A 71,898-nucleotide genomic window follows, 5' to 3' on the forward strand; every position below is an offset into this window, starting at 1 on the left:
GAATTATCAGTTTGGTTTGGCCTACTAGATTGATCTTTCTTGCAATGGGAGAAGTGCTTAGCTTTGGGTTCAATCTTGCGGTGTCCTTTCCCAGTGACAGTAGGGGCAGCAAGGCACGTATTGTATTGTTGCCATCGAGGATAACAAGATGGGGTTTTTATCATATTGCATGAATTTATCCCTCTACATCATGTCATCTTGCTTAAGGCGTTACTCTGTTTTCATGAACTTAATACTCTAGATGCATGCTGGATAGCGGTCGATGAGTGGAGTAATAGTAGTAGATGCAGGCAGGAGTCGGTCTACTTGTCTCGGACGTGATGCCTATATACATGATCATACCTAGATATTCTCATAACTATGCTCAATTCTGTCAATTGCTCAACAGCAATTCGTTCACCCACCGTAAAATACTTATACTCTTGAGAGAAGCCACTAGTGAAACCTATGACCACCGGGTCTATCTTCATCATATTAATCTTCCTTTGCTTTTTTTACTTTGCTTTTATTTTACTTTTCATCTTTATCACAAAAATACCATAAATAGTATCCTATCATATATATCAGATCTCACTCTCGCAAGTGACCGTGAAGGGATTGACAATCCCTTGTCGCGTTGGTTGCGAGGAGTTATTTGTTTTGTGCAGGTGCGAGGGACTCGCGCGTGGCCTCCAACTGGATTGATACCTTGGTTCTCAAAAACTGAGGGAAATACTTACGCTACTTTGTTGCATCCTTTCCTCTTCAAGGAAATCCAACGCAGTGCTGAAGAGGTAGCAGACACTACTTGGAAGGACGCAGAGTTGACGGCCGAGATGGTGCCACCCGCTGTTCCGACAGCTGGCAAGGAGAAGACCTGGTCAGCCTGACGTGGTAGGAAGGATTTTGTTTTACTGTCAGAGAAAGAGTCAATTTTTGATTCTTGCAAGAGTGTAATGTGTGGTTTAGTTCCGATTAGTTCGGATAGCACGTTAGAGAACTTTTCGTTATCACCAAGTCCTCATACATTCCAGGAGCAAATTAGGAAGGCATCATTACTCATTAAAAACGTTGGAACACCAGCAGGCAGAAGCGGGGCACAGCTGACATAGAGTCTCAAAAGCTACAGCTGAGGCTAGAAGTAACATTGGTACATGCGACATAGGATGCGGTAACCAAAAGAACATCGATCTAGCAACGTCATGCAGTAGAGCTAGGCGAGGCAGGGATCGCGCCGAAACTCCAAGGGGCGAGGGGAGCTGATCATGGAGCGGCGTCATCACTAGAGGCAGCATCCTCAGAACCAAGGATGGCATCCAGCTGCTCGTCGTCCGCGCCACAGAGCAGAGCAATGGCAGCAAGGTCCTCGAAAGAAGCAGGAGGGGCATCGGGCTCATGGAGGTGTGCCTCCTGGATAGCACAGCCAATGGCCGTGTCGACATCCGTAGTGGAGAGGCGAGCAGCCTTGGCCTTGATGGCTTTAGCAAGCATGGGTGAGTAGGAGGCTTGCTTGCTAGCCAACCGCGCACTCCGCCACAGCTTGTCCTTGGAGATGGACTGATCGCGCTCTGACTTGCGGCGCGCCTTGCGAATGATGCACTCATGGGTGTCCAGATCCTGTAGGGGGAGGGCTGCGTCCAAGGCTACATCAGTCAGTGTCAGAGAGGCAGAGGGCAAGGGATTAGATTGATCGAGCATGGAGGGGGTAGAGTGGTTACCAGTAGCATGGGAGGACTCGCCCGCGGTGAAAGTGAAGGAAGGAGGCGCAGCAGGTGCGTCTGCAGGAGAGAGGACCGCAGAGAACGCAGAGGCGCTGGACTGAACCAGCGGCCCCGCGGCCAGTGGAGCGGCAGGAAGGTCAGTGCACGGGCGAGGCAGCACCACGGAACCCACCTAGGCAACCGGGCGTATGACTGGTGGGGCATGCGTGTCGGAAGGGAGTGCATGCACCACATCTAGCGAGTCTGAAGCGGCATGCAGGAGCGGTGCATGCATGCCATCCGAGGCGGCCGAATCGTCATTGAAAATGATGAGAGGCTGGCGCCGAGATCCCTGGAGGGTGATAGGTGAGGCCAGAGCTGACTGGTTTGTGTCAGATTCAAGAGATGCAGTAGGGGCACGGGGGGCGACCGGCCTAGTGCCACCGTAGGTGGGATCGGCACGCCGCCCCACACATACCACGGAGACGACATGAGCAAGGTGAGCAGGGGAGAGCGGTCGTGGAGAGTCCCGCTGAGAGAGAGGTGCGGAGTCACCGTCAGACGAACCATCACTGAACGGATTAGCACCTTCACCGTGGTGCCAACGGGAGACCTCTACAACTTTGGCCATCTTAATCTCGTTTATGGGTGGGAGCTGAATGACAATGCCTGGAGGGGCTGGCTTGCCAGATTGGAGGAGAACGAGGGCACGGACCGACGTGTAGTCGATACCATGGAGGCAGAAATCGTCAATGGCACACACGTCGCCAAGGAAAGTCAGGGCGAAGCGTATGCCATCCTCATGCCATAGCTCATGTGGAAAGTCAGAGACTTCGACCTCTGCAAGGTCAGTGTATATGGCAATGGAGCGGTCAACGTGCTCGACGGGCTCTATAGTGATAAGAGTTTCCCCCGTACTCGATTGGGTTGTGGCTGATCACGTCATTGCGTGCAGCCGGTGTGTGGAAGGTGAGGCAGGCGATCCCGATCTAGGAGCCGCCCATGATAAATGCGGGGATTGCCGCAAGTATGCTGGATGGCTCAACGGATGAGGGGAGTGGGGTTGGGGACTGGGGTGCGAAGGTGGACGAAAGCAAAGCGTCGTGGGCAGTGAACCAGACAAGGAGGAGCTGCGACTAGTGGCATGTCTCCATAGGGAGGCAGCAGCCCGGCCTCATGGGCCGGACGGGGCAGATCGTCCTCCGTGTCTGTCTCGGAGACGTAAGATGAGGCTCTGGTGTATTGTGAGGCGAGGAAAACGTCGGCGAGCCGATCCCTCAGCTCTTGTGTGTCGAAGGGGGGAGAGTGCGTGTGGTTGAAAGCTGATGGGAGTGAGGTAGGCGTGGGTGGAGGTGCAGAGGATGGTGGAGGAGAGGGAAGTGGCGGGGGCTCGTGGGGCGGAGCCGACCGGAGTGCCGTGGAGGATGAATGGTGAGGGGACGCAAAGAGCGGGGAAGGGTTCGGAGAGCATGATGGGGATGTCACCGATCATGAGTGTGTGGGACGCGCGAGCTGCCGTCGATGAGGAGCCGGCGGAGTCCATGCTGCGAGTGCAAAAAGCTGGGTTAGGTTGAGAATGGAAAGTGTCGAGGAAGGGAGGGAAGATAGGCCAGATGCCCCTGTACCTGCAGTCACGTCTGCGGTGACCGTTCCTCCAACAGCGAGCACAGCGGACTGGGTCACGACAAGATTCGACGAGGTGATTTAGAGCTAGGCAGCGGAAGCAGCGCTGCTTTCTTTGTGTTGGTGGAGAAGTGTGAGAGCGTCGATGCGGAATGGGGAGGCATCGAGGGGTTATATAGGGGGGAGAGGGTGCAGGTGGCTGTGGTCGAGGGGGATGAGAGAAGTGCATCTCTGTACGAGCTCGTCGGATTGTGGTTGGACTGCACGGGTGACATATCCGCCGTCAGGGCGGCTAGACCCATTGCGTGTGACAGAGAGCGAGGGGGCGACGGGCAGGGGCGTGGTGGCCGAGAAGCCGTCGTAGTCTGGGTGGAGGGATTAGGCTTGATCATGAGGTCTAGATGCTGGTCATGGTTAGCGAGAGGGGTCTGTGGCGACGGGCAGGCGTGCGGACTCGTCGCTTCGTCAGTTCCCAACGCGAGATTCGCTGCAGATACGTTCCTCGGGGGCGCGCGCAGGGTGACAGGGGGCGGCGCAGCCGGGCCCGGATTAGACGCGGGGCGGGCAAGCGGTTCGTCCAAAATTGGCACGGACAGAGAGACAGAGAGGGGGTTCTGGGGGCTCGCGCCAGCTCCATCCGCATGCGCCGAACCAGATGCAGCGTACGGGTCTTTTGATAGATTTGGTGGGGCAGGGGGCGCCGCACCGCCATCATGATGCATGGGGTGGGTCAGCGTTGCATGCGTAGCAGGGCGGACGTGCTGCAATCATGCGACCGCGGTGGGCTGCAGAGTCGTGCGGGTCTGAAGATGCTGATGCTCAAAGGGTCCAAGAATGGAGTCTGATCTAGGGGGCAAGGTAGGGTAAGCAAACTTGGTGTAATGATGGAAAAACCGACTGCAGTGAGCAACGGCTTGTTCGAGCTGGTCAAAGAGGAAGATCTGAAACCCTTCAAAACCTATGGACCCAAGATTGAGGATTTGAATTTTAATTGACCGGGAGAGGACGCCAGACTTATACACATGCTCATGAACTTTGACTGCTAGAAAATCTTGTTTGACCAAAAAGTAGTGGTTTAGGGCAGATTCTACTACTAGTTCATTAGGTCTAACAGTAATTGGTAGGAAGGTAACCCAAAACAAATGTGTGTGCTTAGTGTAATTTGCATGTGGTGTAAGCTGGCAGGAGTGGATAACATTAAGCATACGGTAGAAAAAGCTTATACCAGGCCGTTGACGACGCTCCTTAGAGAGAACAATAGTTGTGGACGCAGGTGGCAGTAGAGCAGGATCGACTTCCGGCGGCGAGGAGGACGTAGGCCCGTAAGACGACGGCGAGGCCGACTCCGATGGTGAGCATGCATCACTCCCCGTAGGTGCAGGCCAAGGGAAGCGGAGCAGAATGCCCAGCTTGCGGAAATCGTCCATAGAGGCGATGAGCGCGACAATGTCAGGCGAAGCCACAGTGAAGGAGAAGCAGGAGTCTTCGTCGTCCATGACGTTGAATTGGTGGTGGATGCCACCGAAAAGACAAGCGAGGATGAGACCCATCGTGGCGGCATCAAGGGTGAAAGGGAACTGTATGACGCGCGCATACATGCGGCATCCATGCGACTGATTTGGTGGACGCTGGGAGACAAGCGAGCGACATTGTGCCCATGCTACGCTTTCAAAGTGGAGTCCCAGATCCTCTAGAATTTGAAGCGGTTGAGCCAGCGGCATGCATGTGGCAGTGTGGGGGTGGAGAAGGAAGGATCGGAGGCAGGGTTCTCACAAAAGAGAAGGAGTATGCGCGGAAGCGGAGTGTGGTTTGGGCGAGGATGATCTTGGCTATACGCGCAGAAGCAACATGGAAACGATAAACGAGGGAAGAGCATTGAGCAACGAAGAAATCAGCAGCAGCACTGACAAGAACGGACTGAAGCAGGGCGGCGACGATAGTGGCATCAAGGGGGCGGTTGGAGTAGTGGAAGATGATGTAGAGCGGTGAAGCGAGGTGGATGGTTGGGGTGGTGATGTCGAGGCGGAGATAGTATGAAGCATCATCCTCGAACTCCAAGCCCATGGCATTGCCACAGCCCAAGAAGCAGCGGAGTGCAACCTGCCCGGCTTTCACATAAGGCGGGTCGAAGAATGGCGAAGGTGGAGGAGCTACTGTGGGGAGGAGCTCGTCTAGAGGACTGATGGCTAGCGTTGGCTCCGCCGAGAAGGTGGCCGGGGTTTTTTGGGAGGCTGGTGATTGGCCCTCCTCCGGCGAGGTGGAGGAGGGGGGAGCGGGAGCCATCCGAATTTCACCGCTAGAACAGTTGTGTGGATTTCTGCTAGGGGGGCAGTTGCTTAGAGTTTGCTAGAACAATTGCTATATGCAGACGTATATAGTTGCATACACACACAAGATGAGTTGGACTTGCACACATTTTCTTGATTTTCTCATTTTACACAAACCAACCAATAGGAAACACACATGAGTTGCTTGTTGAATGAACTCAAATTGCACGAAAACACCCCAAAAATTGCTTTTTTTAGGTGATACTCAAGTGCATAACGATCGAAAATTTATTGTCCTTGTTTCGCCTCCAATAGCCCTATCGATGGTGAGCTTAGACTTTTCCATATGTAAAAGGTGCATCATGTTGTGTGTAGTTTTTTTTACACAAACCAACCTAATAGGCGGTCCTACTGGGAAAAAAAGAAGCTGCTTTTCTATAGCACTAAAGTTGCCTCCGTCTTATTCAAAGTTGCCTCGAAAAAAATTCGACGAAACCTATCTATATGAGATTTAGTTTCAAGAACTCGTCGCGAGAAAGCCAACTGTGAAAAGGAAATTGAATTTCGACACTTAAATCAGAAGTTACAGTTTTTTAAACTTTTTGGATCCTCAAATAAATGCACGCGAGGACATGATTTCTTTTTTAATGAACTGCGATCATGCGCGTCAGCTACTTTTTTCCATATTTGGATGAGCGCTAGTTCCTACCAGTGGGCGCTCGGGCGCCCGCTAGCCATGTCCTTATTTATTTTGTACCTGGAGCAACACATGGGCCTTTTTGCTAGTACTAACTAATGCACCTTACATCAATTTTGAAGGCTTCGGGATCATGCACATTAGGCGGTGTTCAAATACCTTTGACCAGATGGGATGTACAATACCAGGCTCGCGTCACCATGCAAAATAACTATGAAACAAAAATCAAGAAAAAATAACAAAGCGAGCATGAGTGATGCTGATAGAAAATGAGCAGTCCCAGCATGTGGCTCAGCATGAACTATACGAGAATTACATAATTTTTATATATTTTTTTCAAATAAAATACAAGACATACATTTTGAAATGCACAGATCAGCACACAATAGTCAACTTCAAAGTAAAACAGAAACGTATACGGTGCATGCATCATAATTTGCCCACATAGAAAAATATACTTGGCCATATATAAACAGCTAAAATGCTAAAACAAAATTACAGCTGCCAGGGTCTTTTATTCTTATATGAGACTACTACTCATTGACATTATCCATCGTTATTGTCTCTTCATTATTCTTGAACTATTTCCATCATCCAATTATTATCTCCGCAGATGAGGAGGATCCATGGGTGAGTTGCTCCCTTATCCGTTGCTTGCTAGCTTCATCTACCATAAATCTTGGAGGCTCATGATTGATAGCACTGCACCCATTGCACGGGTCTTCATCACACAACTCGATTCTATTCAACACGACAGCTCGTGCCATGACAAGTCTTACATAATTCATCACCTTTTCTTCCTCCTTAAAACCTTTCATCACGAGCAACTTCAAGTTCAAGTACCTCGAATTCTCGGATGGTTCCCACAACACATTGGTCTTCTCAGCACTATCCTCAGTCTTACTGAGTTCACATGAATGCCGAGATAGCTTCATGGACCACAAATAAACAATACATTAGATTAAGTGTTGGCATTGGTTTTGATATTAATATCTAAGATAAAGAACGACAACAATAACAAGAGTCAATACATCCAAGTAACGAATGATTGCTATAAAGCTAACACCCTCCTTGGACTAGTTTTTGGAATGGCCTATATAGCTGTCTGGGACAAACGAATGATTTTTGAGGATTCCCTAGGGACTTGGAGAAATCCAACATGAGATTATACCTCACAGGAAAAAATATGCGTCGTGCATGGACATTATCTGTGAAAAAACGCTATGCAGCATCCAAACAAGATTGTACATCATTACTGTAATATTCATGAGATCTCCTATTCATACATCATTACTCTTATTGAGTATTTTAAATTTGGATATCACACACTTAAACAGACATGTCGATTTTTTTTTGCTGATGGAAACATATCGTACAAACAAATTATATCCAGGCCAAGATGTGGGTTAACTGGAAGAACTGAAATAACGGACTTACATAAAAGTTCTCCAAGGAAGGTGCACCTTCGAGGATAAACATAATCCAATTCAGATCGCACTCTGCAAAGATATTGTAAAGATGTGCATCTCTCAGTTTACTGAATATAGGAGTGAGCTGTCGAGGATCTTCAGGTTCAATCCAAATCTGCAGCAGAACGAAGTATAGAAATATGAGGAATATGTCATGATGTTAACAGGGACACGTTGAAACAAACAAACATGATGTAGACGAGGAGGGAACTGTAACTTACCATTTGAGTGCGGAAATTTAGATGCAGCATTGACAGGTTTTTGTTACCAGATAGGCACTCGCTCAATGTGAATGGCGTCTGCCAAGATAGGGCAGGAGAAGCGAAATATAATTTAACAAGCTGGGGGACATAGCCAAAAGACACTGGGGGGTTTTCACCGCACCAACTATCATAGACCAATTCCAGGAGTTGAGGGGCAGAGATTAGTTCAACTTGTTCACACTCAAAGTCGATAAGTTCAAGTCCTATGAGCTCCGAGCATGGAGCATCTATCTTGAGGACAGGGTCCTGGCCCATTTGACAGGATCTCAAGGAAAGGAGCTTAAGTTTATTGCAAGTGTTGAGGATATTGGGGATATCTGAGTCTTCAAAAGAAAGGCTCCGCAGCGTCAGTTTGGTGAGCAAACTGAAGGGACCGGGGCAAGCATGGAAGAAGGACATAAAGCACTGTCTGAACAGTACTAGTTCAGCCTCACTTGGACATGCAACATGGCCGGTCGCCGCAAACTCGAGGTATTCTGGTACGTCGATCTTCACGGCATCCCCGACGGCATGACCGATGGAGGACAAGTAAGGGTCTGCTAGGTAGAAGCAGAGCTGCAGGATCTTGATGACCCGATTGCATCCACAAGGCGGAGGAGATAGAAATCTCCTTGTCGCATCAGTGTACGCAGTCATTATCTGGTCCACCGTGCCTGGAAAGTCTTCGGCATTAATTTGCAGATTAGAGAGCTGATGCGGGAGGTGCCTCCATCGTGTGGAGAACACGCCGGTCTGAACTGCCGTGGGCATGTAAAGGCATTCGAGGATTTTGAGTAGAAGATGGTCGGGCAGCGCGCTGATTCTATCATCGTTTTCGCTTGCACTAGTGCTATCTTCATCTCTCATGATCTGCAAAAGAGAGATAAACTAGTAGGATCAAAACAGCTACAGAAGCCATATCTTCTTCTTGTTACGATTCTCCATGGGCAAGGTGAGTAGTAACAGTATAAAAATGAATCTACTAAAGATTAGAAGGCCTACTTTAATTGATACTAGTAATAACAAGAAGGCAGAAGGGGTATGAACTTACGGTGTTGCAGGTTGACTCCATGGCGGCCTGCCTTGCAGGTTGCAGCTGCTGTCTGGAGTAGTTGTCGAGACCGGCGGCCGGACTTGTAGTCAATAGGCTACTTATTGAGACAGGCGGCCGGCCTTGCAGCTGCTCTCGGGTAACTTACCAAGACAGAAACGGGGACTAGGACGAGCCGGATTAGACAATCCTCTGTTGGTTCGGATACCATCAGGAATCCTCCTCCGCAACAGATTTGAACCCAGCGGTCCGGCCTTGTTGGTTGAAGATATGATCAGCCTCCTGCACGGACTAGTTGGGCATGAATGAATCAGATCAAAAGGAGCTGGAAGAGAAGCAAAGATGAGTGTGGCGGGGGTGGGTTTGAACTTTGATATCGTGATCTGTTTGGTTCAAAGCAGGGGAACAGGAGAAGGTGGCGCACCGTCGCCGCGCTTGTCCTCCTTGTTTGAAAGACAGCCAATGACGGGCGGTCGCGACTAAGAAAAGGCCCAGGCGTTGCTGCTCGCGGCGGTGGAAGGAGAATCGCCGGCGCAGCTGCTCTCGGGTGGGTCTCGTGGTGGAGAACAGTGTGGAGGCGAGCGGGGGAGAGAGAGAGGGGTCCAGACCAGTGACGCTATCCCATACCAGTCGATACGGGGTGCTTTGGGGGATTCATGGCCGGCGGCTCACCTGAATTTGGACGAGGCACCGAACCAGGGCAACTCTGTTTCTGGGCGCAGGGAGGAAGACGAGGGAAATTCGGGAGAAAGGCGAAATAATTCGGTCGATTCGGTTGCGCCAGCGGTACAGGGTAAACGTAAACATTCTCGAAAAAAAGGGTAAACATAAACAGAAGCAGAAAATGAGGGAGTACTAATTAATGCATAAACAACTAATTAATTGACTGGTACAAATGTCCGTGCGTTGCACCGGGCAAAAATAAAATGTAATTTGTTCCACGTGCCATTATGCAACGTTTATCAATCAATTTTATTTGTTGTTGTTTAGAAAAACAGGTTTATCTTCTTCGAGAAGGTGTTTTTTAAATTTTTTGAGAATATTTCTTAAAATGATATCATTTTATGGCGATGTTTTTTAATATTAAATTTTATTTCTATTTTTTTGCACTATTTTGTGCGATGGTCCATTTTCATTTGGCAATGTACTAAGTCCAGCCCAAACTGCAGCCACGCCAACCGAGCTCCTCGTCTCGAGAAAACGAATCCCCGTTCCTCAATCTAGCTGAACTGCTAAAGGCGACGGCGGCAAGCGTCCCTCCCCACTGGCCGGCTATATTAAGATACTCACCAAAATATATTGGCATGGAGAAATTCTGTTTTTAATATTAACAATTAATAAATATGAAGATACTCACCAAAATATATTGTACAAAGTCTTTCATCTACTTGAGCTAGATAGATTTCTATGAAATCTTACTTCTGCATCTTCAACATTGGAAAAAACAGCTGGTTTTATACCTGATAAAAAAGAACCATTGGACGAAGATGGGACTTTGTGGACTACCAAGCACTTGAGAATTTTTCTTGTATAATAACAATGGTTTGCCTTGGCGTTTACTGTACAAATATTCACATGACATTATTTTAAGCATGCACATCACAAATGAATATATGTCCACAAACTAATGATAATGGGCAGTGAAGAGTTTTGGTGCCATAAACTCTAACGTGCATGCATTTTGACACAATGGTTGTTAGTACATGACTTCCTGAAATCTTAAAAGAAAAGTAAGATGTGCGTGTCTTATCCTTGCAAGTATTTCTACTGTAAACAGAAAAGGTATATTTTCACAGATTTGTAGCAGTTGGAAAATCAGAACGTCACATATATGTTAAGTTTAATCGCTGGCTCCTAACTGTGAAGATATTCCAGCCCTGTCAATGTTTGTTCTTGTCCTCATCAATCCATGAGGCAAAGAACTTCTGAATGTGTTCTCTTGTGCCAAAGAAAAGAGTTAGCTTGTCCTCATCAATTCATGAGGCAAGAAACTTCTGAATCTTCGTGTGGCTCAACGTCCTCAACAGCAGGATCTCCATATTCAGTTGTGTCATATTCCGTGAGGAACCCGTGACAGAATCTTCAATCAATGTTTAACTTGATGCCACCTCCCCACCGCACCGACCAAGTCTCCCTCCGGTGAGGTGGTCGCTGCCCTCCACATTCGCGGTCCTGCTCGTCCTCTCGCTTGCTTCTGATAAAGGCGTGAGCCTGTGATTCCTGTGGGAAATTCTCTCAAGCACATGGCAGACATCGTGGTGGTGTGCATAGCCTGTAACTGGGATGGAGAAGGCCGTGACATAGGAGTCGCTGGTGAGGCTGCAGAGCATGAAGATGTCCTTCCATCCGCATGGACAGGGGCGGCTGGGCCCTTGTTAGTGGAGGCCGCATTGACGACGGTGAGCTCCCAGCAATCCCGACGAAGGCTACGACATCCTCCCGGTGAGCCCCAACGAACAGACGAGGTCAGCAATATGGGCGAGCGTTGTGCAGCGAGGTCGACGGCTGAAGTCCCAATGGCAGCAACGCATGATGGCCGAGAAGCGAGTAGGATGCGCTGCGCTGTATGGTAACATGATGTGCACAGCCAGGAGCTCGTGGTGATGGATGAGCCTGCGACAACGACGGACGCAACGGTGGAGCTCAGGACGCGGCGGGGAGACAAAGACCACGATGATGCCGGCTAACCCGTGGAGGCTGTAGGAAATAGGACGGGGATGGCACCGAGGAGATCGAGGAGAGGCATGTGCACCTGATCTGCCGCCGCCAGCGACGGGAAGGAAGACGAGGAAATTTCGCCAGCGGTAAAGAAACAGTTAAAACAAAAGTAAACAGAAGGATGTGATTGGGGTAGAAAATGAGGGAGTAGTTTTTTTTTACACGATTATTAATGTTCTCTCAAAAAAATACACGAATTAATGCATAAACGAATTGAGTACGTACTCCTAGTAGTACTCATCACTATTCAAAATTTTGTTTTTGAGATGCACTACCCAATGAATAGTACAATGCAAAGATAAAACAAAAATGACTCATCTGTGTGCCGGTTCTTCATCATCGTAGAAAATCTCTACTATACTATTAAACAATCAAATAAGAATTTTCTTACGCGCACCCCGCAATTAGTCCCACAATAACGCACGAGCCAATCAGCACCACATGATTAGGCCAACAAGTCTCAATCTAACAGCCATCATTAATCCAATACCTCTACGGTGTGCACTTAGCATTTACCAATGACTGACCGTACTTCACCAGAAGAGTAGTAGTCGAACAACCAGCCCCGCGCGTCCCTACAATCACGGAAATCAGATCGCAAACTAACAACCAGCCCAGCGTGCCCTACAATCACGGAAAATCAGATCGCAAGCTAAGGGAACTTCAGGCCCTTGACCTTGACCTCGCCGCATGGCACATACGCCGCCCACCAATAGCGTCTCCTACCTGCACGGCGACCACGCCGCACTGCACCGTCCCGTCACCTCCGTGCACGATCGCCATCGTCGATTGTTGCCGCTCGCAGCGTGGCATCCGTCCTGCAAGATCGCCAGTGCCCAGGAGAGAGCCTGCCCCGGCACCCGCACCGCCGCGCCCGCCCTGCACTGGCACCCACGCCGCCGCGCACACGCCCGCCGGGGCATGGGCGCCAGCGCCTGTCGCGTCCCCTGAACCAGCCGGGCACACGCAGCTGTGATTCTTCCGAGGACTTCTTTAGGTTCGACTTCTTCCTTTGACTCTTGCAGCATTAATCATGATTAGATTTTTGATAATAGAGTTCTAAATAATAAACAGTTGCACAGCAAAATGCTATAAGGCGTTCATTTTACATACTGACTATATGAGGATAATGAAACTGGATTTGTGTTGCAAATTGCCTTTACTATATCAAGTAAATACAGGAAAGTGACTTTACTATATCAAGTTCCATCAACATGACCACCAACACAAGCGTTCTACAAAGTAATATAGCATCTATCCAGCTCCAGGATGTTACAATGAATTGTATAAATCTGTATAAACCCACTTTTGCACACATGATGATTGAGAATGTGCATGATTATTTAAACTGAAAACATCTGGAGTACACGTGATCCATTCTAATTCTGAAAACTAAAGAAGTCGCACTTCCTGCTTCCTGAGTACAAAATGGTGCATTTGAATGTCTGTTTGTTGAAACTATGCAACTTTGGCATATCTTTTTTTTTCATGTGCATATCCTAATAGGTGAGAGCATCAACAAGATTTTGTTGATCTATCATGAACCGGTTTAGAATATATGTTTTTGCAGGACTAATGCTTGTGGTGTTGGAAATATGCCCTAGAGGCAATAACAAATTAATTATTATTATATTTCCTTGTTCATGATAACCATTTATTATCCATGCTAGAATTGTATTGATAGGAAACTCAGATACATGTGTGGATACATAGACAACACCATGTCCCTAGTAAGCCTCTAGTTGACTAGCTCGTTGATTAATAGATGGTTACGGTTTCCTAACCATGGACATTGGATGTCGTTGATAACGGGATCACATCATTAGGAGAAAGATGTAATGGACAAGACCCAATCCTAAGCCTAGCACAAGATCGTGTAGTTCGTATGCTAAAGCTTTTTTAATGTCAAGTATCATTTCCTTAGACCATGAGATTGTGCAACTCCCGGATACCGTAGGAGTGCTTTGGGTGTGCCAAACGTCACAACGTAACTGGGTGGCTATAAAGGTGCACTACGGGTATCTCCGAAAGTGTCTGTTGAGTTGGCACGAATCGAGACTGGGATTTGTCACTTCGTGTAACGGAGAGGTATCTCTGGGTCCACTCGGTAGGACATCATCATAATGTGCACAATGTGACCAAGGAGTTGATCACGGGATGATGTGTTACGGAACGAGTAAAGAGACTTGCCGGTAACGAAATTGAACAAGGTATCGGGATACCGACGATCGAATCTCGGGCAAGTATCGTACCGATAGACAAAGGAAATTGTATACGGGATTCATTGAATCCTTGACATCGTGGTTCATCCGATGAGATCATCATGGAGCATGTGGGAACCAACATGGGTATCTAGATCCCGCTGTTGGTTATTGACCGGAGAGTTGTCTCGGCCATGTCTGCATGACTCCTTAACCCGTAGGGTCTACACACTTAAGGTTCGATGACGCTAGGGTTTATAGGGAAAGTATGTACGCAGTTACCGAATGTTGTTCGAAGTCCCGGATGAGATCCCGGACGTCACGAGCAGTTCCGGAATGGTCCGGAGGTAACGATTGAAGTATGGTTTTGGCCACCGAAAGTGTTTTGGGCATCACCGGTAGTGTACCGGGACCACCGGAGGGGTCCGGGGGTCCACCGGGAGGGGCCACCGGCCCCGAAGGCCTACATGGGCCAATAGTGGGAAGGGACCAGCCCCTAGGTGGGCTGGGGCGCCTCCCACCAAGGCCCAAGGCGCCTCCAAGAGGGGAAGGGGGCAAACCCTAGGGCAGATGGGCCCTAAGGCCCACCCCATGTGCGCCTCCCCCGACCGCCTTGCCGCACCCCTTGGGGTGGGAACCCTAAAGGGGGCGCAGCCCCTCCCCTCCCTCTATATATACTTGAGGTATGGGGGCTGCCCAACACACGATTTGATCTCTCTCTTGGCGCAGCCCTACCTCTCTCCCTCCTCGTCTCTCGTAGTGCTTGGCGAAGCCCTGCTAGAGTCCCGCACTCCTCCACCACCACCACGCCGTCGTGCTGCTGTTGGACGGAGTCTTCCCCAACCTCTCCTTCTCCCCTTGCTGGATCAAGGCGTGGGAGACGTCACCGGGCTGCACGTGTGTTGAACGCGGAGGCGCCGTGGTTCGGCGCTTAGATCGGAATCAACCGCGATCTGAATCGCTACGAGTACGACTCCTTCATCCGCGTTCTTGTAACGCTTCCGCTTAGCGATCTACAAGGGTATGTAGATGCACTTCCCTTCCCCTCGTTGCTAGATTGCTCCATAGATTGATCTTGGTGATGCGTAGAAAATTTTAAATTTCTGCTACGATCCCCAACAGTGGCATCATGAGCTAGGTCTATGCGTAGTTTCTATGCACGAGTAGAACACAAAGCAGTTGTGGGCGTCGATATTGTCAATTTACTTGCCGTTACTAGTCTTATCTTGATTCGGCGGCATCGTGGGATGAAGCGGCACGGACCGACCTTACACGTACTCTTACGTGAGACTGGTTCCACCGACTGACATGCACTAGTTGCATAAGGTGGCTAGCGGGTGTCTGTCTCTCCCACTTTAGTCGGATCGGATTCGATGAAAAGGGTCCTTATGAAGGGTAAATAGAAATTGGCATATCACGTTGTGGTTTTCGCGTAGGTAAGAAACGTTCTTACTAGAAACCTATAGCAGCCACGTAAAAACTTGCAACAACAATTAGAGGATGTCTAACTTGTTTTTACAGCATGTGCCGTGTGATGTGATATGGCCAAAAAGATGTGATGAATGATATATGTGATGTATGAGATTGATCATGTTCTTGTAATAGAAATCACGACTTGCATGTCGATGAGTATGACAACCGGTAGGAGCCATAAGAGTTATCTTAATTTATTTATGACCTGCGTTTCAACATAAACGTCATGTAATTACTTTACTTTATTGCTAAAGAGTTAGCCATAGTAGTAGAAGTAATAGATGATGAGACAACTTCAAGAAGACACGATGATGGAGATCATGATGATGGATATCATGGTGTCATGCCGGTGACAACGATAATCATGGAGCCCCGAAGATGGAGATCAAAAGGAGCAAAATGATATTGGCCATATCATGTCACTATTTGATTGCATGTGATGTTTATCATGTTTTACATCTTATTTGCTTAGAACGACGGTAGCTTAAATAAGATGATCCCTCGCAATAATTTCTAGAAAGATACGATCAACATGAAGATGTTCACCGATGTTGACTAGTCCATCTCACGTGATGATCGGACACGGCCTAGTTGACTCGGGTCATGTTTCTAGTCTGAGTGGGAGTTCATTAAATAATTTGATTAGATGAACTTAATTATCATGAACATAGTCTAAATTGTCTTTGCAAATATGTTGTAGATAAATAGCTCACGTTGTAGCTCCCTGTTTCAATACGTTCCTAGAGAAAGACCAAGTTGAAAGATATTGTAAGCAATGATGCGGACTGGGTCCGTAGTCCGAGGAGTGTCCTCACTGCTACACAGAAGGCTTACGTCTTTGATGCACCGCTCGATGTGCAAACCCCTACAATGTCGTCTGTGGATGTTGTGAATACCTGACAGACACATCCTGATGACTACTTGATAGTTTAGTGCACCATACTTTGCGGCTTAGAATCGGGATTTCAATGACGTTTTGAACGCCATAGAACATATGAGATGTTCCAAGAGCTGAAATTGGGATTTTAGGCTCATGCCCGTATTGAGAGGTATGAGACCTCTGACAAGTTCTTTGCCTACAGGATGGAGAAGAATAGCTCAGCAGAGCATGTGCTCAGAATGTATGGGTGCTACAATCACTTGAATCAAGTGGGAGTTAAACTTCCAGATAAGCCAGTGATTGATAGAGTTCTCTAGTCACTATCACTAAGCTACTAGATCTTCGTGATGAACTATGACATGCAAGGGATGGAGTTGATCCCGGAGCTGTTCGCGGTGCTTAAGACCGCAAAAGGTAGAAATCAAGAAGGAGCATCAAGTGTTGATGGTTTAACAAGACCACTGGTTTCAAGAAGGACAAGGGCTAGAAGGGAAACTTCATGGATGGCAAACCAGTTGCCGCTCCAGTAAAGGAACCCAAGGTTGAACCCAAACCCAAGACTAAGTGCTTCTATTGTAAGGGGAACAGTCACTGGTAGCAGAATTACCCCAAATGCATGGTAGATAAGAAGGCTGGAAACTTCAACAAAGTATATACGTGTTATTAATGTGTACCTCACTAGTACTCCTGGTAGCACCTGGGTATTGGATACCGGTTCAGTTACTATTATTGGTGGCTTGAAGCAAAAGCTACGGACTAAACGGAGACTGGCTAAGGGCGAGGTGACGATGTGTGTTGGAAGTGTTTCCAAAGTTGATGAGATCACCATCGCACACTCCATCTGCCTTCGGGATTAGTATTGAACCTAGATAAATGTTATCAGGTCTCTATGTTGAGCATGAATATGATTAGATCATGTTCATTGCAATACGATTATTCATTTAAGTTAAGAATAATGGTTATTCTGTTTACATGAATAATACCTTTCATGGTCATGCACCCTATGTGAATGGTTCATTGAATCTCGGTCGTGGTAATACGCATGTTCACGCCAAAAGATGTAGAGTTAATAATGATAGTACCACTTTCTTGTGACACTGCCGCTTAGGTCATATTGGTGTAAGATGCATGAAGAAACTCCATGTCGATGGATGTTTAGAGTAACTTGATTTTGAATCGCTTGACACATGCGAGCCATGCCTCATGGGCAGGATGACTAAGACCCCATTTTCAGGTACAATGAAACGGGCAAGTGACTTGTTGGAAATCATACGTGCTGATGCGTGTGATCCAATGAGAATTGAAGCGTGTGGTGGATATCGCTATTTTCTCGTCTTCACTGACGATTTGAGTAGATATAGGTATATTTACTTAATGAAGCACAATTTTGAAACGTTTGAAAAGTTTAAGCGATTTCAGAGTGAAGTTAAGAATCATCATAACAAGAAGATCATGTTCCTACGATCTAATCAAAAGGGGATTTTCTGAGTTGTGAGTTTGGCAATCACTTAAGACATTGTGGAATTGTTTCACAGTTGAAGCCACCTGGAACACCACAAGGTAATGGTGTGTCCGGACGTCGTAATCGAACCTTATGAGTTATGGTGCGATCTATGATGTCTCTTACCGATCTACCGTTTTCATTTTGAGGATATGCGTTAGAGATAGCTGCATTCACTTTAGATAGGACACCATCTAAGTTCGTTGAGACGACGTCGTATGAATATGGTTTGGCAAGAAACCAAAGTTGTCGTTTCTTAATGTTTGGGGCTGCAATGCTTAAGGCTTCAGCCGGAGAAGCTCGAACCCAAAAGCGGACAAACACATCTTCATAGGATACCCAAAGGTATCAGTTGGGTATACCTTCTATCTCAGATCCGAGGGCAAATTGTTTGTCGCTAAGAACGGGTCCTTTCTCAAGAAGGAGTTTCTCTCGAAAGAATTGAGTGGGAGGAAGATAGAACTTCATGAGGTTGTCGAACCTTTACTTCAACCAGAGAGTGATGCAACACAGAAAGATGTTTTCTGTGGCGCCTACGTCTGTTGAAGAGGAAGTTAATGAAAGTGATCATGAAGCTTCGGATCAAGTTGCTATCGAACCTCATAGGTCGACAAGGATATGTACTACTCCTGAGTGGTACGATAATCATGTCTTAGATATCATGTTGTTAGACAACAATGAACCTACGAGCTATGGAGAAGCGATGGTGGGCCCGTATTCCAACAAATGGTTAGAAGCCATGAAATCCGAGATAGGATCCATGTATCAAAACAAAGTATGGACTTTGGTGGACTTGCTCGATGATCGGCAAGCCATTGAGATAAATGAATCTTTAAGAAGAAGACGGACGTGGGCGGTAATGTTATCGTCTATGAAGCTCGACTTGTGGGAAAGAGTCTTTTCACAAGTTCAAGGAGTTGACTACGATGAGAATTTTTCACCCGTGGCGATGCTTAAGTCCGTCGGAATCATGTTAGCATTAGCTGTATTTTTCGATTATGAAATCTGACAGATGGATGTCAAAACAAGTTTTCTTACCAGTTTTCGTAAGAAAAGGTTGTATGTGATACAATAAAAGGTTTTGTCGATCCTAAGGATGCTAAAAGGTATGCTAGCTCCAGCAATCCTTCTATGGACTAGAGCAAGCATCTCGGAGTCAGAATACATGCTTTAATGGAGTGATCAAAGCTTTTAGGTTTATACAATGTTTGCTAGAAATTTGTATTTACAAGAAAGTGAGTGGGAGCACTACAACATTTCTGATAAGTATATTGGATGACATATAGTTGATCCAAAATAATGTCGAATTTCTGGAAAGCATAAACGGTTGTTTGAAGAGTGATTTTCAAAGGAAGACCTAGATAAAGCTGCTTACAGATTGGGCATCAAGATCTATAGAGATAGATCAAGACGCCTGATGATACTTTCAAAGAACGCACACCTTGACATGTTTTTAAAGGAGTTCAAAATAGATCAGTCAAAGAAGGGATTCTTACCTGAGTTGTAAGGTGTGAAGTTGAGTAAGACTCAAAGCTTGACCACGGCAGAAGAAAGAGAAAGGACGAAGGTCGTCCCATATGCTTTTGTCATAGGCTCTATACGGTATGCCATGCTGAGTACCACACCAGATGTGTGCCTTGCCACATGTCTGGCAAGAGGGTACAAAGGTGATCTAGGAGTAGATCACCAGATAGCGGTCAAAATTATCCTTAGAGAAATAAGAAAATGTTTCTCGGATATGGAGGTGAAGAAGAGTTCGACGTAAAGAGTTACGTCGATGCAAGCTTAACACCTATCCGGATAGCTCTGAGTAGAGATACCGGATACATATAATGGAGCAACAATTTGGAATAGCTCCAAGTGGAATGTGGTAGCAGCATCTACGATATGACATAAAGTTTTGCGAAATACATAGGGATCTGAATATTGCAGACCCGTTGACTACAACCTCTCTCACAAGCATAACATGATCAAACCCAGAACTCATTGAGTGTTAATCACATAGTGATGTGAACTAGATTATTGAGTCTAGTAAACTCTTTGGATGTTGGTCACATGGCGATGTGACCAGTGAGTGTTAATCACATGGCGATGTGAACTAGATTATTGACTCTAGTGCAAGTGGGAGACTGTTGGAAATATGCCCTAGAGGCAATAACAAATTGGTTATTATTATATTTCCTTGTTCATGATAATCGTTTATTATCCATGCTAGAATTGTATTGATAGGAAACTCAGATACATGTGTGGATACATAGACAACACCATGTCCCTAGTAAGCCTCTAGTTGACTAGCTCGTTGATCAATAGATGGTTACGGTTTCCTGACCATGGACATTGGATGTCGTTGATAACAGGATCACATCATTAGGAGAATTATGTGATGGACAAGACCCAATCCTAAGCCTAGCACAAGATCGTGTAGTTCGTATGCTAAAGCTTTTTTAATGTCAAGTATCATTTTCTTATACCATGAGATTGTGCAACTCCCGAATACCGTGGGAGTGCTTTGGGTGTGCCAAACATCACAACGTAACTAGGTGGCTATAAAGGTGCATTACGGGTATCTCCGAAAGTGTCTGTTGGGTTGGCACGAATCGAGACTGGGATTTGTCACTTCGTGTAACGGAGAGGTATCTCTGGGCCCACTCGGTAGGACATCATCATAATGTGCACAATGTGACCAAGGAGTTGATCACGGGATGATGTGTTACGGAACAAGTAAAGAGACTTGCCGGTAACGAGATTGAACAAGGTATCGGGATACCGACGATCGAATCTCGGGCAAGTATCGTACCGATAGACAAAGGAAATTGTATACGGAATTGATTGAATCCTTGACATCATGGTTCATCCGATGAGATCATCGTGGAGCATGTGGGAACCAACATGGGTATCTAGATCCCGCTGTTGGTTATTGACCGGAGAGTTGTCTCGGCCATATCTGCATGACTCCCGAACCTGTAGGGTCTACACACTTAAGGTTCGATGACGCTAGGGTTTATAGGGAAAGTATGTACGCAGTTACTGAATGTTGTTCGAAGTCCCGGAGGAGATCCCGGACGTCACGAGGAGTTCCGGAATGGTCCGGACGTAAAGATTGAAGTCTGGTTTTGGCCACCGGAAGTGTTCCGGGCATCACTGGTAGTGTACCGGGATCATCGGAGGGGTCCGGGGGTCCACCGGGAGGGGCCACCGGCCCCGGAGGCCTACATGGGCCAATAGTGGGAAGGGACCAGCCCCTAGGTGGGCTGGGGCGCCTCCCACCAAGGCCCAAGGCGCCTCCAAGAGGGGAAGGGGGCACACCCTAGGGCAGATGGGCCCTAAGGCCCACCCCAGGCGCGCCTCCCCCTCTTCCCCTTGTGGCCGCCACCCTAGATGGGATCCTGGGCTGCCGCACCCCTTGGGGTGGGAACCCTAGAGGGGGCGCAGCCCCTCCCCTCCTATATATACTTGAGGTATGGGGGCTGCCCAACACACGATTTGATCTCTCTCTTGGCGCAGCCCTACCTCTCTCCCTCCTCGTCTCCCGTAGTGCTTGGCGAAGCCCTGCTGGAGTCCCGCGCTCCTCCACCACCACCACGCCGTCATGCTGCTGCTAGACGGAGTCTTCACCAACCTCTCCTTCTCTCCTTGCTGGATCAAGGCGTGGGAGACGTCACCGGGCTGCACATGTGTTGAACGCGGAGGCGCCGTGGTTCGGCTCTTAGATCGGAATCAACCGCGATCTGAATCGCTACGAGTACGACTCCTTCATCCGCGTTCTTGTAATGCTTCCGCTTAGCGATCTACAAGGATATATAGATGCACTCCCCTTCCCCTCGTTGCTAGATTACTCCATAGATTGATCTTGGTGATGCGTAGAAAATTTTAAATTTCTGCTACGATCCCCAACATGTGGTAAGACATCTAAGAAATATTTAGAGTTGCCAACAAAGGTAATCTGAAAGTATGATTTAGTAAACAAATATGCCCGACCATCACATCAAGGAAATGTTCCATATACAACTACATGAATTTCTTAGAACAATAAAAATATTCTGCAACGAAGATTCAAAACATACTCTTTGATTCAGACTTGTTGCTCCCATCCCCTTTCGGTACCAAAAAGTGTTCAAGTTTTGTATCTGATCTGGAATCCAAACCCCTGGCTTGCTGAATGACTCGAGCAGGTCAGAACCACATAGCAGCATTACCTTGACACATCATGAGACAAAACACAAGTCGTAAACAACTGATTTATATACAGTGTTATAGTACCGATACATTTGGTGATCCAACAATGTGAGAGAAGACACTACTGTGTTGCAACAACAAAAATCATTGTCATATACATTTGTTGAACCTATTTGCTATTTATTTAAGTTGGCCGTATGCATCGTTTTCATGCAGAGGCCAGGGAGACCCCCCTTTTAGAAAAAAAAATATACCTTGATCAGCTAAGCCGTCCTTGCACAGAAGAATTCTTAACTCTTGAGAGAATGGTCAAGGTACGCTGATGGCCTTTCTGCATTGCCTGTATCAAGAACACAAGAATGTGTCCATCAAATGAACACATCGTCCAAACTGAAAGTACCTTATATGACAGTGAAAATCCAATGGTATGCATGTACTGATAACATGAAAAATCAGGTTATTATGCATGGATCAACCATCACGAAAGACGAGCTTCAACATGCCAATTCGCAGAGGCGAATCCGGTGAGGAGCCGGCAAGAGGTCATGAGCAGCCCCAAATTGCGAATTCGGTCATGAGAATGTGGTGTTAACACAAACAAATACACATTTCCAGTTCAGCATAGTACCTTCTTCTTGTTAGCATCGGTTCACCAGGGACATGTATCCAGTAAGGCAGTAACATCCCAGCACCGACTACCCTGGCTGCTGCAACTCATCCTTCGCAAGCTCTGTACGTATGAAACAAGAGATGGGGTAATATGTAATCTGTTTGTTCTGATTCTCAGCCTGTTCTAATATTAACACAACACTTCATAGTTGCTAAACAGATTTAACAGGTGCTGCGGCTTACCAAACATGCCTGTGCGTGTAGGTGGGAAGGTTGAAGCTCTCGGTGGCCACCAGCACAACACCACCTCGCCTTCCCCCGTCTCTGCGGTCATCCAGTTGAATAAGGGAACGTATGGTGGATTAGGATGACTCTGAATAACGCAAGTGAAGAAATCCTAGATCAGGTTCTTTTCTTTCTGCTTACAGATTTGGATCCGTGGACAGCTTCTTCGTGGGGACGGGAACTTCCACCTCCTCCAAGGTCATGTCCACGGCCGTCCTCTTCAAATCCCCAGTTGAGCAAGAAGCCGGCACAAAATCTTCGCTTCTCTCTTCCTGGGGTCGGCGTGCGCTGCCCGCCTGAGAGGTCGGCAGTCTGGCGTGTGCGGTAAGGGGCCAGCGTCGCCGGCGAGCATGCCAAGCTCGACCGCCTCCTCGAGCACTTCGACGGCCGAATTCGAAGGAGTGAGGTGGAGCAGGGGCATGCACGTCCGTCGGCGTGGGTGACGAAGGGGAGTGGCGGCCTTACAGGGAGCGTCGGCTGTGGAGGGAGGGATCTAGCGACCATGGAAGATTAGGGAAGGGGGAGAAAAGACAGGGGGCGGTGGAATGACTGACTTTTTTTTAGTACAACTACAGTATATACTAGCAGTGTCCAGAGAAGGATTGTGAGTGACTGTGGCGTTGTCCAAACCAATTTTCTTTCATCTTCTAGAAAAATACTTTTCTTTTTATATGGCATGTTCGATTTTGGGTGCCATTTTTTAATCATCACGGCTGTTATAGTCATGATCAGTTGATGGTTTAAAAAGTTTTATATAAATATCTATAAAAATTAAATAAAACTGAATATATTTTATGCTTTATAATCATGTAGGTCATCTTGTGGTGCGTGGATGGTAAATTTTATGAAATACTCCATCTTGTAAAATAATATAAATTTTATGGAGTACTTCACCGGAGATATGTTGTCTGATACTCCTATACATGTATTTTTCGTTCTGTATCATTATACTTATTATGTCGTATCACTATTTCAAAACTAACTAACTCTGAGTACTACTTTATAGGATCATATGACATATTTTAGAACAAAACTACCTATCATTTTAGTTAAAATGATGATAATACAAGAAATCAAGACTTGAAAGATGACGGAAACAACACAGACCCCAAAGATTGTATGATTCTTGATAGACCCCCCCCCCCCTCCCCCACCTCAAAACATTGAACATATCATCCGAAGTTGAGCTCATCTCACAATCATTTATCCTTTCACCGACTGTCACTCCAACAAACGATGACTTAATAGAGTAACTTTGTTCATCGGTATGATTGATGATGTCCCTTTACTAGAGCAAGACATATTTTTTCATATTTTAAAGTATGAAGGAAATGAAGTTGAGGAGGAAGCTTTTGATATATATTTTAAAGTACGAAAGGGAACCAAGCTCAAACCAATATCCCATCCATCGGATGAAGCACCATAGATCGTATCAATAAATGGACCTTCAAGAGATAATGGTGTTTAGTTGTGTTTTTTTTTAAATTATGTAACAAATTATAATAGAATTATGTGATCATCAATGTTATATGAAGACATGTTTCTGGGTCGTATGTTACACACGCGCTCATATCACTGAGCATAAGACAGATTTGAATGGGTCGGTAATAAACTCCCTAGAAGAGAAAATATACTTAAATAAATGTTTTTATTGTAGATTATGATACGTGCGTTGCACGTGCATGTGTACTAGTGTTGAAAAGCCCTTGAGGTGTCCACGTGCAAGTTACGAAATCGGGGGCAGACCGTCGATGCTTAGTATGGCCTGTGATGGAAATCGAATGGCAAATCCAATTCTCATGGATTTCACGATATATATCTGCCCTTCTGCCACGGTCCACCATGATCGTCGGTAGCGTTGTCAACGTTGCACCTCCATATCACGTCTGACAGAAAGATGCGATAGTATTAGAATTCCTAGATTTTTAGATGGCTTTCTTGTTGTCGAATATGTACGACTGTGCATATCATTACTCCCATAAATAATATTGGAGTACCTGTCCCGTCCCGTCGAGCGCCTCACCGGCGAAGAGGCCCTCCCAACTATCCATTGCTGGTTGGCTTGCCACAGGATGGCACCTTGAACGGCTTGGATCCGTGCAACCCGACTGTAGGGTTCATGACGGGTGGACCGTGGGTGCAAGCCCGTGGCCATCGTCATTGGGCAGCGTCGGGCACCCCCGCGAGCGAGGTTTATCGTGTTGCCCTGCGCCGGGTGGGCCAGTCGGTCCCTCATGTCGGCGTCTTCTACATGCGTCAGGCTTGTACGATCATTACGGTCCGAGCGTACGTTTTCCAGTCTCCTCGTGGACGAAGAGGCCCTCAGAGCCGTCTGTTGCCGAGTGGCTTACCGCAAGGGCCTCGCGAGGGCGATGTAGACGGTCTGACCTGCACGGACAGCGTGTGCCATGGTGAGCCGGCTGGGAGGTCTATGATGGGTGGATTGGTAGGCGCACCAACGGACATCATCATTGGGCGAATTTGGGCCCAGCCGCGAGCTACGCCCCACGTGCCCGCATTCGCGCGATGACGTGGTTGCTCCAGCTTGTATGTGTCTCTGAACCCTAATGAGTCAGTCTAGTCGGACCACCCGAGGGTGCGTCATGGTTGCAGCAACAGTTCACATGTGGGTCCCGCTTCATGTTGTTTCATTAACCCCACACGGGCACACGCGGCCATGCAGTGGGGCCTTCAGATGGCTGTGTGGGCCTGCTCCCTTCCCATGCTCCTATCCGTGCTCCCACTTCATCCTACGGTTGAACTGCCACCTGGCTTGCCTGCTCCCGGCTTCATCCTACGGTCGGGTCGTCACCATGCTTGCATGCTCCCTCCCCATGCTCCCACTTCATCCTAAGGTTGTTTTTTTTTCCTTTTTCATTTTTAATTTAATAATCTCCTCCCTGATTTTAAAGGGATGAGGCCGGACCTTATTTTGTTTCAATCAAATCAAGCCACATACGCGGAAGCACGAATGGATGCACGCACGGGGAGCAGGCAAGTCTCGTCCGTCCTCCTATAGTTGTGCGGTGGGGCGTGGGCACTCAGCCGACCTCTTTCGCTAGTGCCAGCCTGGCAGGCTCGAGCGACCGGCTTGCGGGTGTATTGCTTGTGTACGCCTGACCAGGACTTTGTTTGTCCAGACGTATGCTGTTTTACTCATCGCAGTGTCTCTCTTTGGCAGAGTGATTGTCTATCATGTGTTTTGGATCCTATCGGTCAGTGGCTTGTTGCCGCCATTTTTTTGTCCTTGTCTCTTTAAGTCGGTTTGTGTCGTGCATGGGATCGTGTCCAGCATGCTTCTTTCTCTTTATATTCGGGTCGCCTTCTGTTTGCATTCGCCGTCTCGCATTGCACTCCACACGCTTCTTGCATCCGTTTACTTGTATGTTGCTTGATGCTTCGTGCTATTTGGACTCGTGGTTAGTTCGGCATGTATATCGGCTGGTTTTAGAATTGAGCGTTGAGTTTTAAACCGTGCGGTTAGTTCAGGGTTAAAGTGCAGACTTTTTTCAATAAACTTTGATATTGATTGTCCACTTATAAACTTTGCTGTTGGATGTTACGTCCTAGAAAGGCTCGCACACTGACACACATATGGAGCTAGTGATTCTCTCAAGGATAACTTTTAGTCCTCATTTTCTGATCGATTGATAGCTATCAAAGAACATCATCATATACTGTACCAATCTTTAAAAGGACGTCTATGCGGCTATGTCCTATATATATACCACCATGCATGTGTAAATATGTACGTATATAGCTTAGCCGCTCGATGAAGTTGATTTCTCGGCGGCAGTTCCGGGCGACGGCTCAACGCTACACCGGACCGGAGCTCTCGGGGATGCATAGGTGATGCTAATGCCCTGCTCTAAGTCTGCCGTTCCGCTGCCGCCGGCGCAGGGCGTAGTGGACCCCGACGGCCCTTGCCGCCCGAAGCTCCACAGCCTCTTCACCGACCTCAGCCTCTTCACGCCCGGAGACTTGGACGCGTCGCGCGGGGTCGCTGCCACCATCCTTGACTCCGGAACGTCGATCACCAGCACTCCGTCGGTGGCCATGGTGAGCGCGCTGAGCGTGGCCTGGTCTGAAACCCCGAGCAGCACACTCGCCGGCAGGTTCGCTGCGTAGTTCGCCGGCTCCGGCGGTACGGAAGGGAGACTAGTCGACGTAAGCACGTCCGGCTTGCCGACGGTGACCCGGCAGAGCGGGCAGGTGGTGTGGGACGCCAGCCACCTGTCGACGCACCCGGCGTGGAATCCATGGCCGCACCGGGGCAGGAACCTCGCCTCCTCCCCGTCCTCGAGCCCAGCCAGGCAAACCGCGCACTCCACCAATCCGACGCCGTCCACGGCTAGGTGTACCGTGACCGGCAGCGACCGCAGCAGCTCCGGGTCGACACCCCTGGCCCTGGGAGGCGGGGCCACCATCTGGGCGCTCCACGCCCGTGGCCGACTGGGCGCCGCGCCGGTGCTGCTGAAGTAAGAGTGGCGGAGGATGATGAGCGCGAGGGCGAACGTCAGGAACAGCAGGAATATGGCCGCCGAGATGAACACGGTGCCGGACGACACGGTGGGCGCGGCCCCGGAGGCCGCCGAGCGCGACGACGACGAGTCCATGGCGGCCCTGTGGAAGGTCGGTGTCTTGTTGTACTACTTCCAGGTCTTTCGGTCGTTAATAATTGCGTGTGGTGAGTGGTGAGAGTGAACCGTGCGCTCCCTCCCTCCCTCCATCTCGAGCTGGAATATATACATGCGGATGGAGTGCTGGAGCGAAGCGGCCAGGTCAGTGACGCTGACAGACATGGATGGGAGAAGCAGGGGAGAAGGAAGGGGGCATGCGGATTGAGTCGTGCAGCGCATGCCGACGAGTCAACGAGTGGAAGATGATAATTTTTTGAGCAACGACCGCATGACGAGTCAACGAGGCCAGGCCAGGTCAATGACGGGCCAAATGAGTGGAGCATGCCGCAGAGGCGCGAATATAAACACACGTGACCCTTGTGAGAGGTCCTCGTCGTCCCGTTTTCTTTGACTTGGTTGCGTGATGAATGGGAGGAGCTCCTTGTGCTGGGCAGAGGTGGAAGACGATCCAGTTGAGGTGGAGACGGCGTAACAAGCAACATGAAAACAACAACCAAACATAAGCTACAAACTTTGCTAGGAACAATCTTCATCCTATATTGGTTTTTTTTAAGAGTACGCAAATTGCGTATCTTAGCTTTATAGAAGGAGAGAATAACAAACATACATACAACGAAATCTACAACTCACTTACGGTGCATTGATGGTAAAATAGAGGGGGTGAAGAATAACTATTCCTCACCTAGGGTGACGAATAGCGCCGTAAAGAATAACTATTCCTCATTGTAATTTTACGTTCCGTAAGTTTTGTCTTATTTCCGACGTAAAAAGGGACCATAAGAAAATATATAATCGCCGTAAAAAATATTTTATGTTATGTAAAATTACAAACATAAAAACATAGTCTAAAATACACATAAACTGCAAATTTTCTTGTCTTATGACCTATATTTTTATTTTCTTATGTCAAATTTTACGTAGTGAATCAATAAGAATGTAACTATTTGAATTTGAAACGTAATTTAATTATGAAATGATCGTAAGATTACTTCGGGTGAAGAATAACTTATTCTGCACCCTGGGTGATGAATAGTAACACTATATATATATATATATATATATATATATATATATATATATATATATATATATATATATATATATATATATATATATATATATATATTCCTTGTACCTCTTTCTTGAACCGAAGAATTGATCTTACCTCTAGATCTAGTGGTCTTCTTAATACTTTTTTTAATGTGTTTCCTGGTTGTACCCTTTTGTTGTAGCTGACAATGATAAGAGGCAGATTTTCATCTTGGCTGACTTGCAAGCTGCACCTGACTTGTAGGATACCTTGGGGCACTGCTAGTCAAATTGAATGCTTCCATATTGCATCATAATAGTCAACTTCTCAATGAGGTGTCATGTTATAATTCACTTCTCTTCATGCTTCTATTGCATCTGATTTGGTAGGTCTTATGGAGACTAAGCTCACAACTATAGCGAGAATTGGACATGATTATATTTGTCTCCTTTCAAGAGTTGCAGTAGTATTTCTTTTTTGTGCTTTTTTTTGGGGGGGGGGGGGGGGGGGGGGGGGAGTTGTAGTATTTTTCTAGAAAAAACTGGGACTGCACTGAATGCCTTGGTTCGTCTACACGCATCGGCAAGTACTAGAGAAACTAGAGATGATATCTAAAACCATCGGTTTCATGAAGCAGGACAATAGTTTTCCTTGTTGCTGACCGTCCTTTCACTATCATACAGCTAGAACATCAATGCTCCGGATTCTCAGCTGACCTTGCAACAACTTGTTTCAACTTTGGGGATAGTGAGCTTTTGATAAGTAATTGTTCCTGTTTACATTCTGGTTGTTTGTTTTGTTAATTTTGCTATGCCTTAACTTGTTCCAAGTAGCAAGAAACAGTTTGACTCTAGGTTAGGTCAATTGTGGTGGAAGTGGAAGTACTGTTTGCTGTCTTAATTAGGACATGGTATGAACCTAATGCTCCATGAATTGCACTGCTTGATGCTGCTTTTTATATGTGTGTCCACTTCTTCTTCCCTTGTATTACCTACTTAGCAATGCAGTCTGCTGCTTATTTTTTGCAGTAGAAAATGCTGGATCACTTTTCCCCCTCTTTAAATGTTGGCTCTAGAAAAGTCTTTTTCAGCATATCTTTTTTCCGGACCTAGAAGGTTATGCTGTGAACGTTTCGCCTTTGATCTGATGGCTGCTGAGTGATGTTCTTTCTGCCTAGTTTACGCATCCTCATCTACTGCAATATTAGGAATTGGATCAAGTATGAGCCTACTGGCCTATTATTCTTTTATTGCATTGATGTATACAAGTTATGATCAGAAGCTCTGACTGTTATGTGGTTGCATGAAGCCCATGCTTGTTTTGGTACCTTTTCGGGCTGAAGTGAGACTACTGTGTGTGTTAATGCTAGCATGTTGCTCTGCTTTTGAAATTATTTGCCAACTAATCTGCATCGGGTGCCTATTTTATTTGGCTGAGAATTGGCTTTAGTTTTATTTTATTTATCTAGTGGTCTTCTTACAACTCACCTGTTAGCAATTTATATGTTTCATGTCCCTCTTCCTTGAACTGAAGAATTTACTTACCTTCGTATCTAGTGGCTTTCTTAATAGCCATAATTTAGGGTGTTTGCTGTTTCTACCATCTGTTTTAGCTGATGATGAAAAGAGGCAGATTCTCCTCTTTGTTGATTGCAACTTTGCAAGCCGCATCTGATTTTGAAGCAATTTGGAGCATAAGAGTCAACTTCTCAATGAATCATTCTGTTATAATTCATTTTTAGTCATGAAACAATTGCATCTGATTAGGTGGTTGTATGGAAACTAAGATGCTTGGCATTATAGCGAGAATCAGATATGGTTATATTTGTCTCATTCCAAGTTGTCGCCGTTGGCGAGTCTTCATTCCTTTGATATTCATAAATGATAGTGTGGTGAATCAATTCATGTCCGCATAAATTTTCCTTGGTTTTGTATATCAACTACTACCATTTGGTTAGTACGACAATGTTTTCTTTTTTCTGGAATGCATCCGTTGCCATTTTTTTCCCTGTTTGTTTCGGTTAACACCATCACTACAACATCCTTGTCTACTGTTCTGATTCACTATAAGGTTGATTTCCAGAACCACCAAGTCAAGAGGCGTAGTTGTGTATGTAGCGTTATTTACTCGCGCTCTTATTAGGAGTATGGTTCCAGTTTGTACGAAACGGTTTAGCGTGTCTGGAAGCGCCACTATTTGCTCAAGCTGTAAGCTATACCAATTTGGAGATGGAATATTAACTACTTATATTACCCTCGTCTGGAGTACTACCCCTCCTCTCGTAATATTACCTCTGTCCCAAATTACTCGGCTTAGATTTGTCTACATATGGATGTATCTAACACTAAAATGTGTCTAGATACATCCGTATCTAGACAAATTTAAGACAGGTAATTCAGGACGAAGGGGGTATAAGATGTTATTACAAACAATATGTCAGTATATCGGTTGTAATAACCTAGAAATGCTAACCCCGTCAAAAAGAAAACCAAGAAATGCTAATAGTTGCTATTGCTCTCTGGTTATAAACTTTGTACTTTGTAATAACCCAGTGAAATTTAAAAGTCTGTGGGAGCCTTCCCCACTGTCATTGCTCCTAAAAAAATATGCTAATGGTGGTCGACCACCATGATGGACGTTTTCAAAATACAAATTTCCACAGCATGATTTCTTTTGAAATTTTTTGTGAACACAGACATGTATACCACTTATATGCTAAATTTCTAACATTATACTTTCACATGTGGCCTACACAAAAAACGCAAAAACGTATTTCCAAAATGGGCTGACCTTTTCTTATTGCTGGGCTTGAATTTTGTTGTGCAGCCTACAAATCACAATTTTTTTCAAATGAATTTTCACACGTTTGTGTGGAACACATAAGTTTCCACGGATTTTTTATATTTTTTTGAACTTTTAAATGCGATGTTTGATTTTTCTGAAAATAACGTCCACTGTGGTGGTCGTTCACCAAAAGTCCGCTCTCTTGTAATAACATCTTATGTTATATTATTGGGCCGAGGGAGTAGTAGATTGTGTGGTGTTAGAGTTAGCTCAGCTGCACAGTACTCTCATCTAAATGCTCTTATATTTTTTTACGAAGGGAGTATGTTATATTCATCAGGTACTTTTGTTAGAGAAAGGAGATACAACAAAAGTTCAGGTTCTAGTTTAGGCGCTCTAGAACTGAAAAACCACCTGAACTGAAAGCTCCAAACAAAGACAGAGAGGAGAAGAAACAGCAGTACAGCCGGCAGTGGCCTAAACATGATGACGATAACATTGTGTGCGAATCCAATAAGGTCATGATAACATCTATGCGCGACAGAATGTTATTTTGATAAGCCGGGATATGCAGGAGAGACCCAATCATCAAAATCATCAATCCTAGCCATCCATCACCCATTATGAGACTAACAGCCTGTTCGGTTCCTCTCCGCTCCCTTGACTGCGCTACCGGAGTGGACCTGGCTGCAGCTTATTTTCACGGAGCGACTAAACCAAGCTCCACAGCTCCACGGAGTCACAAATATTGGAGCAGAGTGGAGAAATTCCGAACAGGGCCTAAATCTCTTGCAGCTGCTCCAGACATGCCACTCTGCCCAGACCAGAATAAACGAAGGAGATAGTTTTTTCAAACAACTTTGAAAGTGGAACGTACATACGCTCGTTACCATGTGTACCTATCCAGGAAACTTCATGCCAACTCCAATGCATCATAACTTCACAAGCATAGCATGCAAGTATAAGTACATAGTCCTATATGGGAGTAAATTGCTCAAAATCACCACATTTGTGGCTAGGTACTTCAAAACCACTGCTTTTGCCAAAAATCACAAAAGACTACCACTTCTGCGTCAAAGTGAATAACAAAATGCACCAATTCGAAATTAGGCCGCGTTTAACAGCGGAATTGACGGGTGGGAACTATCTGTCGGGCTGATCTGGCGAAGGCTAGTCCTAGTCAATGTGTTGACAAACTCAGATGAAGTCTGCTGCTAATAAAAATATAACTTCCCAATTTGTGGTAGGAGATACCATGTTCTTGAAACTGCAGCCTTATGGTCAAAATTTAGTGGTCTAACATACCATATCCCAAACTTGTTATCACGTTCTTTGGGCCTTACAATTTTAGAAAGGATTGGTCTTGTAGAAACTCGAGTTACCTGCTGGAAGTTGTGTGCATCCTGTCTTCCATGTGTCTCAATTGAAAACACATGTAACGGATCACATCCCTGTCTACAGTACTTTGCCAGAACCACCATTGTTGAACATGATTGATGTGGTGCCTAAAGAGATTCTGGACCGGGGGCTAGTCAAGAAAGGGAATGCTTCATTACTACAAGTGTTTATCAAGTGGCCAGGCTTGCCAGCGACCAACGTTACTCGGGAAGACTATGAACAGTCCATCAACGCTTTCCATTGGCACTAGCATGGGGCTACGCTGGTTTTGCAGGGGGGAGCTAATGCCAGTGTCGCTGCTTTGAAGATATCTGCAGAACTGACATAAGTACGTCTTCAACAGAAGGGCACGGGTTGACGGAGGAGGGAAGCCCTAGACCTTCGAATAGAGATGTGGGCTGAGGAAGACGGTTGTATGAGCCTAAAGCAAGTGAGCAGGGGCGGAGCCAGGAAATTGTATAATCTGAAATTAAAATCTAGTGGTTGAACCATGGTTTTTTTTTCTTCATACCGGCTTTTCGAGGTGGGTGCCAAAAAATTGGTGTTTGAAAAATCTCAAAAACTTTCGGCTTTTTGGCCTAAAGTATTTAAACAAATTTTGAATTCAAATTCATTTATCAGCAAAAAATATATAGTATTTTTACCCTTTATGTATGCAAATCTCTTTGTGTCCTAGCAGTCAACACATATCAATCCACTCCCTAATGAGCGGGTTTGAGTCCTCTCTAACCCACCACGGCATAAAATAATTTAAACACTAAAATCACGCTGGCAGGGCTGGTAGTTGATCCCGCGGCGTTGAAAGCACTTTCACGAGGCTAGGGGGCATTGTTTTGTGCTAAAATATGAATATGAGTTCTATTTTAACTACAAACATGTAGCAAAGAATTCAGGGTCCGATGAAATATCCGGTAACCGGTCGTTTTCAAAGTGTTGACCGGCAAAAAAACCTTGATTCAGATAGATAAAATATAAAATAGCACAAAAATCACGAGCCACAAATCTATCAACATTAGTAATGAATTGAAATTTTGAACATAGTAGTCATACAAATGTAATTTTAAAGTGAAATATCCTCGATGACCAACTCCCCATGCTCTAATCTCAAAATTTAAACCTAAAAATAAGTCTATCAATCTCACCAAATAACGAGGGGGCAAGCAGCTGCCGACTAATGATGCAAGCCGTTCCTGGGATGGATCCGTTCTTGGGATGCAAGCCGGCTGATAATACCGCTCCCAGCACAGGCCAGCCTCCACAGCTCCACTCGCCGCCGTTCCGTGTCCGATCGACCCAGGGTGTCGGGCAGGGGCGCGAGGAGGTGGAGCGAACGCTCGATCATGGTTCTTGTTAAAAGATCGTAGTCCTCGCCTCGAGTAAAACAACTGAATACACTGCTTGCTAGGCCTAGGCTAGTAGCCTAGTATTCCAGGTCACCGAACCCATTCATTACTGACGGAAGGAAGCCCATGAAGCACAAGTAGCCCAGCTGCCCGGGTAAGCCCGGATGCTTTGATGTTTTTTTCCTGATGTATCGAGGGCCTGATACGTCTCCGTCGTATCTACTTTTCCAAACACTTTTGCCCTTGTTTTGGACTCTAACTTGTATGATTTGAATGGAACTAACCCGGACTGACGCTGTTTTCAGCAGAATTGCCATGATGTTGTTTTATGTGCAGAAAACAAAAGTTCTCGGAATAACCTGAAACTCCACGGAATATATTACAATAAATAATAAAAAAATCCTCGCCAAAGATGAAGACCAGGGGGCCCACACCCTTGCCACGAGGGTGGGGGCCGCCCCCCTAGGGCGCGCCCCCTACCTCGTGGGCCCCCTGGAGTCCCCCCGACTCCAACTCCAAGTCTATATAACTGCTTTCGGGGAGAAAAAAATAGGAGAGAAGAAATCATTGCATTTTACGATACGGAGCCGCCGCCAAGCCCTAAAACCTCTCGGGAGGGCTGATCTGGAGTCCGATCGGGGCTCCGGAGAGGGGGATTCGTCGTCGTCGTCATCATCAACCATCCTCCATCACCAATTTCATGATGCTCACCGCCGTGCGTGAGTAATTCCATCATAGGCTTGCTGGCCGGTGATGGGTTGGATGAGATTTATCATGTAATCGAGTTAGTTTTGTTAGGGTTTGATCCCTAGTATCCACTATGTTCTGAGATTGATGTTGCTATGACTTTGCTATGCTTAATGCTTGTCACTAGGTGTAACGCCCTCGATGCGGCTATATCTCCCACGTGTCGAAGCACGACTTAGAGGCATAACCGCATTGAAAGCAATGTCGCAAGTGAGGTAATCTTCACACAACCCATGTAATACATAAGGGAAAGAGATACATAGTTGGCTTACAATCGCCACTTCACACAATTACATGAATAAAGCATTTCATCAATCAGATACAATCAAGGTCCGACTACGGAACCAAAATAAAAGAAGAACCCCAAATGCGACAAGGTCCCCGATCGACCCCAACTAGGCTCCACTATTGTGTTGGGGAACGTAGTAATTTCAAAAAATTTCCTACGCACACGCAAGATCATGGTGATGCATAGCAACGAGAGGGGAGAGTGTTGTCTACGTACCCTCGTAGACCGAAGCGGAAGCGTTGACGCAACGTAGAGGAAGTAGTCGTACGTCTTCCCGGTCCAACCGATCCAAGCACCGTTACTCCGGCACCTCCGAGTTCTTGGCACACGTTCAGCTCGATGACGCTCCCCGGGCTCCGATCCAGCAAAGCTTCGGGGAGGAGTTCCGTCAGCACGACGGCGTGGTGACGATCTTGATGTTCAACCATCGCAGGGCCTCGCCTAAGCACCGCTACAATATGACCGAGGTGGAATATGGTGGAGGGGGGCACCGCACACGGCTAAGGAATGATCACGAAGATCAACTTCTGTGTTCTAGGGTGCCCCCTGCCCCCGTATATAAAGGAGCCAAGGGGAGGGGGCGGCCGGCCAAGGAGGGCGCGCCAAGGGGGAGTCCTACTCCCACCGGGAGTAGGACTCCCTTCTTTCCTAGTTGGAGAAGGAGAAGTGGGAAAGAGGAGGAAGAGGGAAAGGAAAGGGGGGCGCCGCCCCCCTCTCCTTGTCCTATTCGGACTAGGGAGGGGAGGGGCGCGCGGCCACCTCTTGCCTCCTTTCCTCTTCTCCCTTAGGGCCCATGTAGGCCCAATAACCCCCGGGAGGGTTCCGGTAACCCCCCGGTACTCCGGTAAAATCCCGATTTCACCCGGAACAATTCCGATATCCAAATATAGGCTTCCAATATATCGATCTTTATGTCTCGACCATTTCGAGACTCCTCGTCATGTCCATGATCATATCCGGGACTCCGAACAACCTTCAGTACATCAAAATACATAAACTCATAATGAAACTGTCATCGTAACGTTAAGCGTGCGGACCCTACGGTTCGAGAACAATGTAGACATGAACGAGACACGTCTCCGGTCAATAACCAATAGTGGAACCTGGATGATCATATTGGTTCCTACATATTCTACGAAGATCTTTATCGGTCAGACCGCATAACAACATACATTGTTCCCTTTGTCATCGGTATGTTACTTGCCCGAGATTCGATCGTCGGTATCTCAATACCTAGTTCAATCTCGTTACCGGCAAGTCTCTTTACTCGTTATGTAATACATCATCTCACAACTAACTCATTAGTTGCAATGCTTGCAAGGCTTATGTGATGTGCATTACCGAGAGGGCCCAGAGATACCTCTCTGACAATCGGAGTGACAAATCCTAATCTCGAAATACGCCAACCCAACATGTACCTTTGGAGACACCTGTAGAGCACCTTTATAATCACCCAGTTACGTTGTGACGTTTGGTAGCACACAAAGTGTTCCTCCGGCAAACGGGAGTTACATAATCTCATAGTCATAGGAACATGTATAAGTCATGAAGAAAGCAATAGCAACATACTAAACGATCGGGTGCTAAGCTAATGGAATGGGTCAAGTCAATCACATCATTCTCCTAATGATGTGATCCCGTTAATCAAATAACAACTCTTTGTCTATGGTTAGGAAACATAACCATCTTTGATTAACGAGCTAGTCAAGTAGAGGCATACTAGTGACACTCTGTTTGTCTATGTATTCACACATGTATTATGTTTCCGGTTAATACAATTCTAGCATGAATAATAAACATTTATCATGAAATAAGGAAATAAATAATAACTTTATTATTGCCTCTAGGGCATATTTCCTTCAGTCTCCCACTTGCACTAGAGTCAATAATCTAGTTCACATTGCCATGTGATTTAACACCAATAGTTCACATCATTATGTGACCAACACTCAAAGGGTTTACTAGAGTCAATAATCTAGTTCACATCGCTATGTGATTAACACCCAAAGAGTACTAAGGTGTGATCATGTTTTGCCTGTGGGAGAAGTTTAGTCAACGGGTCTGCCATATTCAGATCCGTATGTATTTTGCAAATTTCTATGTCAACAATGCTCTGCACGGAGCTACTCTAGCTAATTGCTCCCACTTTCAATATGCATCCAGATTGAGACTAAGAGTCATCCGGATCAGTGCCAAAACTTGTATCGACGTAACCCTTTTACGATGAACCTTTTGTCACCTCCATAATCGAGAACCATATCCTTATTCCACTAAGGATAATTTTGACCGTTGTCCAGTGATCTACTCCTAGATCACTATTGTACTCCCTTGCTTAACACAGTGTAGGGTATACAATAGATCTGGTACATAGCATGGCATACTTTATAGAACCTATGGCTGAGGCATAGGGAATGACTTTCATTCTCTTTCTATCTTCTGCCGTGGTCGGGCTTTGAGTCTTGCTCAACTTCACACCTTGTAACACAGGCAAGAATCCTTTCTTTGCTTGATCCATTTTGAACTTCTTCAAAACTTTGTCAAGGTATGTGCTTTGTGAAAGTCCAATTAAGCGTCTTGATCTATCTCTATAGATCTTAATGCCCAATATGTAAGCAACTTCACCGAGGTCTTTCATTGAAAAACTCTTATTCAAGTATCCTTTTATGCTATCCAGAAATTCTATATCATTTCCGATTAGCAATATGTCATCCACATATAATATCAGAAATGCTACAGAGCTCCCACTCACTTTCTTGTAAATACAGGCTTCTCCAAAAGTCTGTACAAACCCAAATGCTTTGATCACACTATCAAAGCATTTATTCCAACTCCGAGAGGCTTGCACCAGTCCATAAATGGACCGCTGGAGCTTGCACACTTTGTTAGCTCCTTTTGGATCGACAAAACCTTCCGGCTGCATCATATACAACTCTTCTTCCAGAAATCCATTCAGGAATGCAGTTTTGACATCCATCTGCCAAATTTCATAATCATAAAATGCGGCAATTGCTAACATGATTCGGACAGACTTAAGCATCGCTATGGGTGAGAAGGTCTCATCGTAGTCAATCCCTTGAACTTGTCGAAAAACCTTTTGCGACAAGTCGAGCTTTGTAGACAGTAACATTACCGTCAGCGTCAGCCTTCTTCTTGAAGATCCATTTATTCTCAATTGCTTGCCGATCATTGGGCAAGTCAACCAAAGTCCACACTTTGTTCTCATACATGGATCCCATCTCAGATTTCATGGCTTCAAGCCATTTTGTGGAATCTGGGCTCACCATCGCTTCTTCATAGTTCGTAGGTTTATCATGATCTAGTAGCATGACTTCCAGAACAGGATTACCGTACCACTCTGGTGCGGATCTTACTCTGGTTGATCTATGAGGTTCAATAGTAACTTGTTCTGAAGTTTCATGATCATCATCATTAGCTTCCTCACTAATTGGTGTAGGTGTCACAGAAACCGGTTTCTGTGATGTACTACTTTCCAATAAGGGAGCAGGTACAGTTACCTCATCAAGTTCTACTTTCCTCCCACTCACTTCTTTCGAGAGAAACTCCTTTTTCTAGAAAGGATCCATTCTTAGCAACGAATGTCTTGCCTTCGGATCTGTGATAGAAGGTGTACCCAACTGTCTTCTTTGGGTATCCTATGAAGACACATTTCTCCGATTTGGGTTTGAGCTTATCAGGATGAAACTTTTTCTTATAAGCATTGCAACCCAAAACTTTAAGAAACGATAACTTTGGTTTCTTGCCAAACCACAGTTCATACAGTGTCATCTCAACAGATTTAGATGGTGCCCTTTTTTCGTGAATGCAGCTGTCTCTAATGCATAACCCCAAAACTATAGTGGTAAATCGGTAAGAAACATCATAGATTGCACTATATCCAATAAAGTACGGTTATGATGTTCGAACACACCATTAAGCTGTGGTGTTCCAGGTGGCATGAATTTGTGAAACTATTCCACATAGTTTTAATTGAAGACCAAACTCGTAACTCAAATATTTGTCTCCATGATCAGATCGTAGAAACCTTATTTTTCTTGTTACGATGATTTTCCACTTCACTCTGAAATTCTTTGAACTTTTCAAATGTTTCAGACTCTATGTTTCATCAAGCAGATATACCCATATCTGCTCAAATCATATGTGAAGGTCAGAAAATAACGATACCTGCCGCGAGCTTCAACACTCATCGGATCGCATACATCAGTATGTATTATTTCCAATAAGTCAGTTGCTCGCTCCATTGTTCCGGAGAACGGTGTCCTTAGTCATCTTGCCCATAAGGCATGGTTCGCAAGCACCAAGTGATTCATAATCAAGTGATTCCAAAATCCCATCAGCATGGAGTTTCTTCATGCGCTTTACACCAATATGACCTAAACGGCAGTGCCACAAATAAGTTGCACTACCATTATTAACTTCGCATCTTTTGGTTTCAATATTATGAATATGTGTATCACTACGATCAAGATCCAATGAACTATTTTCATTAGGTGTGTAACCATATAAGGTTTTATTCATGTAAACAGAACAACAATTTATTCTCTTACTTAAATGAATAACTGTATTACAATAAACATGATCAAATCATATTCATGCTCAACGCAAACACCAAATAACACTTATTTAGGTTCAACACTAATCCCGAAAGTATAGGGAGTGTGCGATGATGATCATATCAATCTTGGAACCACTTCCAACACACATCGTCACTTCACCCTTAACTAGTCTCTGTTTATTCTGCAACTCCCGTTTCGAGTTACTAATCTTAGCAACTGAACTAGTATCAAATACTGAGGGGTTGCTATAAACACTAGTAAAGTACACATCAACAACATGTATATCAAATATACTTATGTTCACTTTGCCATCCTTCTTATCCGCCAATCACTTGGGGTAGTTTCGCTTCCAGTGACCAGTCCCTTTGCAGTAGAAGCACTTAGTCTTAGGCTTAGGACCAGACTTGGGCTTCTTCACTTGAGCAGCAACTTGCTTGCTGTTTTTCTTGAAGTTCCCCTTTTTTCCTTTGCCTTTTTCTTGAAACTAGTGATCTTGTAAACCATCAACACTTGATGTTTTTCTCGATTTCTACCTTCATCGATTTCATCATCATGAAAAACTCGGGAGTCGTTTTCGTCATCCCTTGCATACTATAGTTCATCACAAAGTTCTACTAACTTGGTGATGGTGACTAGAGAACTCTGTCAATCACTATTTTATCTGGAAGATTAACTCCCACTTGATTCAAGCGATTGTAGTACCCAGACAATCTGAGCACATGCTCACTAGTTGAGCGATTCTCCTCCATCTTTTAGCTATAGAACTTGTTGGAGACTTCATATCTCTCAACTCGGGTATTTGCTTGAAATACTAACTTCAACTCCTGGAACATCTCATATGGTCCATGACGTTTAAAACGTCTTTGAAGTCCCGATTCCAAGCCATTAAGCATGGTGCACTAAACTATCAAGTAGTCATCATATTGAGCTAGCCAAACGTTCATAACGTCTGCATCTGCTCCTGCAATAGGTCTGTCACCTAGCGGTGCATCAAGGACATAATTCTTCTGTGCAGCAATGAGGATAAACCTCAGATCACGGATCCAATCCGCATCATTGCTACTAACATCTTTCAACACAATTTTCTCTAGGAACATATCAAAATAAACATATGAAAGCAACAACGCGAGCTATTGATATACAACATAGATATGCTAATACTACCAGGACTAAGTTCATGATAAATTAAAGTTCAATTAATCATATTACTTAAGAACTCCCACTTAGATAGACATCTCTCTAATCCTCTAAGTGATCACGTGATCCAAATCAACTAAACCATGTCCGATCATCACGTGAGATGGAGTAGTTTCAATGGTGAACATCACTATGTTGATCATATCTACTATATGATTCACGCTCGACCTTTCGGTCTCAGTGTTCCGAGGCCATATCTGCATATGCTAGGCTCGTCAAGTTTAACCTGAGTATTCTGCGTGTGCAAAACTGGCTTGCACCCATTGTAGATGGACGTAGAGCTTATCACACCCGATCATCACGTGGTGTCTGGGCACGACGAACTTTGGCAACGGTGCATACTCAGGGGGAACACTTTTTATCTTGAAATTTAGTGAGAGATCATCTTATAATGCTACCGTCAATCAAAGCAAGATAAGATGCATAAAAGATAAACATCACATGCAATCAATATAAGTGATATGATATGGCCATCATCATCTTGTGCTTGTGATCTCCATCTTCGAAGCACCGTCGTGATCACCATCGTCACCGGCGCGACACCTTGATCACCATTGTAGCATCGTTGTCGTCTCGCCAATCTTATGCTTCCACGACTATCACTACCGCTTAGTGATAAAGTAAAGCATTACAGCGCAATTGCATTGCATACAATAAAGAAAAAACCATATGGCTCCTGCCAGTTGCCGATAACTTGGTTACAAAACATGATCATCTCATACAATAAAATTTAGCATCATGTCTTGACCATATCACATCACAACATGCCCTGCAAAAACAAGTTAGACGTCCTCTACTTTGTTGTTGCAAGTTTTACGTGGCTGCTACTGGGCTTAGTAAGAACCGTTCTTACCTACGCATCAAAACCACAACGATAGTTTGTCAAGTTGGTGTTGTTTTAACCTTCGTAAGGACCGGGAGTAGCCACACTCGGTTCAACTAAAGTTGTAGAAACTGACACCCGCTAGCCACCTGTGTGCAAAGCACATCGGTAGAACCAGTCTCGCGTAAGCGTACGTGTAATGTCGGTCCGGGCCGCTTCATCCAACAATACCGCCGAACCAAAGTATGACATGCTGGTAAGCAGTATGACTTATATCGCCCACAACTCACTTGTGTTCTACTCGTGCATATAACATCAACACATAAAACCTGGCTCTGATACCACTGTTGGGGAACGTAGTAATTTTAAAAAATTTCCTACGCACACGCAAGATCATGGTGATGCATAGCAACAAGAGGGGAGAGTTTTGTCTACGTACCCTCGTAGACCGAAGCGGAAGCGTTGACGCAATGTAGAGGAAGTAGTCGTACGTCTTCCCGGTCCAACCGATCCAAGCACCGTTACTCCGGCACCTCCGAGTTCTTGGCACACGTTCAGCTCGATGACGCTCCCCGGGCTCCGATCCAGCAAAGCTTCGGGGAGGAGTTCCGTCAGCACGACGGTGTGGTGACGATCTTGATGTTCAACCGTCGCAGGGCTTCACCTAAGCACCGCTACAATATGACCGAGGTGGAATATGGTGGAGGGGGGCACCGCACACGGCTAAGGAACAATCACGAAGATCAACTTCTGCGTTCTAGGGTGCCCCCTGCCCCCGTATATAAAGGAGCCAAGGGGAGGGGGCGGCCGGCCAAGGAGGGCGCGCCAAGGGGGAGTCCTACTCCCACCGGGAGTAGGACTCCCTTCTTTCCTAGTTGGAGAAGGAGAAGTGGGAAAGAGGAGGAAGAGGGAAAGGAAAGGGGGGCGCCGCCCCCCTCTCCTTGTCCTATTCGGACTAGGGAGGGGAGGGGCGCGCGGCCACCTCTTGCCTCCTTTCCTCTTCTCCCTTAGGGCCCATGTAGGCCCAATAACCCCCGGGGGGTTCCGGTAACCCCCCGGTACTCCAGTAAAATCCCGATTTCACCCGGAACGATTCCGATATCCAAATATAGGCTTCCAATATATCGATCTTTATGTCTCGACCATTTCGAGACTCCTCGTCATGTCCATGATCACATCCGGGACTCCGAACAACCTTTGGTACATCAAAATACATAAACTCATAATGAAACTGTCATCGTAACGTTAAGCGTGCGGACCCTACGGTTCGAGAACAATGTAGACATGACTGAGACACGTCTCTGGTCAATAACCAATAGAGGAACCTGGATGCTCATATTTGTTCCTACATATTCTACGAAGATCTTTATCGGTCAGACCGCATAACAACATACATTGTTCCCTTTGTCATCGGTATGTTACTTGCCCGAGATTCGATCGTCGGTATCTCAATACCTAGTTCAATCTCGTTACCGGCAAGTCTCTTTACTCGTTCTGTAATACATCATCTCACAACTAACTCATTAGTTGCAATGCTTGCAAGGCTTATGTGATGTGCATTACCGAGAGGGCCCAGAGATACCTTTCCGACAATCGAAGTGACAAATCCTAATCTCGAAATACGCCAACCCAACATGTACCTTTGGAGACACCTGTAGAGCATCTTTATAATCACCCAGTTACGTTGTGACGTTTGGTAGCACACAAAGTGTTCCTCCGGCAAACGGGAGTTACATAATCTCATAGTCATAGGAACATGTATAAGTCATGAAGAAAGCAATAGCAACATACTAAACGATCGGGTGCTAAGCTAATGGAATGGGTCAAGTCAATCACATCATTCTCCTAATGATGTGATCCCGTTAATCAAATAACAACTCTTTGTCTATGGTTAGGAAACATAACCATCTTTGATTAACGAGCTAGTCAAGTAGAGGAATACTAGTGACACTCTGTTTGTCTATGTATTCACACATGTATTATGTTTCCGGTTAATACAATTCTAGCATGAATAATAAACATTTATCATGAAATAAGGAAATAAATAATAACTTTATTATTACCTCTAGGGCATATTTCCTTCATATTGATCAACTAGAACGAAACAACATAAAGGACAAGATCTTCATCGAGCTCCTACTGAGCTAGGTTGCGTTATCTGCACGGACTCATCGGCACCTGCAAGCTGGTTTTGGAAGTATCTGTGAGTCACGGGGACTCAGCAATCTCACACCCTCGCGATCAAGGCTATTTAAGCTTATGGGTAAGGTGAAGGTATGAGGTGGAGCTGCAGCAAGCGACTAGCATATATGGTGGCTAACCTATTCGCAAAAGAGAGCGAGAAGAGAAGGCAAAAGCACGGTCGAACAACTATGATCAAGAAGTGATCCTAGAACAACCTACGTCAAGCATTACTCCAACACCGTGTTCACTTCCCGGACTCCGCCGGAAAGAGACCATCACGGTTACACACGCGGTTGATGCATTTTAATTAAGGTCAACTTCAGGTTTTCTACAACCGGACATTAACAAATTCCCATCTGCCCATAATCGCGGGCACGGCTTTCGAAAGTTCAAACCCTGCAGGGCTGTCCCAACTTAGCCCATCACAAGCTCTCACGGTCAACGAAGGATATACCTTCTCCCGAGACATTCCGATCAGACTCGGTATCCCGGTTCTACAAGACAACTTCGACAAGTTAAAACAAATCCAGCAACACCGCTCGAATGTGCCGACAAATCCCGATAGGAGCTGCACATATCTCGTTCTCAGGGCACACTCAGATAGGTCAAGCTACGAGTAAAACCAGCCCTCGAGTTTCCCCGAGGTGGCCCCGCAGGCTGCCTGTTTCGGACCAACACTCAGAGGAGCACTGGCCCGGGGGGGTTAAAATAAAGATGACCCTTGAGTCTGCAGAATCCAAGGGAAAGAAAAGGCTAGGTGGCGAATGGTAAAACCAATGTTGGGCATTGCTGGAAGAGTTTTATTCAAGGCGAACTATCAAGGGGTTCCCATTATAGCCCAAACGCGTAAGGAACGCAAAATCCGGGAACATAACACCGATATGACGGAAACTAGGGTGGCAAGAGTGGAACAAAACACCAGGCATAAGGCCGAGCCTTCCACCCTTTACCAAGTATATAGATGCATTAATTAAATAAGAGATATTGTGATATCCCAACAAGTAAACATGTTCCAACAAGGAACAACATCTCCATGTTCCAACAAGGAACAAACTTCAATCTTCACCTACAACTAACAATGCTATAAGAGGGGCTGAGCAAAGAGGTAACATAGCCAAACAACGGTTTGCTAGGACAAGGTGGGTTAGATGCTTGGTTCAACAATACGGGAGGCATGATAAGCAAGTGGTAGGTATCGCAGCATAGGCATAGCAAAAGAGCGAGCAACTAAGCAAGCAAAAATAGAAGTGATTTCGAGGGTATGGTCATCTTGCCTGAGATCCCGCAAGGAAGAAGAACGAGTCCATGAAGAAGGCAAACGGACGTAGTCGACCGGGTCCTCACAAACGCGACGTTCTCGGAACCAATCCGAAGAAACAACACCGGAAAGAAGCAAACAACATAGTAAACAACCACCACATAAGCATGGCATGATGCACAACCAAGTATGATGCATGTCCGGTTTAATGAGGCATGGCATGGCAAAGTGCACAAGCAATCCTACAAATTAAGTGGAGCTCATTATGCAACGGAGTTGCATATTGAAGAAAACACCACATGACTTATTTAGTTCTCTCTCGTTTATGTACCCAACAATATTAAATGTTGTTAAACATGGCAAGAGGGTGAAGCAGAGAAAACTACCTATCTAGTCAAGTTTAAATGAGGCCGGAAATAACAAACAACAAGTCCGGAACCTCCTCATGTGCATATTTTGGTTATGGTACTGTTCTGCCCTAAACACAATTTTAGAGTTATTAAACATGCAAGAAAATTGCACCATGTTAAACTAGGCATTTTTCTACCCCATTTACATATAAAGTTTGTTACAAACCGAGTTACGGTTAAATAGTTATGATTTAAACCGTTTTAGCAAGTTATTTAAGCAAATTCAAACAAACAGCATTTTAAACATTTTAAACATGGATGAGTGCAGCATATTATGAAACTAGATGAAATTCTAAGCAAGTTTCAAATTAAGCTTGTTTTAAACCGATGCACGGTTTGTGAGTTATTATATGCATGTTCTCTAGGGACTAAACTGTAAAACTGGTTTTTCTCCGGATAAAAGGAAAATCGCTCTGTTGCAAAAAACACGAAACGGGACAAATCTGAAAATGCCCACCGGGCGGCTGGCTGCTCACCTAACTGGGCCGGGCCCAGTTCGGTGGGAGGAGCGCTGGCAAAGGGGCGCGCTGGTCTGGGCTGCCTGTGGACTACACGGCGCTGGAGCTGGGCCTGGCGCTGCAGTCTATCGATGGCAAGTCAACGCGAGCGCTGACGGGGAAAGAATGGGCGAGCGGGCAGTAGAGGAAGGCCAATGCGGCGGCGACCGGCGGACTCCGGCGAGGGGACGACGGCAGGTGGCAGGCACGGGACCAGCTGACGACGGGAATGGGTAGATCCGCCCGTGGGGAGTTCGGATCCGGTGACGGACGAGGCCGGGAAGGCCAGCGACGAGATCGGTGGTGGATCCTGCAAAAATGGCGGCGGCGCGGGTCTTAGAGTAGAGGCAGAGTACGGGAGAAAGGAGGAGAGGAGGAGACATCGGGGAGATGGTGCGTGGACCTGCGGGTCGGTCGCCGAGGCAGGCTGGAAAGGAGAGGGCGGAGGAGGCCGGCGGGGTCCTGTTGGTGCCGGTGATGTGCAGGCGTCGGTGAGGGCATATGGAAGGAGTGGGCGCAAGGAGCTCCTTCCCTCGGGCGCAGCGAGGCTGTGGCCTCGATCCCAAACTGGATCGAGCGCCGACTGAGGAGGCTCTGACAGGGACGAGACGACAGCGACAGGGACGCTCGGGCAGGGACGAGACGACAACGACAGGGACGCTCGGGCGTGGGGCTGCTCCATGGTGGCGGTGGTCGAGGTGGAGGCCTGCGGTGGCTTCCATGGCGTGGAGAGCACCTGTGAAGAGAGCCACGAGAGGGACGAAGTGAGGGGAGAACCAGAGAGGGAAAAGAGAGGTGCAGGGGGAGAGAGAACTAGGCGGCGAGGGCTCACCTGCTGGTGATGCTTGTCGGTGGAGGGAGAAGGGAACCCCGGAGGATCCCGATGTGGGATTTGAGGGTGGCGGCGGCGGATCCGAGGAGGAGAAGGCTGTGGCTTCGGTTGGCTGGAGGATTGGTTCGGCGTGGAATCTGAGGAAGTGAGTGGCGGCGGTGGGATGGATGGAATTAGGGATTTGGTCTAGGTTAGGCTAATATATATATCGAGTGGTTTTGGTTAGGGATACATCCGTCCCTCCGATCATAATCGTACGGTCGGGAAAAATAGGCTAGGGAGCCCAAATAAGAAAACAGAGACGTTTGTAGATGTTTGGGGATGATCCGGACACAACGGTGGCGACAGTCCGAGTCGGGTCCGGGACAGCTTTTCAGACGCGCGTGCGAGGAGGGCCGCGGGCTGACGAGAGGGGTTAGGTAGGGCATGAGGGTGTGTAGTGAAATGTGAAGATGGTCTAGGGAGGAAAAGAGAGGGAAAGTCCGGCAACAGTTTTCGGAGACCGAAAACGTCCGACGTTAGACCGGCTATACTGCCGCTATAGTTATCCGTTGGGGCAACAGACGATCTCCGAATGCGATGAAACTTGACAGGCGGTCTATCTACACGATAATAATACCACACGACAAATTTCATCCCATTCCGAGAACATTTTCCGGCCACTTATAAAATAATATTTCAGACGTGTCGCGGGCGCGTGCAAGTGTGGTTGGGCTCAGAACGGACAACGGACGGAACGAGGAGACCGAGACGGATGCAAGTTTCGAAAACATGATGATGCAATGCACATGAAGACATGACAAGATGCGACACGCAAGCAAATGACAAAGCAACAACAGCGAATAACTGGAAGACACCTGGCGCAGCGGTCTCGGGGCGTCACACTAGGGCCCGAGTGCCATGATTTCAGATCTGAACCTATTATGTTTTCATCAATATATGAGAGTTCTTGATCCTATCTTGCAAGTCTATACTCACCTATTATGTGTTATGATCCGTTAACCCCGAAGTGACAATAATCGAGATACTTACCGGTGATGACCGTAGTTTGAGGAGTTCATGTATTCACTATGTGCTAATGCTTTGTTCTGGTTCTCTATTAAAAGGAGGCCTTAAGATCCCCTAGTTTCCATTAGGGCCCCGCTGCCACGGGAGGGTAGGACAAAAGATGTCATGCAAGTTCTTTTCCATAAGCACGTATGACTATATTCGGAATACATGCCTAGATTACATTGACGAATTGGAGCTAGTTCTGTGTTGCCCTATGTTATGACTGTTACATGATGAACCACATCCGGCATAATTATCCACCATTGATCCGATGCCTACGAGCTTTCCATATACTCGTTTACGCTTATTTACTTTCGTGTTGCTATTGTTACAATCACTACATAATACCAAAAACATTACTTTGCTTTCATCACTCTTTTGTTACCGTTACCATCACTATCATATTACTTTGCTACTAAAAACTTTGCTGCAGATACTAAATTTCCAGGTGTGGTTGAATTGACAACTCAGCTGCTAATACTTGAGAATATTCTTTGGCTCCCCTTGTGCCGAATCAATAAATTTGGGTTGAATACTCTACCCTCGAAAGCTGTTGCGATCCCCTATACTTGTGGGTTATCAAGACTAATTTCTGGCGCCGTTGCCGGGAAGCATAGCTCTATTCTTTGAGTCACTTGGGATTTATATCTGCTGGACACTATGAAGAATTTGAAAGACGCTAAGACAACAATTTATCCGTCAACTACGAGGGGAGGTAAGGAACTGCCATCTAGCTCTGCACTTGATTCACCTTCTGTTATGAGTAAGCTTGCGACACCTAAACCTGCTTCTGCTATTCATTCTGATATGTCACATGTTATTAATCATGCTACTTCTACTATACATGATACTTATGATGAAACTACTTCTATGCCTGATACTACTATGCCACTTAGTGATTTTCTCGAGGAACGACTTGCTAGGGCTAGAGAGATTGAAAATATTGAATCTGATTATGAAGATGAAAGTGATGATGAAGAATTACTTGTTATTCCTGAGGGTTATCTATTTGATCAAGAAGCTTCTTTAGCTATTTTAGCTTGCAAAGATAGATATGAACTCAAAAGGTTATTAGCTAAATGGAATAAGCAATCTCTAAATGCTAGGATGAGACCTGACCCTGCTTTTGCTACTTCACCTATCTGTGTTACTGATAAGGATTATGAATTCTCTGTTGATCCTGATATAATTACTTAGGTTGAATCTAATCCTTTTCATGGCTATGATTCTGAAACTGTTGTGGCACATCTTACTAAATTAAATGATATAGCTACCCTGTTCACTAATGATGAGAGATCTCGCTATTTTTATATCCTTAAAATATTTCCGTTCTCATTAAAGGGTGATGCTAAGATATGGTTTAATTCTCTTGATCCTGGTTGTGTGCGTAGTCCCCAGGATATGGTCTATTACTTCTCTGCTAAATATTTCCCTCCTCATAAGAAACAAGCTGCTTTAAAGGAAATATACAACTTTGTGCAAATTAAAGAAGAGTTTCCCACAAGCTTGGGGGAGGCTTCTCAAGTTACTTAATGCTTTGCCTGATCATCCTATTAAGAAAAATGAAATATTTGATATCTTTTACAATGGACTAACCGATGCTTCCAGAGATTACCTGGATAGTTGTGCTGGTTCCCTTTTCAGGGAAAGAACACCGGATGAAGCTGAAATCTTATTGAATAATATGTTGACAAATGAAAATAATTGGGCACCTTCTGAGCCAGCTCCTGAGCCACTCCTGCTCCAATTAATGATACTATTCCTAAACCAACTCCGAAGAAGAGAGGTGTTCTATTTCTCAGTCCCGAAGATATGCAAGAGGCAAAGAAATCTATGAAAGAAAAAGGTATTAAAGCTGAAGATGTTAAGAATTTACCTCCTATTGAAGAAATACATGGTCTTAATTTACCGCCTATTGAAGAAACATATGATCTTAATCCTTTATTTATTGAAGAACCTCCAAACCCCGATAACCCGACACAGGTAGTAAAGGTAAATTCTCTCTATAGATATGATAAAGCTGAAATCCCTCCTGCTAAAATTGCTAGTCAATGCTTGGATGAGTTTGATAATTTTATGTTTAAGCAAGAAGACTTCAATGCTTATTTTGGTAGACAATTAAAACAAGATGCTGATATGATTAAATACTTGGGTGATTATATGGCTAATATTAGAGGTGAACTTAAACTTGTTAGCAAACATGCTTCTATGGTTACCACTCGAGTAGAACAAGTACTTATAGCTCAAAAAGAATTGCTCAATGAGATGAATAGTAAGAAAAATGATTATGCTGTTAAAGTGGCTACTAGAACTGGTAGAATGACTCAGGAACCTTTGTATCCTGAAGGCCACCCTAAGAGAATTGAGCAAGACTCTCAGAGAAATAATATTGATGCACCTACTTCTTCTAAAAGGAAGAAAAAGAAAAATGATAGAACTGCGCAAACTTCTAGTGAACCTATTGCTGAACCACCTGATAATCCAAATGGTATATCTATGTCTGATGCTGAAACACAATCTGGCAATGAACATGAAACTAATGAAGATGTTAATGATGATGTTCATAATGATGCTCAACCTAGTAATGATAATGATGTAGAAATTGAACCTGCTGTTGATCTTGATAACCCACAATCAAAGAATCAACGTTATGATAAGAAAGACTTTGTTGCTAGGAAACATGGTAAAGAAAGAGAGCCTTGGGATCAGAAACCCATGCCTTTTCCTCCCAAACCATCCAAGAAAAAGGATGATGAGGATTTTGAGCGCTTTGCTGAAATGATTAGACCTATATTTTTGCGTATGCGATTGACTGATATGCTCAAAATGAATCCTTATACTAAGTACATGAACACTACTAGGGAAAACCTTATACACAGAATCTTAGCAGCAGCGCGACACAAAAAGAAGCGCTATTGCTAATTAGCAGTAGCGCGGGTTTTTAACCCTCGCTACTACTAAGTTGATAGTAGTAGCACGGGTTTTTAACCCCCGCTACTACTAAGCGGTCTCTACCGTGCCCCCCGACACATGTCATAGTAGTAGCGAGGTGTATAAACCCGCGCTACTACTAAGTTGATAGTAGTAGCGCGGTTTAATGCCCCTCGCTACTACTAAGTACGAGGTAGGTGAAGTCGCCATATCCTCGGCCGAATCCCCATCTCCTACCGCAAATCCCTCCTCTCTTCCACCACTCTCTCCTCTCACTTTCCATACGCTCTCACATGGACCTCTTACCCATGCACCCATCCTCCTCCATGGTGCCGAAAGAGGCCGCCGCCTCGCGCCACCGGTGTCTAGGAGCTCGCCGGTCTTCCACCGATGTCTAGGAGGACACCGCCCCGCGCCACCACACCGGAGCACCTCGCCACCGGTGACTAGCTCCGCTGCTCCCTACATCACCTTCCTCTCTCCCTCGGTTTTCCTTTTCTCTCTCTCCCTCTGGTTTGACTCACCCTCTCATGTCCATGCCCGTGCAGGTCGTCGCCATGGATGACCCGGAGCTATCTGGCATGGTCGGGAAGAGGAGCCCCACGCCGCGGCCTGGCTTTGCCATAGAAACGGGCCCTCTCCAACAACCACTGTTGGATCTGGTCTTCCGCTGTCCGTTCATGCCTCCGGCGATGCCAATCACCGCTAGATCTTACCATTGCTGCCATTGACAGCACGCACGGGATCAAGATTTTTTTTGTTTTTGAAAGTAATAGCAGTATCGTGGGGTATAAGACCCGCTACAGCTAATTAGCAATAGCGCTGTTTGCAACGCACGCTACAGCTAACCATGTATAGCAGTAGCGCGTGTCAACACGCGCTACTGCTACAAGTTAGCTGTGGCGCCGTATCAGTAGCGCGGGCACCTGCGCTACTGATACACCCAAAACCCGCGCTGCTACTAGGCTTTTCCCTAGTAGTGAAAAGATATTGTTACAAATAAAAGAAAGATACTAGAAGCTGAAATTTCCATCATGCTTGCTAATTATACTTTTAAGGGTCGAATACCAAAGAAACTTGGAGATCCAGGAGTACCTACTATACCATGCTCCATTAAAAGAAACTATGGTAAAACTGCTTTATGTGATCTTGGAGCCGGTGTTAGTGTTATGCCTCTCTCTTTATATCGTAGACTTGACTTGAATAAGTTGACACCTACTGAAATATCTTTGCAAATGGCTGATAAATCAACTGCTATACCTGTCGGTATTTGTGAGGACGTGCCTGTTGTGGTTGCAAACGTTACTATTTAACGTACCTTGTTATTCTTGATATTCCCGAGGACGATAGTATGTCTATTATTCTTGGAAGACCCTTTTTGAATACTGCAGGGGCTGTTATTGATTGCACTAAAGGCAATGTCACTTTTCATGTTAATGGTAATGAGCATACGATACACTTTCCGAGGAAACAATCTCAAGTTCATAGTATCAATTCTATCAGAAAAATTCCATCGATTATATTTGGAGGTTTTGAATTTCCTCTTCCTACTGTCAAGAAGAAATATGATATACTTATTATTGGGAATGTGCATATCCCCGTTGAGGTAACCTGGTGTTATTCAAAATTTCTCCGGTTTCATGTTAATCGGAATGAGTTTGTTAACAAGACTTGATCAACCTTATTAGTGGATTCCTTTTGACGAGCATGAGATGGATGAAACTAGAAACACAACCTTCTGTACCCCACTTTTACTTTCTGTTATTTATATTAAATAAAATAAAAATAAATATTTATCTGTCTGTTATCTGATTATCCGGGCAATATAAAAATACCTCGAAAATAAAAGTTCTCCAAATGCCCTGAAAATTAAATATGATTTTTTATAGAATATTTGAGGATTTATGGAACAAAGAACACACCAGGGGGCTAACCACCTTGCCACAAGGGTGGAGGGCGCGCCCCTGCCTCGTGGGCCCATGGTGGCCCTCCTCCACTTATTCCTACAACCATCCTCTTCTTCTTCCTCCCACAAACACAAAAAACCAGCTCAAACCCGAGTCCAAACTCGTTTTGCTGCCATTTTCGATCTCCTTGCTCAAAGCACCTCTCACAAAACTGCTTGGGGAGATTGTTCCTTGGTATGTGGCTCCTCCATTGGTCCAATTAGTTTTTGTTTTAGTGCTTTATTCATTGCAAATTTTTGCTGCTCAGGTGACCCTGTTCTTGAGCTTGCATGTCAAATTTATATGGTCAAAAGTAGTTTTGATGCATGATATATGCCCTAGGCATTTGTAGGAGTGGTTGCTATCAATATTATTGAGTTTGGTTTACTTTTATTTTGAAGTTACTAAAAATTTCAGAATTTTTCAGAAAATTATGAGGAGATTATTGAGGGGCTCATCGAGCCAAAGCTCGAAGGAGAAGGCACCGAAGCCTAAGTATAATTTGCCGCGCATCGCGGAGGTTCGGGCGTGTGAATGGCCTTCCGAGGATTTCTTAAGAGTAGCCGAGATTTATGAAGATTTTCATGAGTTGGATCACAATGCAGGCCTCACCGCTTTCCTCCACGACCAATGCGATCAGTATCTCTTACTCACAAATACCTTTGTGCAAAACTTTCATTTACATTCTAGGAACTCACCACCCATGGTGGAGTTTCATTTATATGATGAGCATAAGGAGATGTCACTTTATGATTTTTGTCGGGTTTGTTTAGTCCCTTTTGAGGGCAAGACAGAAGAACCACATCATGATGATGTGGAGGGATTTATTAATACTATCACTGTAGGGGAAACTAGGAAGGTTTCCGATGCACGAATCACTAGCATACATTTTCCTGTCTTACGTTACTTTGCATTATTTGCTAGTCGTTGCTTAATTGGCCGCGGAAACTGTGGAAACCTTAGTATCCATGATATTATTATTTTGCTCCAAGATTTATACAGTGATAACACTTTTAGTATGGGCGGCATTATTGCTAGACGGTTAAGTATGAACCGTACTAAGGGTTCCATCTTTGGAGGCATCTATGCTACACGCCTAGCTGCACATTTTAACATAGCTATTAGGCATGCTGAGAAGGAAGAAAAAGTGCTGCATCGTGTTTATTTGGATTATAAAAGTATGGTGGCACATGATATTATTGTTAAGAATAGGGCACGAGAGCTTAAATATCAATTTTTCTTTAATAAACATCATCCTGAGACTATTACCTTGCCTGCTCCTTCTTTGTTTGATTTGACTGTAGGCACGTACCTTGTTTCGTTGACGGCTATCCACGGCTACCGGAACCCTGCACCAGCCGATGAGCCAGAACCGGAACCACAACTTGATCCTTCACGATAGTCTAACTATCAGTGGGATTCGTAGGTGGTAATCGGAGCCTTCTTCTTCCTCATTGCAGTACGACCCCAACTATTATTATGGATATCAGCCAGGCCAGTCGTGGCCATAAACCAACTTAGGCCAAAAGCCTAAGCTTGGGGGAGTGCGTATTTCTCACCGACATTACATTTATGTTCACACACACTCATTGCTAAATGTCGGTGTTCATACTTTTTCGTTGTATCATCCATGCTAGTTTATTTCCTTTTATGTTTTTTCTTGTGTGTTTAATAAACCTTAAGAAAAAACAAAAAAATTAGTTGTAACTTTTAATTAATTTACTTTCCATGCTTGTAGTAGTAATTAAAAAGAAAACCAAAAAATATTTCATGTTCTTGTTTTGCTTGTTGGGAGCTTTCCCGTGTAAATAGTTTTATTTCTTTTCTTTCTTTGGGGGTCGATAGGAGAAGACCATGATTAAATTGTTGAAGTGGCTCTTATATGCTTTATTGTTGATTTAACTAAGAGCCCGTATTGCTTTGTCTTCTCCTGTTTATTGAATGCTCGCAGATTCCAGCTTAGTCCAATGCACGTGCACTCTTATTATTATTCACATCGTTCGGTCGTGCAAGTGAAAGTCAATTATGATGATATATGATGGACTAACTGAGATGAGAAAAGCTGGTATGAACTCGACCTCTTTTGTTTTTGTAAATATGATGAGTTCACCATTCTTGATTCAGCTTGTTATGAATAAACATGTTTGCGATGACAATTAGAGATCATAGTTGCTTGTGCCATGCTTGATTAGCTATGAGTTATAATGATTTACCTTGCGTGCCAACATGCTATTAAAATGGTTATGATGTGGTATAATAGGGTGGTATCCTCCTCTGAATGATTTAAGTGACTTGACTTGGCACATGTTCACGCATGTAGTTGAAACAAATCAACATAGCCTTTACAATATTTATGTTCATGGTGGATTATATCCTACTCATGCTTGCATCCAATGTTTATTAATTTTAATGCATGTACATGGCTATTGTCGCTCTCTAGTTAGCCGCTTCCTAGTCTTTTGCTAGCCTTCACTTGTACTAAGCGGGAATACTGCTTGTGCATCCAATCCCTTAAACCCCAAAGTTATTCCAGATGAGTCCACTATACCTTCCTATATGCGGTATCTTTCTGCCGTTCTAAGTAAATTTGTATGTGTCAAACTCTAAAGCTTCAAATAATCATCCTGTTTTGTATGCTCGAATAGCTCATGTATCAACTAGGGCTGCCTGTATCTTCCATGTTAGGCGGGTTATTCTCAAGAGGAGTGGACTCCGCTCCTCACTCATGAGAAAATGGCTGGTTACTGGGATGCCCAGTCCCATACTTTATGCAAACTAAATCAAAAATAATTGCAAAACAAAACTCCTCCTGGGACCTGATGTATATTGGAGGCACTCATTGTTTCGAGCAAGCCATGGATTGATGTTTGTTGGTGGAGGGGGAGTATAAACTTTACCATTCTGTTTGAGAACCGCCTATAATGGGTGTAGCATGGAAGATATCGCCATCTCTTGGTTGTCATGTTGACAATGAAAGTATACCGCTCAAAATGTTATTCATCTTTATTTCAAAACCGAGCTCTGGCACCTCTACAAATCTCTGCTTCCCTCTGCGAAGGGCCTATCTATTTACTTTTATGTTGAGTCATCACCCTCTTATTAAAAGCACCAGTTGTAGAGCACCGCTGTCATTTGCATTCATTATTGTTAGTTTACATTGGGTGTGACTATGATTGGATCTCTTTTACCATGAATTACAATGTCTAGTCAGTCCTTAATCTTTAAAGGTGCTCTGCATTTATGTTTTGCGGTCTCAGAAAGGGCTAGCGAGATACCATCTTGTTATATCATATTATCATTGTTTTGAGAAAGTGTTGTCATCCGAGATTTATTATTATAGCTTGCTAGTTGATTATGCTATTGATATGGGTAATCATGAGACCTGAGAATTATTGCAAATATGGTTAGTTATAATCTTTGCTGAAAACTTGAATGCTAGCTTGACATATTTATAACAACAAGAGCAAACAGAGTTTGTAAAAGTTTTTCTTTATTTCTTTCAGTTTTTCAACTGAATTGCTTGAGGACAAGCAAGGGTTTAAGCTTGGGGGAGTTGATACGTCTCCGTCGTATCTATTTTTCCAAACACTTTTGCCCTTGTTTTGGACTCTAACTTGTATGATTTGAATGGAACTAACCCGGACTGACGCTGTTTTCAGCAGAATTGCCATGATGTTGTTTTATGTGCAGAAAACAAAAGTTCTCGGAATGACCTGAAACTCCACGGAATATCTTACAATAAATAATAAAAATCATCGCCAAAGATGAAGACCAGGGGGGCCACACCCTTGTCATGAGGGTGGGGGCGCCCCCTACCTCGTGGGCCCCCTGAAGACCCCCCGACTCCAACTCCAACTCTATATAACTGCTTTCGGGGAGAAAAAAATAGGAGAGAAGAAATCATCGCATTTTACGATACGGAGCCGCCGCCAAGCCCTAAAACCTCTCGGGAGGGCTGATCGGGAGTCCGTTCGGGGCTCCGGAGAGGGGGATTCGTCATCATCAACCATCCTCCATCACCAATTTCATGATGCTCACCGCCGTGCGTGAGTAATTCCATCGTAGGCTTGCTGGACGGTGATGGGTTGGATGAGATTTATCATGTAATCGAGTTAGTTTTGTTAGGGTTTGATCCCTAGTATCCACTATGTTCTGAGATTGATATTGTTATGACTTTGCTATGCTTAATGCTTGTCACTAGGGCCCGAGTGCCATGATTTCATATTTGAACCTATTATGTTTTCATCAATATATGAGAGTCCTTGAACCTATCTTGCAAGTCTATACTCACCTATTATGTGTTATGGTCCGTTAACCCCGAAGTGACAATAATCGGGATACTTACCGGTGATGACCGTAGTTTGAGGAGTTCATGTATTCACTATGTGCTAATGCTTTGTTCCGGTTCTATATTAAAAGGAGGCCTTAATATCCCTTAGTTTCCATTAGGACCCCGCTGCCACGGGAGGGTAGGACAAAAGATGTCATGCAAGTTCTTTTCCATAAGCACGTATGACTATATTCGGAATACATGCCTAGATTACATTGACGAATTGGAGCTAGTTCTGTGTCGCCCTATGTTATGACTGTTACATGATGAACCACATCCGGCATAATTATCCATCATTGATCCGATGCCTACGAGCTTTCCATATACTCGTTTACGCTTATTTACTTTCGCGTTGCTATTGTTACAATCACTACATAATATCAAAAACATTACTTTGCTTTCATTACTCTTTTGTTACCGTTACCATCACTATCATATTACTTTGCTATTAAACACTTTGCTGCAGATACTAAGTTTCCAGGTGTGGTTGAATTGACAACTCAGCTGCTAATACTTGAGAATATTCTTTGGCTCCCCTTGTGTTGAATCAATAAATTTGGGTTGAATACTCTACCCTCGAAAGTTGTTGCGATCCGCTATACTTGTGGGTTATCAGGGCCATCGTAGCACACGCGTGCCTAGCGAGCCCGGGCAAGTGCCCAGGGTCGCCAGGTGGTGCCTCCGCCACTGCAAGTGAGTGAGCCTAGTCGGTTGTGTATTACGTACGCGAGAGAGAGTGTGGTTAGGCATCATTGAGTTGATTGATTTCGTCCTCCTCTGTATCCACCTCTGTAACTTCTTCTTCTTCTTCTTACCCAAGTTCCCCTCCCTGAATTCAAAATATTTGCATCGAATCTCAAGTCCCTAGGTTCGCCTATTGCAAGGATATGACATTTTGCCACCTAGTAAAAAAAGGAGAACCGGGATTCCATCCCAAGTCTCCCGACTGGAGCTTGAAGTGCTAGTTAATGAGGTGGGTGAGTTGTGCATGAATATGTCGCATTCACGCGTTGTAGCAAACAAGTTTCAAAAGCCAACACGTCATTCATTAGGAGTATACCTGGCCATGGGCAGACCGGCCCAGACGGCCCGAGCCGAAAATCTTATGCCGGGCGGGCCTGATCATGCCATCGGGCTGGGCTCAGCCGTTGAAAATTGAGCCCGCCGTGCAGGCCGGGCTGGGCTCGGGCTTGTGGAAAAGAAGATTTTAGCCGTAGTCAGGTCGGGTCGACTAGGCCATGTCGGGTTTTTTCGGGCTTATGCCGAGCTTGGGACCGGTTTATTAGAGCTGACGACCGGGCCGTGCTCGGGCCTGGGTTTAAGCACCCGGCTTTTTTTGGCCCGGGCCGGCCCGGCCTAACATATGGCCAGGTATAATTGAGAGGATGTGTAAATCAGATGTTCGCCAGATATCTATTTTCGAAAGAATATGAAAAGTTTCCTTGGTGAAAAAATGTGTATGACTAAGGTTTTGTATTGTGGGGCCATAGTCACAGAGTCTAAAAAATTATTCTTTTCACGAGAAGAGTCCTAGCAGGATTCTAACAGAAGGTAAGATTTTCAGTTATAAACTCTTTGTTTATTTAGGAGATTTTCTAGCAAAGCGGATATCCCATTGTCCCTGCTGCTGCCTTCCCAAGCTGCTCCTGCCTGCGCCGCAAGAGCGGAGCCGCCGCCCGCCCCGCCCCGCCGGCAACGATGGAGGCAAGACCAGATCTTGGTGAGTGCATGCTGCCTAATCCCTTCTTCTTCATCGAATCTGAGGTTTGGGGCCGTCAATCTCTGCGAATTTCTGATTCCACTGTCTCTGCTGGACCAGGGCCTGGACTGCTCATGCCGCCGGCGACCCCCGACAATGGCCGGCGGCCGCCGTTCGATTCCTCCACGGATGGCCCCTCCTCTTGCTCTGCTGCGGTCGCCCCCGCGTCGGCTGATTTGGGGGTGTTTGATAAGCACGGCTTCATCTACCTCAGGCCCCCCATTGGGGAACAGCCTCGATCTGTACCCGGCGCCACTGATGGCTGCGCAGCCACCGCGCAGACCTCCGATTCCTCCGACGAGATTGCGCCGCCAGGGGCTGGTTCCGCCACTGGCGCTGCCACTCCTATCCTCATCCCCACCCCGGAGAAAGAGGAGAGCACCCATTGGAGGCCAAGAAAGAAGTCCACCAAGGGGGTGCCTCGGCTGAAGGTGATGAAGGATAAACACCCCAAGCCCGCCCGCACCACGCCGGCCAAGCCTCACAAGACGCCGGCGAAAACAAAGGACGGCGGCGCTGGATCTGTTGGAGATGGCACTGATGATAAGCTATCCAAGCGCAAGTTAGACTTCGATCTGGAAGTCATTATGGGGAGTTTCGGCAGGGCCAAGCTGATGGCCAATCTGAGGCTCCTTGCAGAGGTTAACAATATTTCAAGTGGGACGAAGACGAAGAAAAAGAAAGCAAGTGGTGACTGGGCTGTCGTTCCTTACCAGAATGCTGCTCCGACTGATGCATCATGCTCTGCTTTGGTCCCATTTGGGGGTTTGGGTCCCCATGGAAATCACTCGAATCAAGTGCGGCCCAAGGTGCTAGGCCTCGATGTTGAGACATTGCGAGTGTGTGGCGTTCTGACCAAGTGGGAAGAGATTGACAGTGAAAGTTTCGAAGGGGTTGATATCGGCAGCGGGCCTGGATGGGCTAAAACTCGGCGGGATTATAAAAAGCTTGTGGATTCGTTTATTGCGACCATAAAGGATTTATTCGGTAATGATCCTGGCTCATTCTCTTCTCTCTGTCTTCATTTCTGCAGCGTGCAATAAGGAAAAGAAGATGACATATTAAGTGAAATGCACTTCCATGCCAAAGTGGAAAATAAATACATGAAAAGTAAGAAGCGTAGCATTGCCTTTGATAAAACCTGAAGCTTTTCTCACAAAAAATAAAAAACTTGAAGTTTTGAAAACTCCTACAGACATATCAGGTGAGTCAGGTCAGCCATTAGTCACATGATGTCTTCTGTGGAGAAACAATTTAATCGATAGTTTATTAGTGTCTATACATTGGGTAGTTCAATGGAGAAACAAAAATAATCTGGCATTAGGTATTTGATAGTGGCACTTGGTTCCAGTTTTTCTCTCATGCAGGCAAAAGCGTAGGACTTTGAACAATGTTGTACCTGTTGCTAATTAGTACCGAGTTCCAAAAAAAAACAGGTGAAAATGAATATTTCGTGATATATAATGAGCAGTATAGCCCTTGCATCCACAGTAAACATGTGGATGATGGATCAAATAAGTTTTTTACAACCCTCTGCTTATATATGAAATACACAAGTTCACATTGGATTCTAAGTTTTGAACTGCTTTTGTGTCAGGTCCCAGAGAATATTCTCGATGGGGAGGATCCGTAATTGATTCTGTGGTTGGTACTTTCCTGACACAAAATGTTGCTGACCATTTATCAAGGTAATATAGTAGAGAATGTGGTCTTTGCTTGCATGCTTTTGCTGGCACTGATAAACATTTTTTGAACATCATATGCACTTTTGATTACTAATTGTTTTTGTATGAACATACAGCAATGCTTTTATGATTCTGGCAGCAAAATTTCCTATGAATAAGAGGAAGGGTAATGCTGAAGAATGTTCATATGTACCTCCGTCAACAGTTGACATCAAAGAAAACTTGAATTTGACTAAAGCACCTGATGCTGGTGATTCTACCAATTCAGTTTTTACCAATCCCATTGATTGCGAGGAAGTTGGTTATGGTGAGGAGGTAAAAGGAAACTATGGTCAAGACTACAATACAATTATGGAGAAGTTCCTAGCTATTATAAAAGAGAAAGACATCTCTACTTGGGAGAAGGATGATCTTTTGAACTTAGTCAAGGATAAATCTGGAAAACCAATATGCACTGAAAACACCTTAAGAAAGTTCATAGCCACGCTGCGGGTGGAAGATACTGCTCACTGGGATAAGTTACGGGATGAAGCATATAGAAAAGGATATGATAACGGAAGCAAAACTAGAATAACTGACAAAGTAAACTGGGAAGCTGTACAGCAGGCCTCATTTGTTGACGTTGCAAAGTGCATTGCAGGCAGGGGACAACATTACCTTCTGGCATTGCGGATACAGGTATGTGATCACGGGATACACTGTCTTACTTAACTCTATAATACGGCCCCAACATTTCTGTACCAAGAATGTGTTTCTAAATACCTTCCTCCTGAAAAAAATGAATGTTCTCATCTTTTGTACTCCCTCCTATCCATAATAACTGTCGCAGTTTTGAACTAAGGTTGAACTAACCTTGGTTCAAAACTGTGACACTTATTTTGGATCGGAGGGAGTAACAAAATCTATGTAAGCAGACTTTCATATATTTTGTAGTGTCAAAAAACATCTTACATTATGGGACGGAGGGAGTAGTCAGTAATATGTTTGATTACCAAGTTGTTTGTTGTTCTGTAACATCTACTTTGGAATATTGAAATTTTCGGCTCGGCTAAGAAGAAAATGATGGAAGTATGAACTGTCAGCTACATTGGAATTCTTTATTTTCCATGCAATTAATGTATTGTCCGATTCACGCAATCACTACTTGTATAGTACTCCCTCCGTCCCATAATGTAAGACGTTTTTTCACACTATTTTTAACAGCGGTTTTGAGTGAAACATCATTTTATTATTTGACTAATATCCATACTCCCATCACTAGTAACATATTTTGACCGAATCACGCAATCACTACTTGTATAGCATTTTTTTAACAGCAGTTTTGAGTGAACCATCATTTTATTATTTAACTAATATTCATATTCCCACCACTAGCAACATATTTCTTCAATTTTTGTTTTCTGCATTTTACGGAAGAGCTGAAAGTATTATTTGACCTTCTACAGGCATTTCTCACGCGCATAAAGAAAGATCATGGAAGCTTTGACCTGGATTGGCTTAGATGTCTACCACGAGAAAGCGCAAAGTATGGCCATATATTTCACAAAACATATGCTGCAGTTAGTTACATCACCATTTTAGTGTTCTTTGTTTTAATGGTGCTGAACTATCAAGAAATAGCTACATAACGATATTGTCCCTATTTTTAGATGTTCAATTTTCTTGCATTTATAAATAAATATAAACATGCAGCAATTTACTCTCAGAAACTTTAGTAGACTTGTGGTAGGGAACTGCTAGCAGGCTGGATAAAATAAGAAACTAATATTTGTTCAGAGCTACATAAAATCTGCATGCTCAGTGGAATTATATCACTCATATCTTGTTTTTTTTCTGGGCATTAGAAAATACCTACTCAGCATAAATGGACTTGGAGCTAAAAGTGTCGACTGCATACGTCTTTTGTCACTGGAGCATAAAGCATTCCCAGTAAGTTATTTTTTGTTTCTTAAAAACAAATCAAATCCTGTCAGGTGAATGCATTTTAAATCAAAGCTGTGATCGCGCTCCACTCCTTCCAGGTTGATGTCAATGTAGCTCGCATAGTCACAAGGCTACAATGGGTTGAACTGCAATGCTGTTCTGAGGAGTTTCATTCGGTTGACCTGTAAGATTTTTTGCACCTGAATATGTGAATAACTATGATTGACAACCCTGTTCTTATGCCTACTTTCCTTTCTTGAAGATATCCACTCATGCAGGATGTGCAGAGTTACTTATGGCCTCGACTATGTACTATTGACAAAGAAAAATTGTAAGTCCTGATCATTCGAAATGTATCGACATTCTTTTTGTAACTTCTAGATTTTAGTAGACACATCTGACGAATATGTAAAATAATAGGTATGAACTACACTGTCTCATGATAACTTTTGGAAAGGTATTTGCTATCACAAAAGTGATTAATAAAATTTATGATAGTTTAGCTACAAATGTTTTATGGTGGATGCTTCCATTATGCAGGTAATTTGCACAAAAGTAGATCCAAATTGCAATGCTTGCCCATTCCGTGGGGACTGCAGGTACTACAAAAGTAAACTTACCAGGTATGTTCACATGTTGCAAAGTTATTTACTTGAGCTTATTTCAGCAACACACCGAGATATTGTTATTATGGTACGTAGTGAACTCTTGCAACCACAACAACTAAGCCTTTAGTCCCAATCAAGTTGGGGTAGGCTAGAGCTGAAATCCTTAAGATCTTGAAACCAACTTATGGTTCTGGCACGTGGATACTAACTCGCACCCCTGTCCATGGCTAGTTCTTTGGTGATATTCCAGTCCTTCAGATCCCTGTTTGCGGACTCCTCCCATGTCAAGTTTTGTCTACCATTTTTTGCGGATGTTGTTTAAATTTGAGTAGCTGCCATTGAACTAGGTAGTATTGTGACATAGGTGTTTATGTAGCTAACTATTATTGATATTCAAGTGCTATGTCTTTAACAAAGGATTGGCAATTACTCGTGAAGTAAAACCTTTTAGAAGGTGAAATATACAAATATGAGTACTCATATAAGATTTGTATCTTTCTTGTAGAGATGATATTTGCATGGTGAACTTTTTATTTCATTGATTTGGACTAATTTTAGAGTGAAGCACGGAACAATAACATTTGCTTGTTATCAGACCATTACTTCCTCCTGCAGAGGAGCATGCGCGTGGTGGTGAAGAGAAAACAAGTATGGTTACTTCTGCAAGACTGTTGTCAAGTGGTAGCTGCATGCCAAGTCCGCAAGTGTGTCATCATCAAATCGAAGAAAGCAGGAGTGCTGGCAGACAACCCTCCCGTAGCTGTGAGCCCATTATTGAGGTGCCACCAAGTCCCGAATATGAATATGAAGCACTTGATGAGCAAGAATATCCCAATGAAGATGATCTTGTTGATATTGAAGATATTATGTCAGGAGTACACTACGACATTGAAATAAATCTGTGTTCAAACAAGCCTATGGTGAGTAATTGCTCTTGGACACCAAATCGTGGAAAAGATTTGGTGTTGAGCAATTCACAACATACAAGCAGAAAATTGAAACACATAGGGCGTCTTAGGACAGAGCACCTTGCGTACGTATAACATACTTTCCTGATATATTGAGATTTTGTCCTGAGAAATCAGCAGCACCGCACTAAGATTACATGCTTGCTATTACAGGTTTGTGCTCCCAGACGATCATTTATACTTGGATGAGGTATGTTTTATGCCATGACGATGCCTTAACTTTGTACTACAATTATGAGGATGTTTTACTTTACAATGACATGGACTAATAATTTTGACTGAATTTTGCGTCTTCCAGTTTGAAAAACGAGTTCCAGAAGATCCATCTCCTTATCTCCTGGTTCGTCATGGCAATAAAGGCACAATTCTTGTGAGTAACCACTTGCTCAGAGTGTACTTTACTTCTGTAAAATATTATGTAAACTTGATGTAAAACCACGACAAGAATTATGGAAAGGAGGGAGTATTATTTTTCTCAAGGAACAAGAGAGAGAGAGAGAGAGAGTCAAAAGTAAGTCAATAGATTAGGAGCATTGAGGTATGCAACTATGCATGAAGCAAAGTTGATACAACTAGCTAGAAATTATCTAAATCTTCCAATTCAGCTACTTTGCTGATCTTTAAGGGGCAATTCATAGTATATGATTCGGTTAGCTTTTGATGACGGTGACCAAAAAGTTATCCAAGTTGGAACCTATAGTTAACCAATTTTTGTTCTGTTTGTGTTACCATCCACCTTTATTAACAGAAGGCTGGGTAAATTCAATTGTCGAGATCTGTAAGAAACTAAAACGAGAGGTTCAGTCAGTTCAAATTATTTAGTTTCGTTACTTCCGTGCATCAACCATCTCATACTAAAAGCCGAGGAAAGGTGGGAAATATACAAATCACTCTCTCCAGCCCCAAGAGGTGGAACAAAAGTGGGCTAATTATTATTATTATTTTGAAATTTTGCCCAATTGTGTTGGCTCTAATACTTTATTGAGTTCTATGGATTATCAAGTTTTCTTAGAGATGCATGGACACAGCTAATTCCTGTTCAACTGCACTGCACGGTCACTTCTTACAACCTCCAACACTGTTGGAAGGGGCCTGTCGGAACAGTCGCCGCGGCCGATGCTGCGACCCACCGGCCAGCATTGCTCTAACTACCGGCTTCCCAGCCCATGGCGATCCAAATGTAGCACAATCTGAAATTCACTGCAACCTCTAATAAATTCTTGTCAGGCTTCTTTTTTGGCATTTGTATGAACTTATCGACAACCCTCATTATCTGAGAACAATGTTTTTTGCACTGTTATATTGTACTATTAAGGTATGCTCACTTTATAATGATTGTCATGTGGATTAATTTGGTTGTAATTATATGCGTCTCTCTGTGCCCTGCACCATGTAATTACAGTGCTTAGATTTGACCCGAATCAGACCTATGATATGAACCCTCCAGCAGATATTACAATGAGTAAACAAATTATCCTTATTTTTGATTGGTGCATACATGAACAAGCAGATACCCTGTCGAACAGCATCCAGAGGAAACTTTCCGTTGAACGGTACCTACTTTCAGGATCATGAGGTACGCAGACTCTGCTTGTTCTTGCGCTGTTAATTTCTGACAATCCTAGACCAAATTGTCTAGAGGCTAACTTTGTCAACTAAACCCCGTTATAGGTCTTTGCAGATGACTCGTCTAGCCGTCTTCCAATAGATATCGATGAACTTTTTCTTGAGGGACTGGAGAAGTGCATTGTATATTTTGGCTCATCAATACACTCTATTACTAAAGGTAGCTTACCATTGAACTGTAAATGTGTGGAAATGTTACTGTTGAGTGATATTAACTGGCGTACTAATCAATCTCAGGTCAAACAAGACAAGACATTGAAGACTGCTACAAGAAAGGTAAAGAGTGCTTGCCATTTTCTTCTCTTCTTCGTTAGTTTATTTGTCACTGATGGGCTAAGGATCTTCGGATATTGAAAAGGATGGACACTTTTGCTCTCATAAAATGCCTAACATGGACCATTGTGAGAAAAAAAAATCCTGCAAAAGCACAAGTGAAATGAGCGCCCCACTGACAGTTTTGGGGATGAAAGTTGCTCTGCAGAAGTAAAGAAGCTGAGATGCGAGGCAGTATAAATTTGCTAATAGACTAGCTTTGAAAGATCATTTGTGAATCACCCGCTACCCACAAATTAAGCTGCGATGCGATAGGTGACGCTTTTTCCTCATGCGATCGTATTTCATACTGTGCCGTGATCTCTTGCAGGATATGTGTGCATAAGAGGATTTGACCGGCGGACGAGATCCCCGAGGCGACTATGTGCCGCATTACATTACATCAATGAAAAGAAAGAGGACAGCAGCAAACAGAAGGAAGGCGCGGGGCTGGGGAAGAGTAACGAGCAGAAGGCGCCTTCGACAAATTAGATTAGATGTTACTCCCTCCGTCCCAAAATTCTTGTCTTAGATTTGTCTAAATACGGATGTATCAAGTCGGAGTACCTGACACCGATGGTAACTGGGGCGAAGCTAATGTGGTTAGTGTAGTTGTCTGCTTGTCTTTTAGTATAGGGCTAGTTAGAAATGTAGCTAGATGGAAGGGTTAGAGCGATTGCAGATGTAAATCATGATTTGTATTTTTATTAGGAAGAGTAAATAATGGTGAGCCCTTGCCAGTCATATATTATCTGTTTTCTCTGCCTTTGTATCTCCTTCCTTCATACTGCAAAACAAATCGAAGTTGTTGAAGCCGTTTATCTTCATGTTTGTCTGCAAATTTATCTTACTTGCCCCTTTCCAAATTACTTGAAGTTCTAGCTTTGTCCCAAGTTAAAATTATTCAAATCTCGCAAGTCTAGGTTTAATAGCCTTGTTCCAAACGAGGCATTCACGCACCATAATTATTAATCACCTAGCTTAAATGAAAATTTGAGTCTTGGAAGCATTCTCAAGCAAGGGATTAACGTTTCACCAAACGGCCATCTTCTTGCTGTTCATGACGTTGGCCCTCGCGCTCATCTTCCTCCACCACCACTACTTAAGCACCGACGCGGCGGCGCCCAGCGGTCGTCGTCGGGCGTGCGCGCGGAGCGCCCAGGCGGCGGCCCCGCCTCCCAGGGGCGTCAACCCGGAGCTGCTGCGGTCGCTGCCGGTCACGGTGTACCGCGGAAGACGTCGGAGTCGGATTGATGGACTGCGCGGTGTGCCTGGCCGGGCTCGACGACGGAGAGGACGCGAGGTTCCTGCCCGGGTGCGGCCACGGGTTCCACGCCCAGTGCGTCTGACAGGTGGCTGCCGTCCCACACCACCTGCCCGCTCTGCCGGGTCACCGTCGTCAGCAGGCCCGAGGCTTCGACGTCGACGGGTCTCCCTCCCGTACCGCCGGAGCCGGCCAACTACGCAGCGAACCTGCCGGCGAGTGTGCTGCTCGGGGTCTCAGACCAGGCCACGCTCCGCGCGGTGACTGTGGCCACCGACGGAGCGCTGGTGATCGACGTTCCGGAGTCAATGATGGTGGCGGCGACTCCGTGCGACGCGTCCAAGTCTCCGGGCGTGGCCGGCCTGAGGTCGGTGAAGAGGCTGTGGAGCTTCGGGAGGCAAGGGCCGTCGGGCTCCACCACACCCTGCGCTGGCGGCAGCGGAACGGCAGACGTAGAGCGGGGCATTGGCATCACCTGTGCAACCCCGAGATCCCCGGTGCAGCGTTAGGAATTGACACCGGCCAAATATCAGCTCGATCCAATGCCCAAGCTATGTACATATTTACACATGGAGGTATAGGACATAGCCACATAGACATTCTTTTGAACATTACTACTCAAATAGCTACGATGATTTTGAGGCGACTGGCTTGCCATGTCGCTGAGTTGATCTTCCGGGTGGCTACCTATTCCGGATCATCCATCTCCGGTAGCTTCTTGTACGGGTCCATGCGGCGGAGGTGTTGAAAAGGACGGGAATTGGGGTGGAGAACGGTGGGACGATTGCGGAGAGGGTGAAGAAAGGGGGCAAGGGGGCGAGTGCCGAGAAAACAGTGCGGGCCACTCCAATGCGCGGTCCACCTCCATTTTGGATTGGTCGGGGATGTCGGAGTCTTATGTGGCAGGTGTCCGGATTCCCGCAAAGCCCTTGTTTTGTTTCCGGTTTATTGAAAAACTTTCACCTGAACTGGTTTAGGATAAGTACTGACTGCACTGGATCACTTACAACGTCCGGACAACTCAGTCCAGATGTTTGTGAACGATTTAGGGGGTCATGCTGGAATGTGATGCTGCCGGTTTGCACCACGGGAGCGGGGATCTCCGGCGTCTTCCTCAAGATGAGTGGACTGGTCACGGTTCTGAATGAATCATACGCCAGTTGCAGCTTGGAAACTTGGACGAGCGAGGACCGGACCTCCTATGGAGAGGGCGACGTGCGGTAAAAACCTGCGAGCTCCCTGTTGCATGGACTGTTGACCCGTCGTCACGCATACGGATTGCTCCACTCGGACTGTTGACCCGTCGTCATGCGCGCGCCGATTCCAGCTTCTTTCTCCCCTCTTTCATCCATCCATGTCAACGACGCCCCCTCCCTGTCCCTCCGGGTCCGCATCCGCATGCATACATATACGAGTGACCTGGGGATGGAACGGACCGCATCTTCACTCACCCAGCCCACACGCATGTCATGGACCCGTTCCACGGCATGCTCATCGCGGCGGCCATCCTCGTGCTCTTCCTCATCTTCGTCGCCTTCCCGCTCAGCTTCTTCCTCCGCTACTACTTCAGCACCGGCGTCCCCGAGGTGCCCGCGCCGAGGGGCGTCGGCCCGGAGCTGCTGGGCTCGCTGCCGGTCACGGTGTACCGCACGGCGGACCACGTCGGGGTGGTGGAGTGCGCGGTGTGCCTGGCCGGGCTCCAGGACGGGGAGCAGGCGAGGTTCCTGCCCTGCTGCGGCCACGGGTTCCACGCCGGGTGCATCGGCGTGTGGCTGGCGTCCCGCTCCACCTGCCCGCTCTGCCGGGTCACCGTCGTCGGCAAGCTTCCGGACGCGCTTACATCGACGAGTCTCCCTCCCACACCGCAGGAGCCCGCGAATTACGCCGGGAACCTGCCGGCGAGTGTGCTGAACTGCTGATGCTCGGGGTTTCAGACCAGGCCACGCGCCGCGCGGTGACCGTGACCTCTGATGAAGAGGCCGCTTCGCCCTTGCAACGGCAGCGGTGCCGGTGATTGATATTCCGGGGTCAAGTCAAGGATGGTGGCGCGACGAGTCCAAGTCTCCGGGCATGTTCAAGAGGCTGTGGAGCTTCGATCGGGAGGCAAGAACCGTCGGCGTCCACTACGGCTTGCTCCGGCAGCAGTGGCATCGGAACAGGCAGCAGATGTAGAGCGGGTACCATCACCTGTGCTGTGCATGCAACCCCGAGAGCTCCGGTGTAGGTGAAGCATAGAGCCGGAATTGTTGCCGGATGTGCCGCCCAGAGATCAACTCCAATGCCGGAAAAAAATTATACGAGACCAGGTCTCACGGTTAGCAGGATGCTTTGTGATTTATGAATGCCACGTGTCATCCATTAGAATGGGTCTCGCCTGAGACCTGGTCTCATAGAATTCTTTTCCCTTCAATGCCCAAGCTCTGCACATTTTTGCATGCTGGTATATATGGGACATAGATATTCTTTTAAAGATTCAGTAACAGATATATACGCTATTCTCTGATAGATACTCGCCTAAGCAGCAAATTTGTAAAAGTTATTCTTCCAGCCCAAGAATTAGTAGTTCCATGCGTGTGTATGATCGTTTTACTCACTGGCCTTCTAGACCCTCTCACGTCATTTTTAGGACACGTCGCCTAGCGGCGGCAGTCATTTTCCAACGGCTCTGCTATGTGGAGGAATTTGATTTACCAATCAGCTGGCTCGAGCTCGGCATATGTGGCTAGGTGGTGGAGTATTTCGGATTCCTTTTATCTCATTATCCATGAATTTCGGAATCTATCTAATGTGTTCCATCAATGTTTTTATCTTCTATAAATGAAATGTTTTCAAAGTAATTTTTACAACAATTCCGCAAAGAGTCAGATATCTTTTTTTTATTTTAAATCATATTTGTTCAATTGTTTTAGTGGCATTTGAAAATTATTTTTACTTAACTTCTAAATTATTTCAGTAGTTTGAATTGGTCCAAAGAAGTGTTGTTGGCACATTTCTAGAATGGACCTCGGATGTTAAGACAAGCGCAACCAACAATCCATCTTGATAGTCTGACATATTTGCAATAAGACCTCATATTTCATCCAAGTCAAAACATCGTAATGAAACTGCAGTGAGAAATGGAGTACGTGTTGCATTTGATTATATATAAGGTTTATTTTGCAAAATGTGCTCGTATCTCAGTCTTTATCTCAGTCTTGTCCATCATTTCCACATCCAAGGGACAAAAATCATGGGGTGCATGAGTGCACAGATTTGCCATTTCACTTAATATATTCTCCCCAACCTCGAGCTAATCTAAGGTTGTTGTAGAGGCCTTGGAGAGTGTGTTCGATGCTAATTTGTATCTACCACGCCCTCTCGCGTGTCCATTTGAATCGAAACGGACTGAAACATCGGCCCAACGTACGGATGCACACCCAAATCACGTCTGCTTGATGTCCGTCTGCACGCATTTTCCCTCTAAATTTGCATCCGATTTGCGTCCACACGGACACGAGGCCTGCGCGCCCTCTCCGTGTTCGCCTTGGCCTCGCGTGTCGGCCGCCCAACCACCAGCGCGGTTGTATTCAATGCGACTGGCCCACCTTGGGCCCGCATGGCAGCGGCTGGAACCCTTGAGAGTCCACGTCATTTTAAATTGCAAGCGTGCGAGGGGCCGACCCTATCCACTTCTCCTTCCCCACTCCCACCACATTGGGCCACACGTGCCTCCTCGCCGGTCGACAAAAACCCTAGTGCCCATGGCCGGCTTCTTCAACAAGGGCAAGGGCAAGGCCAAGCACAATCCTGAGGCCAGCTCATCGCACGGCCCGCCCAAGTTCACGTAATCACATTGGTGCCAGTGAGGGGGGGGGGGGGAGGGAGGCTCGCCGGCCACACGATCGGTTGTACTTCCCGATGCACCACGCAGTACCACTGGGAGTACCGTGTTCCACTGCCATGGCCGGACGTGAATCTTCCCCACGGCTACCGCATCCAGGTGCCGGCCATGCCGCAGTCCGAGCGGGCCATGCAGAGGAGATCCACAAGCGGCGTGCTCTTCTCGCACTGGAGCAACACTGCGACCAGGAGTATGCGGCAGACTCCCCGTACTGGGATGTCTGGTTCGCCACGGAGCACGGAATGCGCCGTCTAGGTCGAGCACGAAGCAAGAGGACGAGGAGGCGGAGGCAGAGTACCAGACCGCACCGGAGGCAGCGTTCTAGCGCACCATCGAGGAGTCCTAGCGCCAGAAAGAAGCTTGCTGGCTTGGACAAGGAGGCGCTCCGGCTATGTGCGGACGGTCACAGCGTGTACCCGCCACCGCCACCATCACCACCTGAACCACCCGCACCCGATGGCATCCTCAAGATGTACCAGTGGACCGGCGTCGTGCGGGAGTGGGTCAGCGCGCCGCCTGTTTGGATGCACACGGCGGCAACCGCCGACGTTCTTCGACCTGACCTGCTCCGACTCCGAGGATGACGCCTAGGTTGCGGACTGTTGCGACGGGGTGGTTGTGTCTTTCATTTTTACTTTATTAATGTTTTATGTTTAATTATGTTCGAAGTGTACTTTGGCCGATGTTTTTAATATTTTTAATTATGTTTTATTAATATGCATGTTTTAAATTAAACGTT

The 71,898-nt window shown here is 45.5% G+C and overlaps 2 protein-coding genes, 1 long non-coding RNA gene and 4 pseudogenes across 7 annotated transcripts; 3 read left to right on the forward strand and 4 right to left on the reverse strand.

The window, feature by feature from the left end:
• Positions 1–1,242: 1,242 nt before the first annotated feature.
• LOC147977751 (uncharacterized) lies at positions 1,243–5,585 on the reverse strand (annotated as a pseudogene).
• Positions 5,586–6,666: 1,081 nt separating this feature from the next.
• On the reverse strand, positions 6,667–10,157 carry LOC125547576 (F-box/FBD/LRR-repeat protein At5g22660-like). The gene is made up of 4 exons (XM_048711400.2): positions 9,029–10,157; positions 7,957–8,847; positions 7,704–7,850; positions 6,667–7,195 (listed from the first exon to the last, which is right to left on the reverse strand). Exons 1-4 carry the CDS (start codon positions 9,047–9,049, stop codon positions 6,857–6,859), a joined length of 1,398 nt encoding a protein of 465 aa, XP_048567357.2. The 5' UTR covers positions 9,050–10,157; the 3' UTR covers positions 6,667–6,856.
• Positions 10,158–12,206: 2,049 nt separating this feature from the next.
• On the reverse strand, positions 12,207–22,708 carry LOC125542341 (uncharacterized). The gene is made up of 4 exons (XR_007297890.2): positions 22,606–22,708; positions 22,232–22,317; positions 21,866–21,997; positions 12,207–12,764 (listed from the first exon to the last, which is right to left on the reverse strand). It is a non-coding gene; the product is annotated as an uncharacterized LOC125542341 (long non-coding RNA).
• A 3,870-nt stretch (positions 22,709–26,578) lies between these two features.
• Positions 26,579–27,584, reverse strand: LOC125547575 (E3 ubiquitin-protein ligase EL5 pseudogene; annotated as a pseudogene).
• Positions 27,585–58,668: 31,084 nt separating this feature from the next.
• On the forward strand, positions 58,669–66,759 carry LOC125542342 (DNA glycosylase/AP lyase ROS1). Of its 5 annotated transcripts, none has more exons than XR_007297892.2 (17): positions 58,669–58,854; positions 58,954–59,880; positions 60,491–60,581; positions 60,695–61,256; positions 62,024–62,103; positions 62,423–62,507; positions 62,600–62,685; positions 62,764–62,832; positions 62,922–62,958; positions 63,042–63,124; positions 63,705–64,142; positions 64,231–64,267; positions 64,376–64,447; positions 65,588–65,653; positions 65,759–65,863; positions 65,941–65,979; positions 66,347–66,759. XR_007297892.2 is itself a non-coding variant. In XM_048705335.2 (17 exons), the coding sequence occupies exons 1-17, from the start codon at positions 58,833–58,835 to the stop codon at positions 66,505–66,507; spliced, it is 2,970 nt and encodes a 989-aa protein (XP_048561292.2). In that variant the 5' UTR covers positions 58,669–58,832; the 3' UTR covers positions 66,508–66,759. The 5 variants fall into 5 exon arrangements, 2 of the variants coding, with proteins under 2 accessions (XP_048561292.2, XP_048561293.2); XM_048705335.2 differs by having other exon boundaries at positions 65,749–65,863; XR_015617938.1 differs by lacking the exon at positions 66,347–66,759 and having other exon boundaries at positions 63,705–64,029; positions 65,749–65,863; positions 65,941–65,966.
• A 123-nt stretch (positions 66,760–66,882) lies between these two features.
• LOC125546456 (E3 ubiquitin-protein ligase EL5-like) lies at positions 66,883–67,788 on the forward strand (annotated as a pseudogene).
• Positions 67,789–68,706: 918 nt separating this feature from the next.
• On the forward strand, positions 68,707–69,868 carry LOC125527207 (E3 ubiquitin-protein ligase EL5-like; annotated as a pseudogene).
• Positions 69,869–71,898: the final 2,030 nt, after the last annotated feature.

The sequence above is a fragment of the Triticum urartu genome, chromosome 3A (genome assembly GCF_056163025.1).
Source record: "Triticum urartu cultivar PI428250 chromosome 3A, HENAU_Tu73, whole genome shotgun sequence".
NCBI classification, from domain to species: domain Eukaryota; kingdom Viridiplantae; phylum Streptophyta; class Magnoliopsida; order Poales; family Poaceae; genus Triticum; species Triticum urartu.

Coding starts and splice junctions, on each gene's coding strand:
- LOC125547576 (XM_048711400.2), bottom strand. CDS start 9,049: ATGGAGTCAACCTGCAACACC. Junction 8,848..9,028: donor TGGAGTCAACCTGCAACACC/GTAAGTTCATAC, acceptor TCTCTTTTGCAG/ATCATGAGAGATGAAGATAG. Junction 7,196..7,703: donor CTTCCTTGGAGAACTTTTAT/GTAAGTCCGTTA, acceptor TGGTCCATGAAG/CTATCTCGGCATTCATGTGA.
- LOC125542342 (XM_048705335.2), top strand. CDS start 58,833: ATGGAGGCAAGACCAGATCTTG. Junction 60,582..60,694: donor GTTGCTGACCATTTATCAAG/GTAATATAGTAG, acceptor ATGAACATACAG/CAATGCTTTTATGATTCTGG. Junction 62,686..62,763: donor GAGTTTCATTCGGTTGACCT/GTAAGATTTTTT, acceptor CCTTTCTTGAAG/ATATCCACTCATGCAGGATG.